At 37.0% G+C, this 71,383-nt stretch overlaps 5 protein-coding genes across 11 annotated transcripts; 4 read left to right on the top strand and 1 right to left on the bottom strand.

Annotated features, from left to right (window-relative positions):
* The first annotated feature begins 1,593 nt into the window (after window positions 1-1,593).
* On the top strand, window positions 1,594-2,910 carry LOC137805584 (uncharacterized). Its single transcript, XM_068605526.1, has one exon. The coding sequence runs from the start codon at window positions 1,594-1,596 to the stop codon at window positions 2,908-2,910; it is 1,317 nt and encodes a 438-aa protein (XP_068461627.1).
* A 2,735-nt stretch (window positions 2,911-5,645) lies between these two features.
* Window positions 5,646-6,248, bottom strand: LOC137805583 (uncharacterized). The gene has a single exon (XM_068605525.1). The coding sequence runs from the start codon at window positions 6,246-6,248 to the stop codon at window positions 5,646-5,648; it is 603 nt and encodes a 200-aa protein (XP_068461626.1).
* A 5,991-nt stretch (window positions 6,249-12,239) lies between these two features.
* LOC137807308 (putative ion channel POLLUX-like 2) lies at window positions 12,240-36,243 on the top strand. Of its 5 annotated transcripts, none has more exons than XM_068607902.1 (25): window positions 12,240-12,398; window positions 12,521-12,741; window positions 12,902-12,978; window positions 19,683-19,804; window positions 20,362-20,648; window positions 21,412-21,483; window positions 21,655-21,730; window positions 21,842-21,940; window positions 22,014-22,168; window positions 22,259-22,363; window positions 23,292-23,378; window positions 29,546-29,630; window positions 29,717-29,864; window positions 30,771-30,847; window positions 30,934-31,014; window positions 32,526-32,705; window positions 32,805-32,918; window positions 34,571-34,666; window positions 34,759-34,882; window positions 34,948-35,024; window positions 35,127-35,174; window positions 35,254-35,323; window positions 35,406-35,479; window positions 35,782-35,892; window positions 35,975-36,243. In XM_068607902.1, exons 2-25 carry the CDS (start codon window positions 12,656-12,658, stop codon window positions 36,074-36,076), a joined length of 2,553 nt encoding a protein of 850 aa, XP_068464003.1. In that variant the 5' UTR covers window positions 12,240-12,398; window positions 12,521-12,655; the 3' UTR covers window positions 36,077-36,243. The 5 variants fall into 5 exon arrangements, with proteins under 5 accessions (XP_068464003.1, XP_068464004.1, XP_068464001.1 ...); XM_068607903.1 differs by having other exon boundaries at window positions 12,260-12,398; window positions 12,622-12,741; XM_068607900.1 differs by having other exon boundaries at window positions 12,260-12,398; window positions 12,622-12,741; window positions 30,759-30,847.
* A 2,496-nt stretch (window positions 36,244-38,739) lies between these two features.
* On the top strand, window positions 38,740-41,914 carry LOC137807307 (rRNA-processing protein EFG1-like). Of its 2 annotated transcripts, none has more exons than XM_068607897.1 (7): window positions 38,740-38,981; window positions 39,058-39,318; window positions 39,416-39,554; window positions 39,782-39,896; window positions 40,160-40,223; window positions 40,342-40,599; window positions 41,668-41,914. In XM_068607897.1, exons 1-7 carry the CDS (start codon window positions 38,841-38,843, stop codon window positions 41,671-41,673), a joined length of 984 nt encoding a protein of 327 aa, XP_068463998.1. In that variant the 5' UTR covers window positions 38,740-38,840; the 3' UTR covers window positions 41,674-41,914. The 2 variants fall into 2 exon arrangements, with proteins under 2 accessions (XP_068463998.1, XP_068463997.1); XM_068607896.1 differs by having other exon boundaries at window positions 40,336-40,599.
* Window positions 41,915-46,799: 4,885 nt separating this feature from the next.
* Window positions 46,800-63,895, top strand: LOC137807305 (alpha-mannosidase I MNS4). 2 transcript variants are annotated; one of them, XM_068607894.1, is made up of 16 exons: window positions 46,800-47,441; window positions 47,548-47,640; window positions 47,792-47,878; window positions 48,696-48,786; window positions 50,460-50,515; window positions 50,798-50,870; window positions 51,832-51,941; window positions 54,211-54,261; window positions 54,640-54,728; window positions 54,860-54,941; window positions 55,037-55,150; window positions 56,050-56,129; window positions 56,437-56,572; window positions 57,168-57,238; window positions 57,330-57,576; window positions 63,198-63,895. In XM_068607894.1, the coding sequence occupies exons 1-16, from the start codon at window positions 47,208-47,210 to the stop codon at window positions 63,423-63,425; spliced, it is 1,842 nt and encodes a 613-aa protein (XP_068463995.1). In that variant the 5' UTR covers window positions 46,800-47,207; the 3' UTR covers window positions 63,426-63,895. The 2 variants fall into 2 exon arrangements, with proteins under 2 accessions (XP_068463995.1, XP_068463996.1); XM_068607895.1 differs by lacking the exon at window positions 50,798-50,870 and having other exon boundaries at window positions 46,834-47,441; window positions 51,832-51,924.
* Window positions 63,896-71,383: the final 7,488 nt, after the last annotated feature.

The following is a 71,383-nucleotide window of genomic DNA, read 5'->3' as shown; positions in this document are numbered from 1 at the left end:
CGTGGCTTCTCGCGCTAATGCCCGGGTCATCTACTGATTTGACACTTCACCAGCCCCCTTTCGCGAACTGACATGTGGACTCATCAACGGCCAACGTTTCTTGTCGCTTGCGCTTCTTGTAACGTTCGAAATTATTAAAATTCTCGCGCCACTCCACTGTTCCATTATCTTCTTCCTACTTCCAAACTCTCGAAACGCCCTGGTGGACTCTTCGACTTCTTCGATCCCCCCTTTGCTGTACGCTCCTTCGATCGTCTAAAGGTACCTTTTTTATCACTCTTACCGGTATTTGCTGCATTTTGATCGGTTTGCATCATCCAATATTTGTCTGGAGCATACGTTGTGGGATGTTTCTCTGCTTCGTTTTCCTCTTTTCTGCGTTTAGGGTTTCTGGACCTTTCTCTGCGAGCCCCCCTTGTTCTTCCCTCTTCTCTTCTTCTGTCGAGTCTTTCTGTTTACGAACACTCATCCCTTTTCATCTTCTTGCAGCTTTCTCGATGACTCGTTCAAAACTCACACCAAACCCTCCTTCATCTCCTCGCAACCCTCCGGCGAAAACCTGTAGGGCCAACCCCTCTTCTTCTCGCGACCCCCCAAGGGGTCCCAATGCTTCCTTCGAACGAGTCGCGAGACCCGCGTCTTCTTATCGTAGCCAACCGCAACCAAACCCACCACAAACCAGTGTGGGGGTAGAACCCTTACCAGATTACAAGCGGTTATACCCGTGGGCCTCCGCAACCTTGTTGGGCGAGCCTCCTCCGTCAACTCCGATCTTGACGTTGTTCGCCTCAAGAGGGGTGACAAGGCAAACCTCTCCTTCAACAAAGAGCATGATGATAAAGTGGTTGTGCGGCCTTGTCCTCCCAGCGAGCCAATCTGCACTGATGACCAGGGGAGCGACGACACCCCCTTCTGCTTCATCTACACCACCATGTTTAAGAAGGTCAAACTCCAATTTCCCTTTACGCGTTTTGAGAGGGAGCTCTTGACCGAGCTCGACATTGCTCCCGCCCAGCTCCATCCCAACAGCTGGGCGTTCGTGCGAGCTTACCAGATTATCTGCGCCCACTTGGGGCTCCCGACCTCTGTGGACGTATTCCTGTATCTGTTCGAGGCGAAGAACCTGGGCGATCATCTATGGGTTAGCCTTAATGGGATCGCCGGGAGGTCCATTCTTTCTATCTTCCAACAATCCTACAAGGATTGGAAAGGGAAGTTTGTACGTGTGTGCTGCAGCAATCAAGACCCTTCTCTTCTCGACAGGTTCCCCTTGTACTGGGTGAACAAGGGGAAGAAGGAGTCAAGTTTCAGGAAGGCCAGGGGGCCGGAAAAGATGGGGGCCCTTGACAAGGATTTGTGCAATTTTTGGAAAGGAGTTGCTTCCTGCAACATGGTTCTCCCCACCTCCTCCATTATTTCTTATGAGTTTCATGAAAGCCAGCTAGACGTCCATATAGGTTTGTCCTTGAGCTTTCTCAACTTACACTTGTGTCATGCGACCTTTGGACCTTTGTCTCGTGCGTAATTTTAGCTTCCCTATGTGTTGTCTTTCATTACTCATCTTTCTTTGCATTGTTAACCACTGGACTAATCATGGGCCACTATGCAGACATGTTGTTGGGAAAGAATAAGATAGCTGAGCTACGTGCCATAGCTAGGCGCCATAAGCTGGCGGCGGGCTCCCAAACGGTTCCGAATTCTGTTGCGGAGATCGCCGCCGCCCAAGGCCAGTCTCCGCCAGCCGATCCACCCGCAGCCGCCGCTCTTCCAGCCCCTCAACGCAAGAAACTACCCCTCAAGAAGGCCAAGAGGAAGGCCCCTAGGGTAGTGTCTGATGAAGAGACGGATGAAGCCACTGAGGATGGACTAATCTGTAAAAGGAAAAGGGTGGCAGTGGTAGAGCCCCCAGCAATTGAGAGTGTCGCTCCAAACTTCGTTGAGAACCCCCCCAGCGCCTCCACACCATTCGAGTCCGCTAGGGAGGTTCCACTTTCAAACGCTTCAGTTGCTGAGGCCGCCCCCGAGCAACTTGCTGACACACAGGCCTCCATCCAAATCGCCGAAGAGCTGCCCAACTCACCACCACGCCTCGAAGCTCCCCATGCAATCCAACCTTGTGAGGGTGGCGGTGAGCACCAACCTCCACCTCCTGCAGCGACCTCAAGCCTCCCAGACGCTCTTCAAGAAGCTTTGAAGTCCTTTACCGTGCGCCTAAGTGCCATGGTCGACGACTGTCTTCCTCAGATCGTCGGCGAAGGGCTCAAGGATTCTTTGGAGAGGTTCGAACTTGATAACCGGGTCTACCAGGAAGTGGCAAGCACTGCGAAAGCTGCGACCGAGAAGACCAAATGCGACATGCTGATGCAAGGTCTCGAGTCTTCGCGGGTCAAAAATGCCCTCAAGGACGAGCTCCAGAGCGTACGCAAAGACAACAAAGACCTGCGCAAAAAGCTTCATGACAAACTCCAAGACACCGTCAAGTTGGAGAGCAAGATCGTCCCTCTGAGGGAGGAAATTGTCGCGCTGAAGGAGGCGAAGGTGACTGATGCCGAGAAGGTGGCCAACTTGGAGAAGAGGTCTGTCGAGAGGGAGACTCTTCTGGGAAAAGTTGAGCAAGATCGGGATAAGGCCTCCCAGGAACTAGCCGAAACTGCTGCGGAGCTTGCTCGAGCTCATGAAGAAAACACCGGTCTCAAGAAGAAAACTGACGAGCTCGATGAAGAGAACCGCGGATTGAAGGCAAAGGTCAACGAGCTTCAGCTCGATGCTGCCCAAGTTCTCACTTCCGGCTTCGGAGCAGCTCTGGAGCAGTTTGCTTGCAAATTCCCCGATCTGGACCTCTCGGAGTTTTCTGTATACAACGAGGTGGTGGATGGCAAGATCGTCCCCCCCATCGATTTATCGCCTTGAAAATTCTTGTGCTTAACTTTGGTCTGTACTTTTCATTTTGTTTGAACTATCTGATACTCATGCGCATGTGTATATATAACCTTCTAACTTATCCGTCATGCAACTTGTTTAGCTGCACGATTTTTTCTCAACTCAACATGCTTTGTATCAATCGGTACTTAACTTTCAACAAACCTTCTTAACTTAAACAAACGGTTAACTCGAAACAATAACGTCTAACACAACATCACTTACTCGGTAAAAAAGGCTTAGGTCGACCTTGATATCTGTACCCTTTCTCGCCCAATCTACCAAGGGCCAAAGGCATTTCTACGTCGTCGCCGGGAACTTTGCTGACGTGGGCCCTTGCCATGCAATCCTACTCTTTTTCATTTTCGTGCAATGGGCTTCTGGCGACGCCACCTTCTTCTTAACTGAGAACGTCCCCACGGGACCACCTCCTAATTTTATCTTTGCTCATCTGGGAGGAGAGCTGCCTTTCGGATCCTTCTCTACCTCCCTGAGTTTCAGAATAATGATTTGGGTGGTGGGGTGCCCTCTGCGAACCTCTCCTACCACCCTTTAACTTCTAACTTAACTGGTCTTACTAGGTCAATATTGGTGTCTCACTCGAGGGGACAGAGTTCTTCTCCAACCCTCCTTTCTCGTACTTGAGACTGTCAACACCTCTGACCTTTCGGTTTCATCTCGCCTGAGCTCACTCGAGGGTGAGAAGGACTTTCTCTGGCGCCTCAACTTGCCCGGGGGCTACCTTTTCCCTGGATGCACTGAGGACTTTCAATCTCATCTCGCCTATTCTCGCTCACGGCGAGTAGGTCCCTTTTAATCTCTTCTCGCCTATTCTCGCTCACGGCGAGTAGGTCTTTTAATCTCATCTCGCCCGTACTCGTTCGTGGCGAGTAGGGCTTTTTAATCTTTTCTTGTCCGAACTCACTCGTGGGTGAAAGGGACCTTTTGCTGTGCCTCAACTTGCCCAGGGGCTACCTTTTCCCTGGATGCACTGAGGACTTTCAATCTCATCTTGCCTCAACTCACTCGAGGGTGAGGGGGATTTTCTACAGTACCGGGGCTAGCTATTCATACTTGAGGAGGGGGCGTCCCGAAGGAATTCCTTAACCCCTACTCAAGGACTAGGTGCCCGGATCTTAACTCGTACTGGACATACTTGTCATGTTGCTCTTAACTCTCGCCTATACTCGTTCTTGGCAAGTAGGACTTTTAATCTATTCTCGCCTATACTCGCTCTAGGCGAGTAGGACTTAAAACTTAACTCTCACCTCCGATTGCTAGGTGGCAATGAGGGTTTAAAACATTATGCTTTAAAACCTTACACTGGATGCATGCGATTTGAACTTGCCTTAAATTAAACAAAGATGATGAAGTTTCTTTCCAAATGCTTAAAAACGATAAGCATGCAAACTTAACAACTGGGAAACTTTAAAACTTTACTAACTTTTTTGAAACCTTCTTTATTGGGTGACCTCGTTAAAAAACCCTCTTCGGGGAAAAAGAGTGCCCCCTTGAAAAACTGTTTTATTGCTACTTACAATGCTTCAACTGTAATAAAACTTGAGATGAGTGGCGTTCCAAGTGCGAGGAATCGCCCCTCCTTCCAGTGTTTCTAGGCGGTAAGCACCGTTTCCGAGTGCTTCGGTTACTCTGCATCTCGTACTGGTGGGTCTTCCTCATCACCAGGTCGCCATCTCTGAATCGCCTTGATTTCATCCTAGAGTTGTACTTACGTTCCACTCTTCTTTTTACTGCTTCAACTTTTACCCTTGCCTCCTCCCTGACCTCGTCCAGCAAATCCAAATTAATTCTCCTTTCGGCGTTCGAGTCTTCTGCCACGAAGTTCTGGAATCTTGGCGAGCTTTCCTGGATTTCGACTGGGATCATCGCGTCGCACCCATATACCAAGCTAAACGGGGTTTCGTGGGTTCCCGATTGCTCGGTAGTATGATATGCCCACACTATGCGGGGGACTTCCTCAGCCCAAGACCCCTTGGCTTTCTCCAACCTCCTCTTCAGTCCTCTCAGCAAAATTCTATTGGCCGACTCCACCTGCCCATTCGTTTGTGGGTGCTCCACAGAAGCAAACACCTGCTGCGTCCCAATATCCTCGCACAGCTTCTTCAATAAGTGGCTCGCGAACTGGGTCCCATTATCTGATACCAAACGCTTGGGCACACCAAAACGACACACGATGTTCTTCCATACGAAATTCTGAATCTTGTGTGCGGTGATCTGGGCTATTGGTTCCGCTTCGATCCATTTCGTGAAGTACTCGATCGCTACGACTAAGTACTTCATTTGCCTGATCGTTGCCAGGGCTCGACCTCCGATGTGGCTTCCGCAGATTCCCTCGTGGAGTTCAGTCATAATTCTTACGCACTTCTCTCCATGCACACATACTAACAGGGGGTGTGTAAATCCGAACCTGTACAGCTCTCCATCGATTAAGGTGAACTTGCTGGAGCTTTTTTTTACCTTTCTGGCCTCTGTCGGATCTACTGGGAGGACGTCGTCTGCTATGTACCGCTGGTATGGTGTTATCCATGTATCTGGTTGGTAAACGGCGCAAACCCGCGTTGTCTTCGCTTCCTCTACTGGGTGCGCCCTAACTTTCGGCGCTCTCAAGGTTTCCTGAGTTAACGATCGATGACTCCTTGTTATCCCTTCCGTTGACTTGCAAACTTGAAGAACCTGGTGGTCTGCTGCGAACGCCCGAGGTGTCTTTAGAGTTTCTTGTATAACAGTCCTCTGCCTGCCCCCTTGCCCGAACTGGCGAGCTTGGCAAGCAAGTCAGCTCGGGCATTCTGCTCCCTTGGTACGTGCACCACTTCGAACAAGGCAAAAGAACTTCTCAGCTCCTGTACATACTCTAGGTAAGCCGCCATTTGTTGATCCTTGGCCTGGAATTCGCCAGTCACCTGCCTGGTGATCAGCAAAGATTCGCTCTTGGCCATCAGTACCTTCGCCCCCATTTCCTTTGCCAAAAGGATACCGGCAATCAATGCCTCATATTCCGCCTGATTATTGCTGGCTTTGAAGGCAAACCTCAGGGATTGTTCTATTAACACACCGTTGGGTCCTTCCAAAATGACTCCAGCCCCACTACCTAGCTGGTTGGACGACCCATCAACCGAGAGTACCCAACGATCATCACTTTCGGCATTATGCATCGTTTCAGCGGACAGCTCGACCACAAAGTCGACGAAGATTTGCCCTTTAATCGGTCCTCGGGGTTCGTACTTGACGTCGAACTCTAACAACTCCACCGCCCATTTTACCATCCTTCCAGCTACATCCGGTGTCTTTAGAACCTTTTGGATGGGCATGTCAGTCATCACCCATACTTCGAAGCTCTAGAAGTAACGCCGCTTTCTCCAAGGCTTGGTATCTCACTTCCGGACCTTGTAACACCTTACTGACAAAATAGATAGGTTTCTGAATTTGATCTTGTTCTTGTACGAGCACCGCGCTCAACACCCTTTCAGTAACGGCGAAGTATAACTTGAGGGGCGTTCCCACTTGGGGTTTGCACAGAATCGGCGGGCTCGCCAAGTACTCCTTGAGTTTTACGAAAGCCTCTTCACACTCTCTCGTCCAGACAAACCTGTTATTTCTCTTCAAACACTGGAAATACGGGTGGCCTCTCTCCCCACTGGCAGATACGAACCGTGACAGAGCGGCCATCCGGCCTGTAAGCTGTTGTACCTCCTTGACAGTGGCAGGGCTTCTCATTGCCAGGATGGCAGCACACTTATCAGGATTCGCCTCGATTCCTCTTTCAGTTAAGAGGAAACCCAAGAATTTTCCCGCTTCTACACCGAAAATGCATTTCTCGGGGTTTAGCTTCAGCCTGTACTTAGCTATTGTAGCGAATAGTTCCTCTAGATCGGTAACGTGCCGATTCTTTTCCGGGGATGTCACGACCATGTCGTCGACATAGCTTGTACGTTCCTCCCTAGCATGGGCGCGAGCACTTTATCCATTAGCCTTTGATACGTGGCTCCCGCATTCTTCAGCCCAAAGGGCATCACCCTGTAACAATAGCACGACCTTTCCGTCATGAAGGCAGTTTTTTCCTCATCCATGGGGTGCATCTTTATCTGGTTGTATCCCGAGAAGGCATCCAGGAAACTTAACAGTTTGCACCCTGCTGCATTGTCTACCAGGGCATCTATGCTGGGCAAAGGGTAGGAATCTTTGGACACGCCTTGTTCAGATCTGTGAAATCGACGCACATTCGCCATCTCCCGTTGCTCTTCTTTACCAACACAACATTAGCAAGCCATTCCGGATACTGCACTTCCTTGATGTGGCCTGCAGATAGGAGTTTCTGTGTTTCCTCCCTAATCGCCTGCCTTCTTTCTTCATTGAACTTCCTCCTTCTTTGACGGAATGGCTTGACTTGGGGGTCCATTGCCAAACGATGGGACAAGAGGTCGGGATCAATCCCCGGCATATCTGAGGCGGACCACGCAAACGCATCCAGATGTCTACTTATTACCTTGGCGATCTGGTCCCGCGTTTCGTCATCTAGGGTTTTTCCCAGCTCGAATGTCTTTCCGCCGATCTCCTTCTCGAGCCAATCCTTGACCGGCTGGGGCCTCCTTTCATTGGCGATGACCGCCCTTGCGATTCCTGACTCCCTGGTGGCCTCCAGGCGGTCGCCTTCTTCCTCTATCTCTGCGATGCTCGCCATATCTAGCATCGCCGCATCCCCCTCAGCGATTACTTGAAGTGTTGTGCATACTCGTCGGTCCTCCTGGCGAGGACCTGCACCAGGGGGTGGCGTTGTGCTTACTTGGCATACTAATCGCCTATTTCTAAGGCTGTTTTCATAGCACTTCTTTGCCTCCTTTTGATCAGAGCGGATGGTGATAACCACCCCTTCCGTCGAAGGTAGTTTGACCTTCATATGCCTAGTGGAGGGCACAGCTCCTATCCTGTTGAGCGTTGGCCTTCCTAACAGGATGTTGTATGCTGAAGGGGCATTCACGACCAGGTACCTGATCTTCTCTGTTCGCGACACTGCCCCATCTGTGAATGTCGTTCTTAACTCAATGTACCCCCTGACCTCCACTTGGTCACCAGCAAAGCCGTATAGGCAGCCCCCATACGACCTCAGATGGTCTGGGGACAACTGTAACTTTTCGAAAGTTGGCCAGAACATCACATCTGCCGAGCTCCCTTGATCGACCAGTGCTCGATGAACCATCCTTCCTGCCGTGACGAGTGAGATCACGATGGGATCGTTGTCGTGGGGCACAACGTCCCTGAGGTCTTCTTTGGTGAACGTGATGTCCACATCGGGCGAATGATCCTCAAAAGCCTCTACTGACATTATGGACCTAGCATACTTCTTGCGTTGCGACGTCGTACATCCATCGCCCGAGAACCCACCCGCTATGGTGTGGACCTCGCCGTGGATGGGCACCTCGTGCTGCTGTCCCTCGCCACTTGCCGGTTGCGAAACTGACGATTGTCCTGTCTGCTTCTCCACCAAGTAATCCTTCAGGAAGCCATTCTTCACGAGTTCGTCCAATTGGTGACCCAACGCTAAACAATTGTTAATATGATGCCCAAATGCTTTGTGGAATTCGCACCACGATTCCTTGTGGGGTCCTAGCATCTTGTCAGACTTCACCGGTGGCCTCAACCTGTCGGTTATGTTGGGCACCGCGATCAGATCTTTGAGTTCCATCACGAAGTTGTGTCTCGGTGGCCTGTTCCCTTCTCTTCTTTCCTCTGCTCGACCCCTAGGCTGGGTCCTCCTTGGCTCGTAGGCGCGCTTCCTGTCTAAGTGTTTTCTCTCCGTGGCGGCTTGGTGAACCCTAACAGGTTGCGTATGTATCTGTGCCTTGGGCCGCGCGGGTGCAGCGGTCGTGCACTTCTCGTATGCCTCACCTTTTGAGGCAATGTGCTCTACCGCTCATCGCCTTATTTCAGCGAAAGTTTTGGGGCGACTGCAGTTGAGCGTTTTACTAAAAGATCCGGGACGTACCCCCTTCCTGAATGCGTACACGATCATGGGTTCCTCCGTGGTGCCTACTTTCACCACTTGTGCCCCAAAACGGCTTATGTACTCTTTTAGGGTTTCGCCTTGGAACTGCTTGACGTCGAAAAGATCATACGAGACTCGGGCGGGAGTTCTGTTGGCTAGATACTGCTCTCTGAATAGTTGTGAAAGTTGGGCGAAGGACGTGACGTGGCCCTCTGGGAGGCTGATGAACCAATCCATAGCCATCCCCGTCAAGGTGCTCATGAAAAGCTTGCACCTCACGGCGTCTGAACCGCCTACCAGCAACATCTGTGTGTGGAACGCCGTGAGGTGTGCCTCAGGATCCTCCACCCCTGTGAAGGTCGCTTTGGGTCCCGTGAACGTATTGGGAATTGCTGTCTCCAGAATTGCCTGTGAAAACGGTGTTGTGAATTCCCTGGGTGGGGATGCGGCCTCAGGCTCGTCTCTGTTACGCCATCCACGGCGTAACTCCTCATTGGCACGGTGGAGCTCGTCGTTTCTTGCTTGAGAGGCTTCCAGATCTGCCTGCATGCGCTCCTGCTCCACCTTTGAGGCTGCCATCGCGTCCTGCAGCCCTTGCACCATACCCACAAGTTGTTGCAGGGTCATCTCTTCACTCCTGGCGCGCTCTGGTCGGGTGGTCATGGCTTTCTAGAGATCCTTTCAACTTATCTGGGTTTCGAGAACTAGAACTGAAAGCTTGTGTGGTGGAACCGATGTTTATATCGGCCCCACGGTGGGCGCCAGATGTTCCGGCCAGTTGACCTGGGTCGTCTTTATGCGTGGCTTGTCCTCACGAGCTAGGGCACCTTCGTTCTGCCTCGTCTATGAGTACCTGAAAAAAAAAAAAAAAAAAAAAAAAAAAAAACAAAGGGACGCCCTCGCGGCCGTTTGCACTCCGACGATCAAGTCAGCTAGCGAGAAACACCAATGTGACTGAAAACTGTATGATAATTTCAATGACTGGAACTGTGTGGCTAAAACTGTGTTGCCCTAATTGCCTTGTGCTCACTGTGGGGTGCTGTGAAGACAACTAGGGTTTGTGCTCTGAATGGATATGAGAATTAGGTTGAAACCTGTGTAAATGTGAAAAGCGTACCTTACTAGGGTTCTTCGTGCCCTTAATATAGGCGAAAGCTAGGGTTTACCTTCGCGCTGCTGCTATTATCTAGGGTTCCTTGGAGAAGGTCCTTGCGCCGCTATTCCTAGGATCTGAGCGTATCTGGCACATGGACTTCCCTTATCTGGAGTGCAATGAATAACCTTGTGGCCGCTTGGGTTCTAACTTGAGCGTCGTATCTCTCGCCGCATCATACTTCGTGGGCGCCCTAATTAACCACGTGTCATGCATGCAGCCTTCCTTGGAGATCTTTAATGAGCACGTGGGCATTGTCACGTTCCCCTTTGACTTGATCGTTTATTCTGTGTAGAGGGTCCCACAACGCCGCCACCCAACTTAGGGTTATTCCATTGTGTGGGCCCTCTTCTCTGCGAAATGCTTCTGTCACGCGGGTTGACTCTTCGGGCGATGTCTTATTGGGGCGACGTCCTTCTATGTGTTGATTTTGACTTTGACCTTTCGTCGATCACCCTAGGACGGTACAAGTGTCAATCCAACTCATATCATGAAGAAAAGGCTCAATACTCATATCCGACCATCTTGCCAAGAGATGCAGTTGAATCTACTCCAACTGGTATTTTCTTAGAAAAAACAAATTTGGTCTCTAAGTTCTAAGCTGAAAAGATGGAAAAGGAGAAACCATTAAGTAAAAAATGGCGAATTAATTCAAATAAATTTATTCATTGAAATAACACTTGCATAAAATAAATTTAATACCACACATAATTTAAAAAAACAAATAGCATCACGCTCATTCGAACATGTCCTTGTCGTTTAGGTAAATCTCGAACCACGTCTCTAAACATTATCAAGTTACTTAAAAAAAAAATCGTCTACAAACTTACTTAAGTAAAAACCAGAAAAAAATCATTATTATTACTCATTAAAAAAATAAAGCAGTAACAATATCAATCTAATATACATTTCTAGTTTTTTATTATATTAGATATTAAGGAAATACGATATTTTAGTTTGGCAGACCAAAACTTGTGTAGAATTTAGACGAGGAGATAGTGCAGCGGGTTAGTTATGACTTTGCAATGCGCATTTGGTGGTGGCCACAAAAGCACCATCAACATCAACACCAGTACTAACCACCAAGCTCAAAAGCGACACCAAGACGTGGATGTACCTACACTAGTGTAGATGGTAGGGTCATTGAATTGAAGAGTTGCAAGTGTTAGCTATTGAGATTTTTAATAATGTGGTACAATTTTCTTTTATAATTATTAAAATTAAGTAATTCTTTTCAAAAATTAACAAAATAACATGTCATACCCTATATTGATACAATTTTAATTATGTTACTCTTAGAAAGATGAGACCTAGAGAAATGTTGATTGACTTCCTCCTTCCTTCTTATCGAACAGTCTAATAGAACTTCAGTTTGCTCATTCTCGCTTAGTGCTACTCCTTTAGGTCTCAATCGCTCTATCTGAGGTGATTGTCAAATGGGATACCTGCAGAAGACACTCTGACGCTCAAGTCAGCAAAAGGGGTATTCGACCCTCGGAAGTCTACAGTGATTAATGACGTACATTGTTATTGTAATATGCACTATTTATATTATTTTAATGCACTTATCTTATTGAGTCAGATTAGTGGAGTAGATCACACTTAGAGGCATATTACCTAATTCTTAATGGTGGTTTGACTTTACTGACTATGATTTGAACGTTAATGGATTGAGTATGTCGATCGGCCTGCATGAACGTGCTGGACTCGGTCAACTCGATCAAAGAGACCAAATTATAGTATTGACCGTTTGGTCCATACCAGTATAAATTAAAATTTAATTATGTAAAAACCGTGTTAATTTAATATGATTTTCCTTAAATTATATTATTTTGATAAGATTTTGTTTTCAATAAAATTGTGAGACATTCATGTGATGTATCCATTTTAATAATTTTTATAAATTTTAATAATTAAGAGATAAAATATAATTATTTATATATTTAAGTAATGTTATGGCCCAGGTCACCGTGTGAGGATTCACCTCATTTATCATTATTCTTTTAAGCTCCAATAACTATTTTCTGCTAATCAAAATTCATTATTCTCTTACACATTTTCAATCTTTATCACATTTTTTTTTATAAAAACATCTTTTCAGGGAATATTCATTTGTAAACAAATGAAGATTAAATATATAAAAAGATATTGTATTCAGATTCAGTTGTTAGAAAACTGCAACGAATCATCACGCAGCACCATCATTAAGTCAAGTATGTCCAACGCGAGAAAGGATTGTTCACGTATGTAATGTGGTCACACATTTTTGTTCTTTTGTGTCAGGGTTCTTTTCAATTCGTTTAATCGAAGGATGTTCTAATTGTGGTACTACTTTACTACCCCACTTGATATTAATGAACCCTCCTTCTTCTTTCTTCTGTCTTCTGTAATTTCTATCGCTTCTCACCTTTTCTATCTCCTTATTTTATTCCTTTTTTGTTGCTCAGATTTTCTTCATATATTATACTATTTCACTCCACCAGTCGGTTCTTCCTGTTCCTTTCACTTTTATCCGACGTTCTATGTTTTCCTCTGTTCCTTTTGTCAGACCCTTCTGATCTCTCCCAGTGGAACAAGGAACAATGCTTCTCCTTCACCTGCAAAGCTGTCAGCCATGGATTTTACCACCAACATACACCCATCTCTCTTCAACCACTTGCAATTCCAGGTAAACCCTTATGTTCTCTCTTTCTCTCTGCACACACATATAGATATCATCAATAGATTTGCATGTCCTCAAAGTCTAATACCTTAGAATTGGTCATATAGGTTTAGATGAGTGTGTTATATGGAGAATTTTCTTTTTAATGGTTTGTGATGCTTCACAGGATGTATATGCCCTGTCACTTCAGCTGGGTCAAATCCTCAGCATTACACATGCGTGGTCCTAGAGGGCACGCTGAAGGTGAGCCTCATGAATCAACTGCTGCTTTATTGAGTTTACAAGATCTTAAACTTGTCAATTTTAAGTTTCTGTAGGGTAAGATGTTCTTGACTTGTTTATCGTTAATCTGAATGGAGATTTAATGTCCTTTGTGCCACCAAATTTCACTCAAACAAAAGCTTTAATTCAATTTTGTATATCTAAAATGGCCTAATTCCTTTTTTCCTAATCATTTCTCCCACTTCACGAGTTCTTGCTTTGTCTCAAGCTTGTAAACTCAGAGTTTTACTTGGTTTGTGTTCACTGCTCTTATGTTGCTCATTTCCTAATCATTAGTATTTCTTATAATTGGCTGATGAGATTCTTTCTTTCACTTTCTTTGACCCTGTTCTGCTTCTGGGGTCATCATTTAACTCTCTGACCGGCCGCTACATATAGTTTTCTTCCTCTGCTCTTCTCTTCTTTTGTCAACAAATATTTATGTAGAACTTTTAGTTACATGAATACAGAATTTTTTTACCAACTGATAGTTGTATTGTGATATACATAATTCATGTTTCATTTAGGAGGATGACTACAGCTTTCCAGTGTTTGCAAACATTTGAGATTAACAAGACCATTATTTGTCATCATGTGAAGTAGATAATATGTCATGATACTTATATGGGATAGAGTCAAGTCTAATATTTGTATACCGTAGGATAGAACCAAGTCTAATTATTGAATTTAGTCTGAAGCAGAGGTAGTACTTTTCTTACTTATCTGCTTACGTGCTTCTTGTTGCTCCTCTATAATTTTTTGTGAAGGCTTTTCCATGTGGTTTGATAACTTAGTTACTTGTTCTGTGACCAGTTCTGATGTATTGTATTCTTCTCCTTTTCTAATGTTTCTGAAACTATAAAACAATTGATCCAATTAGGGTCACAATTCTTAAATTGGTTACATCTCTTTTATTTTTATTCTATCTAAGGTTTCAATTGATTCCTCAACTATGTTGTACTTTAAGCTTTAGTTTGTTGTGGTTGTTTGTCTGTTTATGACGAAACAGACGTTTTTTTGCTGTTTTTACTACACATATTAAAATCTCCTGTTTGAGCCTTTTTTTTCTGTTAACAAGGCTAGCTTCATAAGAAAAGAAATGAGAAGATTACTTCCAATTGCTTTCGACTGTGCTCATGATATATACATATAACACACCAAGAATTTCAGCAAGTGTGAAAAGATTAGTGATTCACAATGCCAATACCACAAAACTTCATTTCCATCATATATTGGGCTATATTTATTTATTTTTGGTGTGTGTAGATGTTAGGTTCCCAAACAGTAAACCCAGAATCCCTCCCAAACACGGCAAGAAGAAAGAAAACTTTGTTTTATTACAGTACAGAACAGAACTCCCAAAAGAGTTACAAAGGAGAATAACTCCTTTCACACAGGTTTATTCCTGTCAACTTTACACAACAAAACAGCTAACCCTTCCCCACAACAGGTTGGTCTTTATTTAAAGACCCCCTTCGAACAACTAACTAACCCGCTTAACCCTTACTTTTAAATTTCCTTCTATGATACACCCTCCAAGTGTTGTCCTTATTTTCCTGCCTAACATTACTCCCTTATGCCAAAACAACCTTGTCTTTTAAGGTTAAAATCGGGAAATTGCTCCTTGATGGTCTCCACGTCCTCCCATGTAGCAGTATCATTGTCCCCTCCAATCCATTTAACTAAGATTTGTGGAACGCATGCTCCTTGCGTTGTTACGTCATGTCTATCCAAAATTTCTTTTGGATAGAGGTTCGCAGCCTGTCCCTGAAATTCTAGAGGCAATTCCGGATATATTTGGTGTTGTCCCACTGCCAACTTGAGTTGAGACACATGAAAAACCGAGTGTATTCAAGCTTGTTCCGGTAATTGTAGTCGAAAAGCCACCGGACCCACTTTTGCTATAATTGAAAAAGGCCCATAATATCTAGCTGCCAATTTAGGATGCAATCGACTAGGCATAGATAGTTGTCAATGCGGACAAATTTTCAAGTATACCATATCTCCCACTTTAATTGGGGAACTTTTCCTGTGGCGATTAGCGAACTTGGACATTTGATCCTGCGCTCTTCTTAAATGAAATCTGAGTTGAGTAAGGGCCTCATCCCTATTCATTAAATCTTGTGCCACCGCCTCCACCATCATTTCCCCTGGAACAAAATGAGCCAGAGAAGGAGGAGGTTGTCCATACACCACTTCAAAAGGTGTACACCTTGCTGCCCCATGAAAACTGGTGTTATACCAATATTCTGCCCTAGGAAGGAAAAGTGCCCACATTTTGGGCTGCTCTGAGCTAAAGCAACGAAGGTACGTTTCCAACGTTCTATTCAACACCTCCGTTTGACCATCCGTTTTTGGATGATACACTGAACTCATCCTCAACGTCATCCCCTGTAACTTGAATAATTCCTTCCAAAACAGACTTAGAAACGTTGAGTCTCTATCACTGACAATGGAGGCTGGAATGCCATGTAATCTCACCACCTCTTTGACAAACACATCTGCGACTGATCTAGCCAAATACGGATGCTTAAGAGGAATGAAATGTCCATACTTACTAAGACGATCCGCTACCACCAAAATCGCATCCTTCCCACCAAATTTAGGTAGTCTAACAATGAATTCCATATTTATCTCTTCCCAAATTGCTTTTGGAATCGGCAACGGTTGGAGCAAACCGTGTGGGGAGCATGCTTGATACTTGTTCTGCTGGCACATCACACAGGCCTGGAGATATTTCGTGACGGTCTTCTTCATGCACATCCAATGCAAGGACTGAGCTATTCTTCTGTAGGTGCGGAAAATTCATGAATGTCCTCCCATAGGCGTAGTGTGGTATTCTTGGAGCAGTTTGGGAATCCAACTCAAAGATGATGATAAAACCATCCTGCCCTTGTAATGGAGTTTTCCATTTTCCAAGGTATAATTCCCATGTGACTTCGGATTTCTCCTTAATTCTTCCATGATTTTCTTTAAAGTCGGATCTTGCTGATTTTCTGCCTTTACTAATTCAACATCCTGCCAGTAAGGTTTGTATAACACATTGATCTCCACCCCTCCATCCTCCTCCTCCTCCAGCCTTTGAGATAACGCATTTGCCACCTTATTAGACGCTCCCGGTTTATACAAATTATCAAATTCATCTCCCAACAATTTGGCTAACCAATTTTGTTGGTTCTGGGAGGTGATTCTTTGTTCCAGTAAATACCTTAGACTATTCTGATCCGTGTAAACCGTAAATTTCTGGTCTATCATGTAAGCCACCAATGCTGAATCGCTAATACCAAGGCCATTAATTCCTTCTCATACATAGACTTTATCAACGAAGTCTCTGCCAAAGCCTTGCTGAAAAACGTAATAGGTTTTCTATTTTGGGACAATACCGCTCCCAACCCAATGCCTGAAGCATCGCAGTCAATGCAAAATGGTTGGCTGAAATCTGGCATCATTAACACCAGAGCATTAGTGACCGCATTCTTTAACTACTGCATGGCATTAGTACTATCCTCCGTCCACTCAAACTTCCCCTTTTTCAACAACTGTGTTAGGGTCTCGCCATTCTTCCATAGTTATGGATGAATCTTCTATAATAACCCGTGAGGCCTAAAAATCCTCTCAACGCCTTCAATGATTTGGGCGTGGGTCATTGCATGATAACTGAAATCTTCTCACGATCCATCTGAACTCCCTCTCCTGAAATTACATGACTTCTCGTTTACCAAACTCACATTTTTTGTGATTTGTGTAAAATTGGTGTTGGGTGAGAGTCTTTAGAACCTGTTTCAACTGTGTAACATGCTCCTCCCAAGTTCTGTTGTTTATCAAAATATCATCTAAGAAAACCAGCACAAACTTCCTCAAGTATGAATGAGGAATGTTATTCATGGTGCATTGAAAGGTAGTCAGAGCATTGGTTAGCCCAAACGGCATAACTAGCGATTCATAATGGCCAACCCGTAAATCCACCTTAGAGAAGTACTGTGCCCCAAACAATTTGTCCAACAATTCCTCTATTACAGAAATTGGAAATTTATCCGGAATTGTTGCCTTATTCAAGGCCCTATAATCCACACAAAACATCCAGCTGCCATCCTTCTTTTTTACTAGGATCACAAGGCTTGAATACGGGCTGTTGTTGGGTCTGATTATCCCTGCCTTCAGCATTTCATCAACCTATTTCTCTATCTCCGTTTTTAGCAAATGTGGGTACCTATACGGTCTCACATTAATCGGATCTATCCCAGCTCTAATTGGGATTTTATGATCAATCTCCCTATTGGGTGTCAATTGCTTGGTTTCTTCAAAAACCCCTACACATTTCTTCAAAACATCTTTTAATTGTGTTGTTTGCTTCCCCGTTAGCCCCATAGTCTTCTTGTCACTCTCGATCTGATATGCGTTGGGCTGGTCAGCGCTCTCTCTTCCCCATATGAGGGACACCACTTCGATCTCCGTCTCCATTTTTAAAGATTTAGGAGTCACCAAAGTCCTAGATAACTTGGGATCTACTCTAATTTGCACATGCTGGCCGTTAATGCTGAAATTCATTGTCAACATTTTCCAATTGACTTTCACATCACCCAATGTTGCCAACCATGCTACTCCCAAGATCACATCCACCCCTCCTAACTCAAAAAAGGAAAAAGGTCTTGTCAAACCTATAATTTCCCAGCTTCACCTTCACACCTTGACAGCACCCACTCGCCCTTTTCTTATGGCCATCACCTAACCTCACATTATACAACGGTGTGGACTCAACTGGTAATCCCAATTGGCTAACCAACTAGGCAAATATGAAATTGTGGCTATCCCCACTATCAATCAACACCAGCGCTATACTTTCCTTCACTTCCCCTTGTAACTTCATAGTGTTGGGTTGTGTTAGAAACCCCAACAGAAAAAATGGATAAATCCATTTGTAGATACTCCCTCTCCTCTTCTTCTTTCTCCAAATTTTCCTCAATCTGTCCCAACACACAATGATCCACCTCTGTAGGGCCTCCTCATCTTCTGCGCAAATGATTACCCTCAAATTCTTTTCAGGGCAGCGATGCCCGAGATCGTACATCCCTCCATAATGGAAACATCTTCCCTCTCCCCTCCTTCTCCTGGCTGAAACTCTCTATTGGAGGAAGAAGACTCCTTCCTTGCAGTGCTAGCCAAACTTGACGAGATTGGCCCACTATTTCCCTTATGCAAATCTGTGTTGCCTGTTATCCCGGAACCTCCTTGATAATGCCCAAAAGAAGCATTATTCCTATACCCAATGCTACCAGTTTTTTCTTCTTTGAATGACTCCTCAACATCCAGCGCAATCTCCATGGCTCTCCTCAAGTCTTTGGGGTCATGCGGTCTGATTTGGTTACAAATCTTGGACTGTAACTTAGCAAAAAAATAACCCAGCAGTTGTTCCTTCCTTGTTTGTGGTGCTTGTGACACTAACAGCTCAAAATCTTGAATGTATTCATCAATTCTTCCATTCTGTTTGATCTTTGCCAGCTTTTCAAAAACAGAACTCCTCTTCTTTCCCCCAAACCTCCTATTCACGCCATGGAAAACTCTTCCCAAGAAGGATTCTTGGAGTTGTTTCTCCTTTCTCCAAAAACTGAACCAAGGACTGGCACTTCCCTCCATAGTGATGAAGGCCAGTTTTAATCTTTCCCTAGCCGTCACATTCTGCACGTCAAAAAATTTTCAGCTTTGGCTAGCCAACCCATTGGGTCCACGCCCTCAAAAACCGGTAGTTCCACTCTCCTAGTCCACGGCTTCATCTCTCCTTCATTCTCCTTATCCCACTAGTTATCCTGTCTTGATTGTTCCTCCCTTCTTTCATCACCATTCTCCGAACTCTCTCCCCCTTCTGACCTTCTGTCTCCTTTCTTGAGATCCTGTAACATTTCTTTCAACTCCAGCATGCCTTTTTTCAACCCCAAAATTTCTGCTCTTATTTCAGAATTCCATTTCCCTTGTTCACTGGTAAATTTCTCTACTGCTGCCATCCTCTGTTCCATCTTTTTTTCCTCCCTCTCTGTTTTTCAGATCCGGCAGGTCGGACCAAACTGTTAGGTTCCCAAACAGTAAACCCATAATCCCTCCCAAACACAGCAAGAAGAAAGAAAACTCTGTTTTATTACAGTACATAACAAAACTCCCAAAAGAGTTACAAAGGAGAATAACTCCTTTCACACAGGTTTATTCCGGTCAACTTTACACAACAAATCAGCTAACCCTTCCCCACAACAGGTTGGTCTTTATTTAAAGACCCCCTCCCAACAACTAACTAACCCGCTCAACCCTTATTTTTAAATTTCCTTCTATGATACACCTTTCAAGTGTTGTCCTTATTTTCCTGCCTAACAGTAGATCTTAGTGGCTTTTTCAAGATTACTTTTTTATAAGTTCAATTTTTTTTTCTGGAATTTTTTTTCCACAAGCTTCTACACTGTCTTAGTGGAAGTTTTTTTTTTTTATATCTCTAATCAACAATGTTTATTCTTAAATCCTTCTTTTCTTTAAGGAGAACTTAATTTTGTTGGTTCAGATTTAAATATTTTCCTTTTTGGCGTCCATCTTTCTGTTTCCTATGATCTATTCTCTTTTTTGTTTGATTTGAAATCATTTTTGCGGATTAATTTTGTTGGCTTTTCTTACCTAGAACTAAAGCTGAATTGATGAAATCCATGTAGGGAGATGGGAGGTTGATTCTCACAGTTCAGAAGTTAAGTCATGTTCCAACACTTACAAACATGTCCCAGAAAATTTGGGCACCAAGGTTTTTTGGATGAAGAAAAATAATAATAGTTCTCAGGTGAGAAATGTATGATCAAACTTGGAAAATGTATAGATTTGTTATAGTAACTGTGTTATTTTCATCTGATTAACCCTTCTGTTTATGCTTCATATATACCTATTTCAATTTTCTTTTCAAACATGTGTTCAAGGTTGTATTTGATGATGGATGTTATTTATTGTTAAATTGTTAATATTACCGAATTTTCTCTTTTTCCTTATTTTGAGGCATGTTGTGCATGAGAAGAACAACTATATTTCAGTCACTGAAAGTCCTTTACATTATTCTTGTCAATAGTGCTTGACAATGGGGTAAGTAAAATCGATGATAGTGATATTGGCTAAAAGAAAATCCTTGTAAGATTGCTTGTTAAATATATTCCGTGAATCACTGTTTCGTTTGTGCAAGTAAGGATTTTTGAAATAAGTTTTCTACAGATTATTTGTCTATGTCAATATCATGGTTTTATCATGGTCAAATGTGTTGGATAAATTGATGTATTATTTAATTTGGCTGGCTAGACTTTGCAGCACTTAGTGCTAACTAAATCTCTCAAAATACAATATGTGCTGCAGGGTCCACAGGCTAGAAGCATGATACAAATTATGTCTTTTTACATCATTCTGAGATTGACCCATAAGCAGTTGTGTGATCTGATGATAAAAGCTGGCCATGCACTTCTTCCATATGTGTGTCAGACTAATATTGCAATGAGCTTGCCTCTTGCTTGTGTTTCTAATGCCTTGAATAAACCTAAGCCTCTTAATTTAGATGTGTCCTTGCCTTCTTTTCATGATATTAGATGGAGCTTAGCACGGTTGTTATACTTATTTAACATACAGCTTGAAAGAAATGTTGCCACGTAAGTCAATCACTTCATTTATTTGTCTTTGATCTTTCTGTTTTACTGGTTAATAAATTTGAAGCTCCTCACTTGATTAAAGCCTTTAAGTAGAATTGATTACATATTTTAGTGTGTTTGTCTTGGTATGAGATGAATATATATATATATATATATATATATATGAAGTCTACCATTTTATCATTAGTTTTGGTGAATAATGTTCACAAATTTACTCTAAACAGAATCCAACTTTCTCTGAAATCTTTTGGGATTTATGGTCATCTATTCTTGCATTAATTGTTAATCTTGGTGGATTTGAAATAGCTAGTTTGTTTTATATTATAAGAAAGTTTACTGGCAGCTTTTAGTAAAACCGTTGAGCTCTTAGGGGAAGAAAGCTGGATATTCTCGAGGAACATGATTAGTTTTCAGGGATTTAGTGCATATGGTTAGGGATGGAGAGGAACACAAAATTGTTGAAGGAACTATTCATTCTTCAAAAATAGGGTAGGAAATTTTGCATTGCTTCCTTGGGTGCTATGGTTTTGAACACCCTCATTACTTTACTACAGCTATCCAAAGGACTAAGGAGCTTATTTATTTGTGGCCAAGAAGGCTAACTGGAAAATTTTCTGAACACTTTCCAAAGTATGTAAATTGAGTGACTTCATTCTATGAATGGAGCTAGTGGGTCTTGTTTACGTTACAAACTATTTACAGGTATTTAAAAAACTAATGATATGTACATACTTGTTTGAAACAATCATATGGACTCTTTCAGGTTCTTAGTGGTGCTCCTAGTGGCATGCTTCTCATTTGTTATTGTTGGTGGTGTCATGTTCTTCAAGTTAAGGTAATCATAGATTGGTCACTGTTATAAGAGTGTTCTGACTTCCAAGTTCAATTTTTATTTCTCTCCTTTGCCAACAACTGTATTAGATCATGTCATGACAGCTTAAATTATGAACTGTTATCTATTGTTCTTATCTATGTTTGTTAATCTAGGTCATTTTAAATTATCCAGGGGTAATAAAAATTCTCTGGAAGATTGTCTCTGGGAAGCCTGGGCATGTCTTTGTTCATCATCTACTCATTTAAAAGTATGTTGGTTTTCTTGTGGACTTTATAATCTGAGTTTTTATTCACCCCTTTTACATTGTTTATAAGCCTTTAATGTGTAACCAAATAACATACTTTTTGTTGATCTGCAGCAATCAACACGTGTTGAGCGTGTTATTGGTCTTCTTCTGGCAATATGGGGTATATTGTTCTACTCTCGACTTCTAAGTACGATGACTGAACAATTTAGGGTAAATTCTGAAGCATTAAGCATTCATTAAGCAATATTTTTTGTGTGCTAATAGTTTTCAGTCTTCTTAACAGAGTAATATGCAAAAGCTCAGGGAGGGTGCCCAAATGCAAGTTCTGGAGACTGACCATATCATTATCTGTGGGATGAATAGTCATCTTCCCTTCATATTAAAGCAGTTAAATAAGTATCATGAGTTTGCTGTTCGCTTAGGCACAGCTACAGCTAGGTAAATGGTTCAGACAAGGTAGTTGCCCATTGCCCTTATCTTGTGTCCTGATTGCTGGCTTCTGCAATATGGTTTTTCATCTCTATGCAGGAGGCAGAGAATCCTTCTTATGTCTGATCTTCCAAGAAAACAGATTGATAGAATAGCTGACAATATTGCAAAAGATTTAAATCATATTGATGTCCTTAGCAAGAGGTATTCATGCTGGGTAATTTCGTATTTTAATCATGGAAACACCTTTTGTAGAATTACAATTTGTTTCTGCTCTTAACCCAGCCAAAGGCTTTTCTGCTCTATTTGATTGATCTTGGTAAATGTTCCATTTAGAGAACGAAAAGTAGAGTGGGAAAGTGTGTGTCTTAAGATTATAAGATTATTATTTGTGTTTAATTCCATATTATTATGAGAGCAACTTAGTTCCTTTAGCAACAATTTTCAATTAGAGAAGTCAAGGTCATAGACACAATAATATTCTGCCTTTTGCACTTCCACTGATATCTGATTGAGAGATTAGAGCACCAAAGAGAAGCTATTAACATTATTATATCTCATCACCACAGTAAGAAGAACGAAGTACCCTAGAAAATCCAAGCAGTCTGCAATAATCATATGCACCAAAGAACCACAGAAACACTGCACCATCATGGAACGTTCCTTTTCTGGCAATTCCAATTCAAGCCTTTCAAAGTTAATTAATGAGTATTAAGAACTGTATTAAACAATTCAATGGATACTTCACAAATCGTACATTTAGAAAAGCTCTCAATTTTGTCCACATGTGGTCACAGAACTACGTAAATTTGTGAGTGTTTATTACTGTTATGTAAAAGCAAAAGTAATGAGTCGTCTATATGTTGAGTTGATTTAAAACTTATTTTCTTTCATGTCTCAACTCAAATGTTAATTAAACTAATGAACACATCATAATAGTTAAATTTTACTAGAATAGTATGGTTTATATAGACCACATTTCTAGAACTTTAATCATTCAGACCCCTAACTTCCTAAATAACTACCTAAAGACAAATATTGCACAAAGGCTAATATTTTGGGCTTACTGAGTCTTGGATTGCTTCTTATCCCTTCTCACATAAATTTTTATTGAAAGTTTTTGGCTTTACAGTTGCAGTCTTAGTTTAACAAAATCATTTGAAAGAGCAGCAGCCAACAAGGCACGTGCAATAATTATACTGCCAACAAAAGGTGATAGGTAAGAGTTGATCTACTTAGCTTGTTATTGTCAGGTGGTTATAGAGCAGCTTAAATTGAAATCAGTAGATTTGTTTCCACGAATTTATTATTGAAAAGTGTTTGGGTAGATAATGATGTTAGAGAAAATTGCTATTTTTAATTTTACCATAATTATCTTAGGCATTGTGGTTACTGGTTTGAATTTTAATTATTAGTGACTGCTAAAGTAATTATTGGGGAAAGGGTGAGAAAGATCCGAGGGAGAGAGAGAGACATCTGAAAGAGGGAATAATCACTAATTTGAATGATTAGGCACCATGGGTATGTCTTACTTTATGCATAGAGCTAGAGTCACTAGTTATATGTATGCCCAGCAGCACATATCCTGATGAATCAGGGACTAATTTGAACATTTCTTCCCAAGCTAGATCATAAATGTTGGTCAAGCATTGCTTGTTCCATCTAAACTAGTTCTAATTCTAGAGAAAGACTTTGTAAACAATTTTTTCAGTTGCTTGATTGCTAGATATTTTTTAGCAGCCTGATTATCGCTGCATAATTACACTTGTAAGGTGTTGGAAGAAAATGAATCAACATCAGCTCACAAGTTGTTTTTGCCATAGTATTATATTCAGCTTCAGCACTATACCAAGCACTGATTTTTTTGGTGCACAGGATATGTTACTAGTGAGTTCGAGATTTTGACTGGGTTGTCGATGGTGAAGACGTTACTGGGAAAATAATGTCTGACCAGATAACTGTCAAATTACTCAAATTTTTCTTAAGCCTTCATGTATTTCTTTTGGTCACTAAGTTCTGTCTCATTATCTGCTGTAAGTTTCACATGTGGTTTTGTTAGTATCTCGGAAACTATGTTTTTCAAATCATTTCAACAATGTGACATAAGCATGGTATTTATTCTTCATATTCGGCTACAGATACAAATTTTGTTGAGGAGTTTGTCAATGGATCTTTAATCAATGAGAAAATAGTGAGAATTGAACAGTTTGTAAATTCGTTTTGTTAGATAGTTATATTAAGAGTGTTGTACTTATTTACCCAGACTTGTACTAACTGTAAGACACTTGTACTACACCTTATTTATTAGTATAAATACATACATGGTGTACATTAACTATCAAGTTACTGCATCCTCCTGCATATGGCGATTCTATTCCTCTTTCTAATGTGCACACTTCAAATGGCTAAGCAGGTTAACCTTTGTCGTAGTAGTTGAGAAGCTTTTTCTCTGACTTTTCTATCTATTCAATGCGGACAAATTACATGCCACACAAAGTTCATTTGTTCATATTAAAGGAAAAGAAAGAATAGGGTAAATCCCTTGTGTATATTGAACACATAGGGTTATGTTTATATAGGAAAAAGAAACATATGGGCTAAGCCCATTACATAAATATGAGATATCTAACAATATCTATAATATCTCATAATATCAAATAATATCTAATTATATCTAATAATATCTAACACTCCCCCTCAAGCTGGTGCATATAGATCATATGTACCCAGCTTGTTACAAATGTAATCAATCCTAGGTCCTCGTAAGGGTTTAGTAAAAATATCTGCTAATTGATTATTTGAATTAACAAACTCAGTCTTGATATCTCCTGATATAATCTTTTCTCGAATGAAATGACAATCAATCTCAATATGTTTTGTCCTTTCATGAAAAACTGGATTTGAGCTAATATGAAGAGCAGCCTGATTATCACATATCAGTGTCATTTGAGTAACCTCTCCAAATTGCAATTCTTTAAGTAACTGTTTAAGCCAAATAAGCTCACAAGTAGCCGAGGCCATAGCTCTATATTCTGCTTCTGCACTAGATCTTGCCACAACACTTTGTTTCTTGCTCTTCCAAGAGATCAAGTTATCACCAATGGAGACACAATAACCAGAAGTTGACCTTCTATCAGATGGAGATCCTGCCCAATCAGCATCTGAATAACAAACGACTTTGGTATGGTTATTATGACCATATAACAAACCTTTTCCAGGAGAGCCTTTAATGTACTTCACTATACGAATGACTGCATTCCAATGATCTTCACATGGAGAATTAAGAAATTGACTCACCACACTGACTGCAAAGGAAATATCAGGACGAGTAACAGTGAGATAGTTCAATCTTCCAACTAATCTCCTGTACTTCTCAGGATCTGAAAGAGGCTCCCCCTGATTGGGTAGAAGCTTGACGTTGGGATCCATGGGAGTATCAACAGATTTCGAATTCATCAACCCAATTTCCTCCAAAATATCTAATGCGTATTTTCTTTGAGAGATAACAATACCAGTATTGGATTGTGCTACCTCAATCCCCAAGAAATATCTGAGTTTGCCAAGATCTTTGGTCTGAAAGTGTTGACAAAGGTGTTGTTTTACTTGTGAGATGCCATGGTGATCACTGCCGGTAAGAACAATGTCATCAACATATACTACAAGATAGATACACCCAGCACTCGAGTGACGATAAAAAACTGAATGATCGCCTTCACTGCGAGTCATACCAAATTGTTGAACAACATTGCTAAATTTTCCAAACCAAGCCCTAGGAGACTGCTTGAGGCCATATAAGGATTTGCGAAGACGACATACCAATCCAGAAGACTCCCCCTGAGCAACAAAACCGGGAGGTTGCTCCATATAAATTTCTTCCTGCAAATCCCCATTAAGAAAAGCATTTTTAACATCCAGTTGATAAAGAGGCCATTGTTGAAGAGCAGCCATAGCTATGAATAAGCGAACAGAGGCCATCTTTGCTACTGGAGAAAAAGTATCACCATAGTCTAAACCAAAAATTTGGGTATAACCCTTAGCCACAAGACGAGCTTTGAGACGATCAATAGTACCATCAGGACCAACTTTGATAGCAAAAATCCACCTGCAACCAACAACAGATTTCCTAGATGGTAAAGGAACAAGTTCCCAAGTTCCATTATTCTGAAGCGCATTCATTTCATCAAGCATGGCCTGACGCCAACCAGGATGGGCTAAGGCATCACCTACAGATTTTGGAATGGATACAGAAGAAATAGACGAAAGGCAGGTATAAAAGGGTTGAGATAGTCTATGGTAACTCAAAGCAGTATAATGTGGAGAGGGATTACGAGTAGAACGTATACCTTTACGAATAGCAATAGGAAGATCAGGTTCAACAGTCGGAGGTTCAACTATAGGAGCCGGAGGGGGATGAGGTGTTGGCACCAGAATAGAGTCTGCTGATGGACGATGAGACGGTTGACGACGACTATACACCTGAAGAGTTGGCGGCGGTGGTGAATTGTTAGGTGCACTAGGCACAACAAGAGGAATATTAACTTGATTAGATGAAGAAATTGAAGGAGAAGGACAAGACTTAAAGTAAAGGGAAGATTCACTGAAGGTGACATCTGCTGAAATAAAATAACGGTTTAAAGACGGTGAGAAACATTTATATCCTTTTTGTGATCTAGTGAACCCTAAAAAGACACATTTGTGTGACTTAGGAGATAATTTATCAAGACCAGGACTAAAATTATGAACAAAACATGTGGACCCAAAAACTTTGGGAGGTAAAGAGTGGAGAGGGTCATGTGGAAATAAAATAGAATGAGGAATTTTGTTATCTAAAACTGAAGATGGCATGCGATTAATGAGATAACATGCACTAAGAACGGCATCACCCCAAAAACGCTGAGGAACATCACCATGGATTAAAATAGTACGAGTTGTTTCAACAAGATGTCTATTCTTGCGCTCAGCTACCCCATTTTGTTGAGGTGTATAAGCACATGAAGTTTGATGAAGAATACCATGAGAAGCCATAAAATTTTTAAAAGAATGAGAAAGATACTCACGTCCATTATCACTGCGCAAAATTCGGATGGAAATTCCAAATTGATTTTTAATTTCATTGTAAAATATTTGAAATATAGAAAACAACTCAGAACGGTTTTTCATTAAAAATACCCAAGTACATCTTGAATAATCATCAATAAAAGTAACAAAATACTGAAATCCTAAATTAGACTTAATACGACTTGGTCCCCAAATGTCAGAGTGAACTAAGGCAAAAGGAGATGAAGCACGTTGTGAGACACTACGAGGAAAAGAACTACGAATGTGTTTCCCTAACTGACACGACTCACACGATAAAGTAGACACATTAGACAAACATGGAACAAGCTGTTGCATCTTGGCAAGACTAGGATGACCCAACCGAGCATGAATGAGAGATGGAGAATCCATAATTGCGCCAACATGTGCAGAGATCTGTAGTTGATAAAGTCCATGAGACTCACATCCGGTGCCAATCATCCGTCCCGAACTCCGGTCCTGTAAAGTAACAGAATCTTTGGTAAAAGAAATAACACAGTCAAGGGAACGAGTGAGACGACTAATGGATAATAAGTTAAATGGAGACCCAGGGACATAAAGAACATTATCAATAGATAAAGATGAAAAAAGATTAATAGTACCAACACCATGTGATGGTACCTTATATCCATTGGCCATGGTAACTGAAGGTAAATAACCCGTAGTAGATAGGGAAGAGAAAAAAGATTTATTACCAGTAATGTGATCAGTGGCACCTGAATCTAGAACCCAAGGGCCATGGGAAGTGGAGTGAGTGAGGCCAACAAAAGATGTACCTGAATGTGCAACAGAAGCCGTGGAACTAGGGTTCTGACGATCCTCATACCATTTAAGAAATTCATTGAAAATAGCAGGCTGGCTTGGGGTATCAATTGAAGTATGGTCCATGGTAGAAGGTTGCACAGGGGTAATTTGAGCAACCGCAACAGATCTAGGAGGACGACCATGTAAGGCATAACATCTGTCAATTTTGTGGCCAAGTTTGCCACAATGGTCACACTTGTGACGCCCTTTGCCCGGCTTGTGAGCGCGAGTACGATCATTATGCTGAGATACTAAAGCAGAAGAGTCATCAACATGAGACGTTATATCAGCGGTGTGTTTACCTGGCACGCGCAAAAGGGTAGAACAAGTGGAAGTAAAATTGGGCACAATAGGAGATCCCAAAATTTGATCACGAACGTGAGAATAATCATCAGGAAGACCATGTAAACCCAATAACATGAAGAACTTGGATCTTTGTTCTAGTTCTTGAGAAGGAGTAGAGGCAGGAGGTAATAACTCATTAAAATCATGAAGAAGAGCATGAAGTTTACCTAGATATTCTGCCATTGTACCATCAAGACGTTTGGGAGCAATAATTGTGAGAAGATTTTGACACACACCATAAAGACGTTGAGTATCATTGGTGTATAATAATTTTGCTTGTTCCCAAACTTCTGAACATGTTTCATAGGTACGAAAAATTTGTTTTAAAGATGAGTGAATGGTCGATTTGATAACAATGCATAATTGAGCATCAATTTTCGACCAACGAACAACCTCATTTTCAGCAAGAGTAGGATGAGTAAGATGATCAACATAACCTTGACTCTTAAGCCATAATTTAATATCTGATGCCCAAGTGTCATAATTGGTTCCATCCAATTTGTCAATGGAAAGATGAACATTGACGTAATTAGTATAAATAGATGAATCCGGCATAATGACGGAAGAAGAAGCCATAGTGGCAGCGGAAGCGGAAGAAGCCATAAAAGATAAGGACAAATCCAGTCACCGGTTAATTGGCGGGAGCAACAAAGATGAAGGCTCCGACAGCGATTCCGGCGGTGTCTCCGGCGAAGGTCCGGCGAAGTTCCGGTGAAGGTCCGGCGAAGGTCCGGCGAAGGTCCGGCGAAGGTCCGGCGAAGGTCCGGCGAAGGTAGGGGTGGTGGCTGGAAAAATTCCAGTGAATAGTGGATTCACCAATAAAAATTGAACCCTAAACCCTAAACTCTAACCTTATGCTCTGATACCATATTAAAGGAAAAGAAAGAATAGGGTAAATCCCTTGTGTATATTGAACACATAGGGTTATGTTTATATAGGAAAAAGAAACATATGGGCTAAGCCCATTACATAAATATGAGATATCTAACAATATCTATAATATCTCATAATATCAAATAATATCTAATTATATCTAATAATATCTAACAGTTCATATAGATAGCACCATTTTAGTAGAATAACTACTTTTTACTTGGCTTTTGTCAAGTGCCGAGTTTCACTTTAACAAAGCTAATGGATTTCAGATTGTTTGTATGTTAGGTATGAAGTTGACACAGATGCATTTCTTTCTGTTTTAGCCCTTCAATCAATTCCGAACATGGATTCTGTCCCCACTATAGTTGAGGTTTGTTACTTATGAGCAGCTTTGTGTGAAACTAAAAAAAAAACAGAGCATTAACTATTTGAGAATTTATTAATTAATGAATATAGGTTTCAAGTTCCAAGACATGTGAGTTGATGAAGTCAATCACAGCATTGAAAGTAGAGCCAGTAGAAAATGTTGCATCCAAACTATTTGTTCAATGCTCTCGGCATAAGGGACTTATAAAGATCTACAGGCACTTGCTGAATTATCGAAGTACTGCAATTATGCTCTCTAAATTTCATGCTTGTCATGTTCATACAGATTGCTTCTTTTCCTATTTCTTTAATGTTTATTTTGTATTTTTTTTATGTTCTGCCAAAATAATTCAGAATAGATTTTTACATAAATTAAAAATGTTTTTTGATAGTTTGTGAATTGGCCTAGCAACTACCAAATTATACATTTAGCAGGTTTCTATTTTTTAATTAGTTGTTATCAATGAAAATGAACTGTTGGAAAGTTTCCTGCATTGTTGGTACTCTTAATCTTCCTAAATTGAGGTATCTTTGGGGATTGCTTTAATTGCAGTTTTCAAGGGATTTGTTTAGTCTAACCATGCTTAGAGTATATGACTTAAATAGAGTGAATAAAGTTTAAGCTATTATCACCTTATAATCCAATTTTATGGAGTTAAGCTCAAAACCCAAATTCTAAGATGATATTGGAGTCTATATTATATCCATTGCTGGACCACTCATATTGCTATACCCCAGCTTCTAAGACGATATTTTAACATGAGGTGGTAATTGTGGTTTCTTTGGGTACCTTAATTGCAGTCTCAAGGGAGGTGTTTAGTTCCACATTACTAAGATATCCGACTTAAACAGAGTTTATAAAGCTCGAACAACCCTTATTTTTTATAAGTTGGTTTTGAAAATTGATTTTGACTCTAATTTCAAATTCTAAGATAAGATGAACATATTAAAGTGTATTTTATTTTTTTTATTTTTTTTTCCTCTAATTTGGTTTGGAGTTCCATTTCCTAGTTTACTTGGTATTGCACTAAAGTAGACTGAGATATTTTCCTTATATTTGAAAAATGGTTAAACCTTCTATGATATTTTTCAGTTGATTTACATGTGTTTATTCTTAAATTCTGATTTTTAGTTCCACTTGCAGAAAATGTATTCAATCTTTGCAGCTTGCCTAACCTAGAAGGAATGACTTATGGGCAAATAAGACAGAGTTTTGAAGAAGTAATTACTTTATTCAAATGTAATTTCTTGACAGAAGTAATTACATTATAGATTGTTTAAGCTTTTCTACCTTGATACTATTTCAGGTCGTTGTATGTGGTATTTACCGGAGTGGGAAAATACACTTTCACCCAAACGATGGTGAAATTCTGCAGCAAACTGACAAAGTATGTAGACTAATACATAACTCAGTCTAATTCTCGTATATATGATATCTTTCCCCTTTTTGTGATGAAATTTATGAGAGTTTCATGGTTAATGGCCCATTTGTTATTAAAGCTTAAATGTGACTCTGATACTTTTTCTTAAACTACTAATTTTCACTTATGAGAAAACACTAAGCAAATTATTTTTCTTAAAAAAATTATGCAAGCATTATAACTACTTTTAAACATATCCTTTTGTTGAAAGAAAACTTATTCTTCAAAAAAATAACTTTAACAAATGGTTGTTCTTCTAATAAACAAGAGTGTTAGAATATATAAATTATGATAGAATATATTATATTTTTCTTTAGTATTAGATTTTTATTTCCTATCTCCTAGGATTGGTAACCATATTTTCTGATCTCACAATTTGCTTCCATTTTAGTTAGGATTGCGATTAGAACAAATAAGAGTTAGTGCACTAGGTTTTACAATCTTATCATGGCATATTGTAATACATCACATCATATCAAATCAATCTCGTGGTATTTGTTCTCTATTCTCTCATTTCGCTTCCTCTTTTCTTAAAACTACATAATTTCAACAAAAGGGACAGGTTATTGTTCCATACCTTTTTCACCAACAATTATGCGCAGAAGTTGCAATAACAAGAAATTCAATGATCAAACAGCTGGTAAACTGGAAGAAGAGAGTTGGCGTTAGAAATTGGACTAGTTTAGGACACAGTGCATTTTATGTCCCTGACTCCTTGGTATGAACGAAAAATTTGTTAACTTTTTTGACAATTTCACCTAGGTTGGCATGTTTATTACAAATTAACTTTGCTCTATCTATATTGTATAAATATGTAAGGAGAGTGGGAGAGTGTTGACTCATTTATATGTTATGATTAGAGTTGTCAAATTGGTCTGATCCAAATGGATCAACGTTTAAATTTTTAAACTAGAAGGAGCTAAACTCTAATTATGTCTAAGTTACTCTGTGCATGACAATTTAAACCCTAATCTGTCTTTGGGTTTTAGAAATGTATTTTTGTGAGCTTCATGTCATTTTACTATAGATTTTTCTTTTTCCAGTACATCGCGGTCATATAGAAGTGAAAAATAATTGAGTTTATCTTAAAAATTTATTTTTCCTAAATCTTCATTGCTTTAGGTTACATCCTAATTCAGTAGATTCTTGCAGTTCAAACATTTTAATTCAGTAGATTCATGTAGTTCCAATCGGATAGTAATCTCTATTGATTTCATGAGCAAAGATGCGTGTTACAGATACTATTTTCAAACTTAACTGTTGCTTACCTGAAATACTGGCTGGATATCAGGGAAGGGGATAGGGAAGAGAGAATATGTAAGGGAAAAATTGTCAATGGCTGGGGCAAACCTGATCGCTCCCAGAAGCCATCCAGTCGGCTTACAGGACAATGACATGTTGAATAAATTTTATTTTACATTAGTCAATTGTCAAAGCTTACAAGCATACATTATCATACCGCTTACCTCTTTTGGTAGGTATTGTTTATTGGATCCCTTCAGAATGCTAAAAATCCAGAAGTAACCCTAAATGCGAAAGAAGGAACACGTGTAATTCAGAATGAGCACATACCTGAAAAGGATGAGGAACATGCCATCAAAATGAGTAAATTTAGACTTGCTAATATTGTAAAACGTCCTAATAGATCAGGTTCCAAGGTATGGCACTTCCTGTTCTCTGTTGTGTACATTTTTGACTGAGCATGATACCATATGTACTATTTGAAATGTCAACCTTTATTGGTTATTGTCATGTAGGCATCAGAAGGGAATGTTGGCCCAAAAGAATGCATTCTTTTACTTGGATGGCGCCCAGATGCTGTAGAAATGATCCAAGAGTATGATAACTATCTTGGTCCTGGAAGTGTTTTGGTATGTCCTTAAATATCTGAGAATCTTTGTTGATTATACTTTTGTTTCTAATTTGGGAGAAAAAAACATAAATATTCTTCCCCATACCCCATCCCTCGAACAATAATAATAATAATGAATGACTAATCTTGATATAGCCTGGAATGTTTTGGTATATTCCATATATTTGAATCTCTAACATGGATAAGAAAACTGAATACAATTTTATAATATTTTGTAATATTTCCAGTACAAGCTCTAATCTATATTGATAGGCTAAACTTATTTAAGGAAAAAAGAAAAAGAAAAAACATAAAATCTATCCTGATAATAACAAATATAATTTTGAAATTTTGAATATATACCAGGAATAGTCTATCCTAAACTAATACCTATTTACAAAACCCTCTGATGGAGCTTGCTCCATACTTAGATGTGTTTTGCACCGAAGAATGGAAGAGGAATGACAGCGGAAGGTTTGGTTTGAAATGGAAGTAGTTTGCATGGAGCAAATGTAAGGTTGCTTCGTGTTGAAGCTACTTGGAGAAGAGATTCTTCTTCTCGGCACCCTAGGCTAGGAAGTGAGCTTCAAGCGAGGATTAGAATGAGACTAAGGAGTGTTTGAATCTGTATTTTGACAGAGGTTCATTACTCAATATAAGTCTGAATACACAAGTGGTATAGGACTCTATTTATAGCCATGGAGGAGGAGTGGACGTGCAAGGTAGCTTCCCTAACCCTAGCTTGCATGGCAAGTTAGGGTTTGTAAAGGTGGCTGTTCACGTCCTCTTATCCCTAGGTTTAGAGTTTGCTTTCTATTGTACTCTTCACCCAAAATACAAGGTGGAAAAGGAAATTCCCTATTTCTACTTTTTACATTTTATACAAGGCTTAAGAAAAAAAAAAATATTCTTTTGTGGTGGTTGGCTTTGTCTGAGATGGATCTCCATCACCCTCTCAAGTTGGTGAATGAATGTCGAACATTCCCCACTTGCTAGCAAGTTCTTGGAACCTCACTGTGGTTGATGAATACATCTACCAATTTAGACCATGTGATTCTAAGGTGGTGTTTGCCATTATCCTCTTCTGTTGCACCATTTCGGTAGAACTAAACAGTTCTATTTTCCAACATTTGGTCTTATTAAGGAGGAAAGAAATAAAAGAATTCATTGAATCAAGATGTATGTTTGCAGAGAAGAGAGGGCTATATATAATAGTATGAACTAACAAACTGAACTGTAAAGAAAACAGAATAATTGGTTATATATAATATCTAATTGTATTTGATTCTAGTATGTCCTTTTCGAAAAAACATATAGTATAACCCATGTAATATGTTCCAATCCCATTCTAATATGTCTGCCAAATGCTGCATGTGTTGCACATTGATTTTGCGAATCAAGTTGGAGTTTCACTTTTAAGGATCTAAGCCGGTTTAGTGCTACTATATTTATGTTAATCTAAAATGCATTATCTCTCCAAACTACATACCTGTGCTGCTGACGTGTATTCATCTTGAGATTGAACTACCAGAAGATTCATGACATTGGAGATTGTTTAGGGTGTAAGATACCGTTTGTGGTGTTATTTTTACGTTTTCCTTCTTTCTACGTTATATAGGCATTCTCTTGGAAGTTCAATATTTACCATTTCTGGCTGCAAATAATATGCAGGAAGTGTTATCAGACACACCATTAGATGAAAGGATCACTAAGGCGAGCAACATCAATGGTCATAACAAACTCAAGAATGTCCGAGTTTCTCACAGGGTATTTTTTTGTGCTGTCAATTAATGTATTCAAATTTCTTTCAGTGTGGTGCTGTTTTTTACGAGATCTGTCACTTCTTTCAATTTTGGCAGATTGGAAATCCCATGGACTATGACACCTTAAAGGAAACCATTTTGAATATTCAGAATTCTTTGAAGTATGATGACCTTCCTTTATCGGTTGCTGTCATATCTGACAGAGAATGGCTTCTTGGAGGTAATTATGCATAAAATTGTGACTGAAAATGGCCTATGATTGACCAATATGACTATTTTTTTCAGATCCATCTAAGGCAGACAAGCTGTCTGCTTACTCTCTTCTCCTTGCTGAAAATATCTGCAACAAACTTGGAGTTAAGGTGATATTTTTGCCTTCTATTTTTTGTGCTGACAGCAAATGTTCATTTTGAAATATTTGTTATTGCAAGATGGATAGTTGGGTTGAATTGGATGTTTTGTAGGTGCAAAATCTAGTTGCGGAAATTGTTGATTCAAAATTGGGGAAACAAGTAATTCTTTTGTTTTGTTTAACCTTTCAAATTTATATTGTGGTATCTTTTGACTATGACACTGTATAAAATGCTGCAGATTAGTAGAATCAAGCCATCAGTGACTTACATTGCAGCAGAGGAAATAATGAGCCTTGTAACAGCACAAGGTCATTAATCTTTAATCTCTTTTTGGTTTTGTTTGAATATATGTTATCAATTTTAAATTTATTTTTCAAACTTGAATATCAGTGGCCGAGAACAGTGAACTAAATGAAGTTTGGAAAGACGTATTAGATGCAGATGGAGACGAAATATATGTCAAGGTAATGTTTGTTCATGTTGTGATACTTCTTTTATGTAAACATTCCTCCCAATAAAGGTAATACGTATGTGATGTTGGTGTCATGCTTTCTTTGAATTTTCCTTCCTAAATAATGCATCTTACAAAATGAAATGATATAAATTGATTTTTTTCCCAGTTTGCTTACAGCATCAACCAATGTGTATGAGATAGACATTTTATTATAAAAGTATCTGGGTTTTAAATTAGAACATGAGCGTCAACCGACTCTATAAAAAACAAACAGAAAAGCAATGCAGTTGACTCTTTGTTTTTTCATTGCAGAGTATTGGCCTATACATGAAAGAAGGAGAGAATCCATCATTTTATGAGCTTTCTGAGAGAGCATATTTGCGGAGAGAAATAGCCATAGGATATGTGAAGAACAAAAAGAATGTATGCCAACAATAGTACAAATTTAATTTTAGTATTTCATTTGAATCAACATGCTACTCACAAAACCCTTTTCCACTTTCAGGTAATCAATCCAGTTCCCAAGTCTGAATCTCTCTCTCTTGAAATGACTGACTCCTTGATAGTCATATCTGAACTTGAAGGAGAGCAACCAGTTGTTTTGTAATGCTGAATCATTTTTTTTTTTAATTCTTGTCCCCAAAATTTGGGTCCATTGATTCAGTGATTGCATCCACGTGAATGATTGTTATTGAATAAATGGACTTAGTTCATAGTTTTTGTAATGTTATTCTGATATTATTTTCATCTATAAATAAACAACCGTTTTTGTTATGTTATTTTATTATTATTTTTATCTATAAATAAATAACTTTATGTTTATATTTTACACAAGTAAATATTCTTTTATTTTTAATAATTGATAATGAGGATGATTGAATAGTAATGTGTTGTAGGATTTGACTAATAGTGTCACGTTCTAGGAAATAGAAGGAAATTGAAAAATGTCTGTTCTTTGTGTTGGATCAACTTCTTTGTGTTGGACCAACTTTTGAAGACGAACTAGTCCTATGGTTATAAATGGATCATGGAAATGCAACACGAGTTTAGGTTTGAGTTTAGCTGGAAGGATCATGGAATAACTTATTAGCTTAGATACTCAACTTTTAAGTCAGAACATCTGGGGGAATCGAATCCACCACCACAATTGGCTCGGCTCGAATTGAAGCGTACCTAAAATGGGCAATTGCAAGTAAGAAATGAAGTGAAATAGCAAAGGGTTTTGGCAGAGGAGCAAGTAAGGAAGAAGGGAAGTGAAGGGAGAGATAACGAAGCACTCAAGCAAATGAAGCAATTATAGCAATTGTCATTACTATACAGAAAAAGAACCTGGTAAGGCACGATGATTTGAAGGGTTTAAACATTGAAAGAACGGATATGGAATGTGTTAGAATGGAATTAAGCCTTTTTGCCTCGTGATTGCCTCAAGGCTTGGGACTGTAAACCTCTGTAGTACAGGATGCTCAAACTTAAGTCAATCATCTTTCTCTCCACCAACTTCTTTGTGTCCAACCAATCCATCAATATCCCTATAGGCCAAAGGTTCATCTCAGTCTTTGATTCATTATATTTGTAACAACTCATCAATTTTGTACCCATATTGTTACAAATATAATCAATCATTGAATTATATAAGGATTTAGTAAACATTTTTGTTAATTGATTATTTGAATTAACAAATTCAGTTTTGATATTTATTGATAATCTTTTTTCGAATAAAATGACACTTCATTTCAATATATTAGTCATTTCATAAAGAACTGAATTGAGCTAATATGGAGAACAAGAAACAAAGTGCTGTGGAGTGCAGAAGTAAAATATAGAGTTATGATTTCAGAATGACACTTATATGTGATGTGACCAAACATATTGAATTTGATTGTCATTTTATTTGAGAAAAGATTGTATCGAAAGAAATCAAGATTAATTTGTTAATTCAAATGACAATTTACAGCCATTTTTACTAAATTCTTACATAGATCTAGGATTGATTTTATTTGTAACAAGTTGAATACATATATAAACATCAATTTGAACGGAATGTTATATATTATAAGATATTATTAAATATTATAAATATTATCAGATATTTCTGTAATGACCTTAAACCATATATTTTATATTTTCTCTCTATATATAAACATAATGTTATGAATTTAATATATACAATAGATTTATCCTATTTCTCTTTTTCTTTATTTTAATAGTTATAAATTGATCACAGAAAGGCAATTTGTTACTAAATTTTGCAGGATTAACAAAATAAAAGCTAAAAATGTCTCCAAAAGATAAAATATGGTACCTTGGACCCTTGTTAAGTGGTTTAAGAAGAATACTCCCTTTTAACCTCTATAAATATTACGCGAGTTTAGTTAAAAGGATCATCATGGAATAAATGAGTGGCTTAAATACTCAACTTTTAAATCAAAACAATTTTAAACTAAAAATCAATTTTCGGAGAGGCATACCACGAGAGACTGGAGTCAAAGATTTTCTTATTAAAATGTTTGACTCAATAGGTTCGATTTTGTGTTTATATCGGTCAATGACTTATTATGACATGAATGGACTAATAAGGTTTATTGAAAGGTTAAAAAGAATAATTTATAAAATTCAAAAAATAAAAATTTAAATTTGGGGAAATATAGAGATTGAAGGGATAAAATTGTATTTAAGCCTAAATTTTAAAATATTAAAATATCATGAATTATTGTTTTAATTTAGGGTTTTAGGTTTTGCTTAAGATGATTTTGTTTTAATTTTTAAATGGAAAAATGCTTCTATTTTTTATTTGTAGTTTATTTTAAAAAATTTCGTAAATTTTAAAATTTTATTTATGAAAGTTCACTAAAATGATGTAAGATTTTTTTTCACTATAAATAAGGAAAAACAAAAGACAAAAATCAAAACATTTAAAAAAACTTCATCCAGTTAGGACTTTTAAAATGATCTCAAGCCTGATGAAATTCTAGGCTGTACGAGTTTTTTAGCCTAATAATTTTTTCATCTCTAAAAAGTAAGTTAAATTAGTTTAAAACCATTTAAACATATTTTATTTAATAAGATTTGTCTTTAAAGTTATATTTGAAAGGAAAAATAAGGAAACTCAATTTTATTAGTTTTTTTAATAAATTTTAATTAGTAATAACAATTACCGCGTTAAAAAATTAGTATTATTGAGATTTCTATTATTAAAAACAAAAACCTTGTAACTTATTAGGTTGAAAAAGAAATATTAAATTTGTAAAACGTTACATATAAAATTGAATCTGAAATTTCAGACCGAATCCCTCCATGAGGGTTGAGCGTGCAAGATAAGAGGGAGTCGAGACTATAAAAACAAGATAAACAACAACACTCAGAAAAGAGAAATGGCTCACGGCGCTTACAGCAAGCGGCGCGTGAGCGCAACGCGCCGATCCAACTCCAAGCCTCTCGGGGTTGCCAAGAAACCCAAGGCCTCCGTTTCCCTCAAAAACCAGATTCGATCCTTAGAGCGCATGCTCCGAAAGGTAACCCTAACCCTATTCCTATCCCTATTTCATCTTGTTGATTCGTTTCGATTCATTATCGGAATTGCTGAAGCAGAATCTGCCTCCCGAGGTGAGAGAGGCGCAGGAACAAAAATTGGAAGCACTGAAGAAGCAGCAGGAGATTCACACGCGCCTCGCCGCGGAACGCAAGATTTTTTTACGTGACCGGAAGATCAAGTTCTTCGAGAGGAGAAAAATTGAAAGGCGAATCAGACGCCTCGAGAAACTGCACCGTGCTTCTTCTTCATCTTCTTCTTCTGCCCAACCTTACTCTGACCAGCTTTCCGCTCTAAAACAAGATCTTCAATATGTCATGGTCCGTGTTCTGTGCTCTCTCTTTTTTCTTGCGTTGACATCACGAAGAATATTGACCGAAGAAATATTGTTATTCTTGAATCAATTTCAATTTGCAGTACTTTCCAAAGAATGAAAAATATGTTCCCTTGTTTACCGGCGGTGATGATTCGGAGATAGTTGACAGGAGGAATGGACTGCGCAAGCAGATTGAAGATAGGCTGGTTGCAGCTGCTGCAAGTGGCAAGGATTTAGAAGGTTCATTAATTGTGAATTTTTTTAATACTTATTGTCATCATTTATATGAGTTTAGAATGTTGGCGCTCTTCAAGAGCTTGGTTTTAGCTGTGTGAGACCTTTTGACTACGAGTTGTCAATAAATAAGGAAAACTAGGTTGAACTCTGCTTTATATTTTTTAATGTCTTTTATTTATGCCACATTTGTGTCCAATCAAATGCCAACAAGATTCGTGTTGCTGTGGCAGAGACTGGCAGTGAGGATGACGGTCTGTTGGATCTGAGTGATGATGATTTTTTCCTTGCTGGGAGTTCTAGTGATGAAGCAGATGCAGATGATGAATGGACAGACAAAAGTGCAAGGTCAGTGGAGGGTATCGATGAGAATTCGTATATACACTGTGTGCATGATGGGGATTAGAATGTTAGGAGAGTAGTAGAATCAACCTTCGTTGTTTGTGATGTTGGTATTGGTAATGGTGAAGAGGAAGCCAGGCTTTCTGCTGTGAAGCCTCCGGCATTTGTGCAACATTATGCCAGGGAATTTGCAATTAATCATCAAGATGCTGCAAGCATGTTTTATTTTGATGAAATCTACTAATATTAAATTTTTTTGTTGGTTTCAGAGAGCAGGCTTCTAGTGCTTCTGGGAAAGGTGTGTCTGGCATGTCCAGTGATGAGAAAAATCAGGTCTGTAGTAAGAGTAGTAATTTTGTTTGTTTTAATTTGCAATATTGCATACCATGAAATAGATAGTGACAAACTATTTTCAAATTTTGAATATCTCGGCCCTTTTTTATAGAGGCAGATTTCTGCTAGAGCTTTGATGCCTCCTCCTCGCCCTTCAAATATGAAATTGTCAAGGTTTGGGTCATCTTCTGGCCAAAATTCATCTATACAGAGATCTGATATTTCCACATCAAGCAACACGTCAAATAGCAAAAGCAGCTCAGACTTCAAAAGGGGACCCTCAAGATCAGGGACAGGCCACGGAAGTAGTTTAAGCTCCAACTCTGATGCTCACAAGCCTCGAAGGAAGAGAAGACCTAAGAAGAAAAAGAAGCAGGTTTATTACCTATGCCTAGTCTTGGGTTTTATTAACCTTGGTCATTTATAGCAAATTATCCTCTTATTCATTTGCTGATTGGTAGGTTTGGAAGCATCTTTACACACACTCTTTAGTCTTTCACGCCTATTTAGTTTCTTCTCTTGCACATATTCAGCAAGTCTGATTATAGTTGTCAATTATGGTGCTATCACACTGCCACTGCGAGTTGCACACATCCCTCCCCTCAAGTCATGTTATGATGGAGTGTAGGCAGGAATTGCAGCAAACTGCCGTATCGCACCAATTTGGGGCGTAAAAACTCACTTTGTCGATCTATTTGCTATGTCCCTTAACAATTTCTCTGCCTCAATTTTGAACTTCCAGCAGAAAACCCCTCCTAATTCCAGCAGCAGGCTGGTCTCCTGGCTGAGTGAGCCTGACATTTTTCTTTTTAGTTTCTAATTATCTGGCTGTGAGCATTTTTTTGTCAGATAATTCTCAGATTATCTGCAGGCTGCAACCCACTGATTGCTTTTCACCCTCTGCTTATTCACACAATATCAGACTGGTTTGGTTCTGATTATAGTTGTTCTCTGCTACCTTATCTGTCGTAGGTCTGATTCATATACATCTCAGTTTTGTGTTGTGTTCGTCACAGTTCACAGCTCAATAATTTTGAGGTCATGATTTCATTATTTTTCCCCTCATAAATTTCCTCCTGTATTCCTTCCTCTCCTCTTTTATGCCCTTGACCTCTGTTGTGGTTAACTTGTTAATCGTGCTCTAGATTGATTGTGGTTGTCTGTATAAATCATTACTTTTTTACTATAAATGAGAATATGCATTTGATTTTGATTGTTCAGTTTTAGAACACAGCCATTCTACTGGCGTTAAGATTGATAACCTTGTTCCTATCAGGGAATACTCTTCAAATAAGTATAGGATAATAAAATGATGCATTATAGCATCAGTGTGTGCGAATGATGTCTTGTGCAAGTAGTTTGTTGATCATCAAATAATTATGCAATATTTACTTTCCTTTGTCTTCATTCTGTCTCTAATAGTGATAAGTGGTTTTTTCTCCAGCTGTAGGTGCGGTGAGCATCACCATCAGCAATTGGATTTGTCATCACATTAATTCGTTATCTTATCTGGTGGGGAGCCTGTTCCACACTGGTCAATATGATGATCATTTATGTAATTGACTTGTTAGTTTAGATACAAAATTGTTACTGTAGATCTTTTTTCTGTTGTCTCTTCATATTTAATCGTGACATACTGTAAATTATATTGAGTTTCTGATTTATCCAGGGATAATATTTTATCTTTTCGACGTACTGTCTCGTTGGCATTCCGCAAATATGGTGTGAAACAAAATTGGTGCGAAGATAATGGTACTATGTTTTAGTTTAGGCTTAAAATACAATTTGTTTTAATAGTAATTTTTTCTTTTTTTTTCTTCATTGTCCTGAACTACGCTATTTTTTATACGAATGGTTGTTCTGCAAAGTAATGAATCAACTGGAATTTTGACACGGAGCAAACTATGATTGTCATATAAAAGTTTCAATTACAAGGCTAATGGCAGCACTAAAACTTTCCAATTTTAATATAGTATTATGGATTAAATGAAATTTTGATTGGAATGAAAGACATAACTATAGGGTAGTATTGTGTTCTGGAAATTCAAAACTATTTAGATTTAGGATAATATGTTATTAATTTATCAGTTAACTGACACTAACAGAATTTAATGATTTTAACAATACATCTAATATATATGTATTTTAAGTATAAAACACCGTGTGTTAATCAGAAATATTTTTTAAATAAGTTTAATATCTATAATCTATATAGGATTTCTCCATTAACTGAATGTTTGTGTATATAATTTTTTTTTTTCATTTTATCCATTTAGTATATTTCATTGTATTATTTTATAAAAAATATTTGGTTATTTAGTCATTACCCTAACAAAATCACATTTTATTACTATTTTGAAGTTAGGTTTGGCCGAATGAAAGTGTGGGAAAGAAAATGGAAAAATATAAGGAACAACATTTTTCTCACGCTTTTTCTCACGCTTCCTTCTCTTTTTTGGTGTCGATCTTCGATTCAATTTTCAGACTAAGATCAGAAACCTTAATCTTTTCAATTCACAAAATGTCAAAACATTGTAAAGGTAATCACAAAACCGCATTCATATTCAAATTAAAACCCACTAATAATTGCATTCGTTTCTTTGTTTTTCTTCTGTTGCAGTCTCTCTATATTCAGTGCTCAGATTAGATGCTGAAGTTTTCTTTTACAAAATCGAATTCTAAGGTTTGGGTTTTCGTTTCAGTGTAGAGCTATGGAAGTTGCAGTGGTCGACCTCCTTAAAGTCGGTTTTGCAATTCTCGATCAACCGCCATAGTATGGTGTGAATTCTCACCTGCAAATATTTTTTCCCCTTTGCTTCTGTTTTCATTTCTCAACAAAAAAAATATACCCAATGTATGTTATCGAGCCTCTCTTTATTCTATATTTTAAATTAAATAAATATTTTGACTTTTGTCTTCCGTTTCATCTTTTTCTCTAAGTTTCTTTATAATACCGAAGTTTTTACATACAACTAAATTATTTTTCCTTCTTCTATGTGATTTTTTTAATCCCAATTTACTGAGATTTTCACTTTTTTAAATGGAATGCATTTTAATCTTTTAATTTTATTTTTGGTTGTAAAGATCTCAAAAATGAAAACTTTTCTTGATTTTTAAAGAATTTTTGGTAATGTCATTTTTCTTACTCTTTTGTTTGAGTTTTAATTTTTAATTTGAATGTTATAAGAAAAATTGAGGTGATCCTATCATTTAAAAGCTATATTAGGTTTTAAGGTGAATATTTAATTATAATTAAAAACTACTATGGAAGGTAAAATATTCAAAATTGAATCAATTCAAAAAGAGAAATATTTTAAAACATTTTAAATACTAATATATTATGATTGACCAAAATAGCTGATAAAAAAATATTGACCAAAATAGGTATTAATATAATGATTCATCATATATTATTTTTTACAATTAGCAATTAGTGCTCACAATAAATTTCGCATTTAAATATTTTACTATAAATTATAATAAAATTAAATGACTTAACGTAATATTTTATTATTATTTTTTACTTTAAATACACAATAATTAAATTTCATACTATTACCTACATTTCAAAAATTTATAACTGCAACAAATAAACAAAAAAATATTAATAAACAATATTTCATTCTTTTCTCTAATTAACAATTTTGTCATTTTTGCTTTTTTATTTTTTTATAATTGTTTTCATTAACTGTCATTCAATTATATTAATTAATATCAATCAATTATATTAATTATTCAATTATATTAATGAATAGTAACTAATAAAAATTTAAAGATCACTCACTAGCTGTTACCAAAATACCTCAATATGTTTTTGTCAAATTTTAACCATTAAACTAATGAACTTGCCAAATTTCAACCATTAAACCAATGACTTATTCTTGCATCACGAAACCATCAATTGTTGTACCATAGTTCAAATAATCAAATGTACCACGATCCAATTAAGAAATAAACCAAATGCACCATGGTCACCCAACTCGTTTACAACTCCTAAAAAAAAAGTTGAATTTTTAAATCAACTGGACTTGTGTAGGAGAAACACGTTTTTTCGAAACTTGGAGTCATTCTGCAAGTCCGCGACTTCAATTAATTACCGCGACTTCAATTACTTAATTTCTAAACATAACAAACTCGTGGAGGTACCCCACAACTTTATAATAATAATCAAAATCATTATTCTATCTAATGACTTCGTTCTCGTAGATATGAGATCATACGAGTTTGAAACAATTTCACCAAATAAAGTTGTTTCCTATACCCACGACTTACCTATATACATAATAAAAAAATACCCATGAATAACAAAAGTAAATTGCACCATTAACGTAATTTTTTTTTATATGACACGGTTAATTCATATGACTTACCATATCAGATTATTTTTCAAACCGCAGACAAAGTCATATGAACTTCCTTCGACTCTGACCACCTGAATAATAGAGTCAAGATCGTTACTTTCATAGAGTACTCACAAATCAATACACCCTCCTAATAGTCTCAACAAACTATTTCCTTTCATGAAAATTCTATGTATCGATTACAAATTTCACATCTCACGTTATCCAAAATCACACCATTTAATCACACTAAAGCTAAGAAAGCAAACAACTCAATTTACATAAAACACATAAAAACTAAAGAATTTTCAATTAACTACATAATTAAAATTCACATAGAAATTAATTTAAAACAATAAACAATAATAAACCGAAACACATAAGCAAAATTTAAGGCTTTTTATTAAATTTTTTTAGCTTGAGCAAAAATAATCTCATTTGAGTGAAAATGGATATGAGAGCATCCTATTTTTCACCATTATCTCAAGCGAAAATAGGTATGGAACTCACGAGAATATTTTGCTTAAGCCAAAATATCTCGCTTGAGTAAAAAATACATAGTAAAATTGCTCAAAACTTATATATGCATGATCACACTACAATATTTACATTTTAACTTTGGTTTCATAAGACCTATCATATTAGAATATCAATTCAGTTTCCTCAAAGTTGTACAAGTACTTTCAATGAGTTCCTATGTCAACCTATACTCAACCATTCATAATTTTCTAAATCAATTTCAATATTCAAATTCAACTATTAATATCTATCAATCTTTACACTTCAAATGCATCATAATACAACTCAAATCATTCATACACTTCCAATCTCAATCAAAACACATTCAATAAATTATTCACAACAAAATCAATATATAATATACAAAATACCCAAAATAAACCATTTTACAATTTAAAATTCAATCAATATACTATTTCACTAAAAAACAAACAATGCTCCAAGAAAATTGAAACCGTTGACCACGTCATCCCCACATCTAGATCTTATAAGCTAGGATTTTATTTAGAATAAAATTAGTTTTCCTTACTTGAGAAGAAGTAAATCACAAAGAGCTCCAATCCTACAAACTCCAAAGGTGGCTTAACCAATTTCATATAGTTTTGATGAAAGATCTAACTATATCAGTGAGATTTTGAACTAACATAGACTAATCTTGAAGGTAGAAACACCACATGCAAAGTACATACAAAAAATAATCTAATAAGTTCAAAACTAACTAAAAAAAGGAAAGAACAAAAATGAATTTACTCGGTTTAAAACTCTAATCAGGGTAGTCTTATAATATTTGCGATTAGGAATTCAATGACGGACTCCGATCGTCAGTTTGATGACAGGAGATTCAGAAAATTAGACAGAAGACAAAAAAAAAGATTAAAAAAAAGTTTAAAAAAATAATGTTTCTTTTAAAATGAAACTCGAATAATAGATTTTTTTAAGGATTTAAGGTTTTTTTTATATATATATATATATATATATATTACTTTAATAATAAAATATTTAGGTATCATTTAAAATATACTACTTCTATTCTAAAGTTATTTTCTAGGTCCACACACATATATTAAATTATATTATTTTAATATTTTTAGTTATTTTTTCATAAAAATAGTAAACTTATATAGTTTTAATATAATAAAAATATAAATATACATGCGTGAAAATAAATATTTTTGAAAACTATATAATATTCTTTATATTATTTTTATAAAATTATAAATATGTATATATATATATATATTAAATTGTGTTATTTTTATATTTTTAAATAATTATTCATGAAAATAATAAAATTTAATTATTTTAATATAAGAAATATGAATACACATGCTTAAAAGTATATATATTTTTTCTATGAAAAATAATAAAATATATATATATATATTTTAATATAATAAAAATGTAAATATATATGTGGAGAAGTTTATGTGTTTATGAAAGTTATATAATTTTTATATAATTATACTTATATGTGTATATATATATTAAATTGATTATTTATATATTTTTAATTAATTGCCATAAATATAATAAATTTATATTATTTTAATATTATAAAAATAAAAATAGATGTATTTTTCCAACTAAAAATAATAAAATTATATTCTCTAATACAATAAAAATGTAAATATTTACGCGGGTGTTTAGCTAATAATAATATTTTTTACATTTTTTTTATCATGAAAGAAAAAAAGCTGAAGTTGTTTGTACCCTAATTGTCATAAAAATTACCAAAGATCACAAAACACATTGCATTCGGTTTTTATTTGTTAACATTTATGTTCTGACTGTTAATTTATCCTACAATAAAAGACTGTGAATTTGACCTGATTCAGTGGAAAAGTTTGATGTGAAGAAAAGGGGTGTTTATTGGTCTGTAATTGGTTGTGGAGGGTTTAGGATTAGATGAAACAAAGAGTAAGAAATTGAGTAGAAAAGGAGAGGGAGAAAGAGAAGGAACGGAGACTAAACAAAGAAGAATAGTTAGTAGTAAAGTAGTTAGGAAGTAAGTTGATAGATGTATCTGATGATGATGATAGAATTGAATTGATTGAAGTGCAGTTAGCTTAGCATAGCATAGCTTACGAGCGGTGGAGGGAGCGGCGGAGGAAGCGGTGGAGGAGAAATGAGAGGGACTCAGATCCGCTCAGTGTTGCTATTCTTATTATTGTTCTTAGCAGTTTATGTCTCTCTCGGCGACGGCATATCTCCGGAAGAGGCGAAAGAACTGCGAGAAGAGGCTCGTGAAATGTTTTATCATGCTTTTAATGGCTACATGGACAACGCTTTCCCCCTCGATGAATTGAGGCCCCTTTCATGTGCAGGAGAAGATACGCTCGGTGGCTATGCCTTAACATTGGTTCCTATTCCCATTCAATCGCTAATCAAATCTCTTATTCTCTTCCTTTTTTTATTTTATTCTAATTCTAATTCTAATTCTAATTCTAATGTATTCATGACATCAGATTGATTCCTTAGACACTTTGGCTTTACTTGGAGACCGCCAACGCTTCGCAACCTCCGTTGAATGGCTTGGTAAAAATCTTCGCTTTGATATAGTGAGTAGTCACCCCCATCCAATCAAAATCCAACAACTTTTATTTTTTATTTTTAGGCAAATGCTAACAGGTGCCATTGCCCTTAAGGAGAAAGCTTTCATATAATGTTTTTATTTGCTTATGATTTATTCTACTTTTGGTTGGGTTGCAGAATAAAACTGTTTCTGTGTTTGAGACTACTATTAGGGTTCTCGGAGGATTACTTTCCGCACATCTTATTGCCTCTGATTATGCTACGGTTAGTATTTCAATGTCAAATTTTGTACAATACACATGATTGCATTTAAAATTCATGCATATCTTATATTTTGTAAAATTTTAAAAGTGAATGGTGAGGACACTTTAGGTTGATGTTGTTGTCAGTCGGATGTTGTTGGTAGGAAACTTCTATAGAAGGATCAGATTGGATGAGGTTATCTATTTTATAAATGTTTGCTCTTCTGTTGTTCTCAACTGCTTTCATGATATTTATTTTGAAAAATAATTTTGGTTAGATGGTCTGGTGATTCTGACCCTGAGTAATTAGATTTTTTCTGCTTTCTTCTTGTGAAAGTAATTAGTTTTTCACCTATTAAATATTCATGGATTTTATTTTTTGGCTGTTTTTATCATAGAATTTTGGGAGCTTGAGCTAAAAGAAGTGTTATAAGTCAGGGTGTCTGGGGTTAGTGTTGGAGTCATAGGTGGTTTGGAGAAGAGCTGTAGTTTCTCTACTAAAGCGAGTAGATGAGATGGAAGGTATGCTGTATGCCTGCTGCTAGAGGTAAAGGGAGACAAAAGACTATACGGATAACCGTTGAGAGGTTCAAGAGGTCATTGGTTTGTTTATAGATATGATTCACCATTGAAAATATGTTTACAGATTTGATCCATGTGGCCTACTCCATTTAATGGGAAAAGGCTTGATTGCTGGTGCTGTAATATCTATGCATTCCCCGCATTCTGATTTGGCATCTCATGTCATGACTCATTTTTCCTACTAATTCATATTAGAATATATTTGTACATAGTGCTCTATAGTCATCAACAGTTATCTTCACACTTGTTGTCTGCAGGGCATGAGAGTTCCGTCATATGATAATCAGTTACTAAACTTAGCTGAAGATCTTGCCAGGAGATTGTTACCTGCATTTGATACCCCAACAGGTATTACTCAATCATACACAATTATGCTTGTCTTTTAGTCACTTTGCTCTCGTAATCATCTTTCTCAATCCAAAAAGGATTAAGTGGAACGTTTTTAGAATTCAGTATATTATCTTTTAAATTCTCACTTTTGATGGAGTTTTATACCACCACACCAGTATTATCAATTATGAATTACGGAAAATGGCGGAAAACCATTATACCATTGAGGGAATAGCGTTGCGGGCAATTAGTAGAAGTAGCTTAGAAGTTGAAATATATGGCATATATCAATTAGACATGCAACAAATTATGTTAAATGTAAATAAAAGTAGAATGCATAAAAATTGGGGTAATATTACCTTGGAAGTTCATTTGGATGGAGACTTGCCGGAGATAACAAGAGGATGACTGCTGCAACCATGACTTTGACACCTATAGCAGCTGCAATCGCAAAAAGTTGCAAACTTGCAGTTGTCCAAGGAATTCTGCAATTCAATTATTCTATAGTTCTGCTATTGCAGCTATTTAACAACACTGACATGCGTGGTAAGAATGATTTGTGGAGATAATACTGTGAGTTTATATGATGTTTAAATTACAAGGATTGAAGTTTGGCATGAATTTTTTGAAAGAGAAAATTTTAATCAGGGAAAAATCAGGCAAGTACAGTGAAGGTGTGTAAGTTATATTGCAAATTACAAAACATTTAAAAAAAAAAAAAGAGAACTAATAATTCACCAAGGCTCCTTATCTTTGCAGAAAGAAGAAATAGCCATGGGAAGAACATCAAATAGAAGCTCCAAGCATAATTCTATTCCATAACAGCAAATTTAATAAAACACCCTTAAATATCCATGCTTTCTGCTTCAACCAAGTGTACCAAATTTCATAAACTGCACATCGTATCAGGATTTTTTCTTCGTTGTTTCTAATATGACTTACATACCGACCTCCCTAGAAGGAAATAACTAGAAACTATTTTTTTTATTTTGTTCACCCACAACAGATCATTGGAAAGCCCTCATAATTCTTAAGACCAGATATAGCTTCAACAAACTAAAACATTGAACATTCACAAAAAAATGTTGCTATCCTTCTGCGAGAAGAGAGAGGCATCATTCAGTAAATTGAAGGTTGAGCTCTCATCTTATTCTTATCAACTCTAGTACCTGTAATGAGATCCTTATCTAGAAAGCATTTGACTTAGAATAAAAAAGGGACATCTTTTCACCTGCATATGCCATACCTGAAACCAAGATTTTCACTATCTGCAGTCACAGTGTGATGAAGTGCAGTGAAGAGGCAACCTAAATCACAATCCAAGCTATTTACTTATCTTGATGCAAAATTGCTCACTTTTAGCTTAGCTTGTTAGAGAATGTTGTTTTAGACCCCACCCCTATGTTTGGATAGAGGAAGGAATCAGGAAGGAAAGTTTTTCTTAAATTTATAAACTTATGTTCTTTGGTTGAAGAGGCAGAAGAGAGAAAAATGGACTTTAAGAAACAAATTTCAATTTTGTTTTCTACTTATTTCCTGTCATTCAAATTTCATTTTTTTTTTCTACTTATTTCCTGTCATTCAAATTTCAAAGTTGTATCCTCTCCCTTATTTCCCCCCCTCATTTGAACAAAGGGTAATAATAGTTCATCGTATGTTGACTTTCATGTGCTATGGTTTTTTTTTATCAGGAATTCCATTTGGATCTGTAAATTTGTTACATGGAGTTGATAAACATGAAAGTAAGGTAAAACAACCTTCTCCTATATACTTATTACTTTTAGAATATGTGGGTCTTCAACCTAGAACCGATCTGCTGCCTTAGCTGATAATTTCAAGTGATATATTAGAAACAAAATGGGCAAAAATTAGCTCAGAGGTGGTTTAGGATCTGTTGCTCCACTATTTTCTTTTTGAAAAACAGAGAATATGTCCTGAGTTCTGTTCTCTCATCTTGTTTTCTTTATCGGATGTCTTCAACCTATTTTTGAGTTTGTATTGTGTTAAAATTAGTACTTCTGTGCTTTAGATAACCTCAACAGCAGGTGGTGGGACCTTGACTCTTGAATTTGGTGTTCTAAGTCGTCTAACAAATGATCCTAGTAAGTTTACCATTTTCCTTTTGGTCTATTACATGATGCAAGGAGTGTGAGTTATTGTCATTGAGAAGATATATGAACTAAAGTTCTAAACAAATGAGAACTGAAGGACCAACCAAGTGCAATCTTGTATCCACTGTGAAAATAACTCTAAAAGTTATCAAAGATATTCACAAGTAAAAATATGATTAAAGTAAGGTCAGCAAATGACAGGATTGTATTGATGGCTTTTGTTTAGTGTTCTAATCTTATTTCTGCAGGTTTGCTGTATGTTTGCAGTTGCGTTTTCCTTTTGTTATAAAGAAAACAATGCGAGAGAATGGAACAACTATATTTTGTAGCACAAAATTTATTCCTACTCCTCTTTCTCTTTTGATAGGAAAAAAGTTATTACTACTCTTCTCTCTCTTCTGATAGCAAAACAATTATTTTCAAGCCATTTTGCTTTATTCCGTTCTAACTCATCCACGGAGCAAGCATATATGGTCCAGAAGTTGTATTTCATCTCTTCCTTCTTGTATTCTGGGGGCTGAATGGGGGAGAGTATTGTTAGTCATTTATATGGTAGATCATGTGGGAAATAATAACATGATTAAAGGGGTAGATGAGGGATTTTGGTTTGATGAACCTTGCTTTTGTAATAAAGAGGTTAGGAGGGAAGGGAAACTGTTAGAGGCAAGGATACAAGGGAGAGAAAGGGGTAAAGGCAGGCATTCACTTTTGTAGTTTTGGGTGTCTGTTGTCATAGGCAGAGAAGGCATCCATCTCTTGATATTTTCTTTTCTATTGCTGCATTTTGCTTCTTCATTTTCCAACTATGGTTTTACTATATGCTTTGAATTTTAGCCTTGTATTTTTTACTCTATCATCAATTTTTTCTAGTCTTCACTTTCTTGGGTAAGGTTTACATGCCAATATGGTCTTATTACTTATAATCCTATCTGTTTGTTTCTTTCACATGCAGTTTTTGAACAAGTCACCAAACATGCAGTACGTGGACTTTGGGCACGGCGTTCAAAGCTTAATCTGGTTGGTGCTCATATTAATGTTTTTACAGGTGAATGGACACAAAAGGTACAAAGTATAATTTATTTGTTGAAATATTCATATACAAATACATACTTACATATTTCTGTGTGTGTGTGTGTAATGACACTTTCTTATCTGTTGTGGCCTTGTTTCTTTTTTCAGAGAGCAATTTTTTAAAAATGATAGAGCCATGAAATACACAGAATGTGATGCTCTACTTTCTGTACCAATCATAGTGCCTATTATTTGTACTTGTGTTTTAGCTAAATGTGTACTACCCTGTAAAACACTTATACATGCTCTATTCCTCTGATCTAAATAAATAAAAAGGGACCCTAAGGCCAACCTAAAGCTATGTTAGTGATTTCTGTATAATTTTCTCTCTGTGTCATCCTGGTGTCAACTCTCAGGGGATGATGGGTAGTCAACTTTGAATTAAACCCTATTTCTTCAGCCTTCTACTAAAAGATATTGTAAATAAATTATTTTCTAGACTATGGATGCGCTTCCCATGCGTTGTGAGTTGATGGATTCTTTCTAAGGAGTTGAGGTTTGACTCAGGTAGAAGTGTGGTGCAACTTGGCTAGGTGACTCGTCAAGCATTGCCAAGCGTGATGAAGTCCACATAAGTTTGGTTTTAGCTGATTTTGTGTTGCTGTACCCCTGGCTTAATTAATTTGATGTTTTCCCTCATCCAAATTGTTTCCACTGTTTAGAGGAGTGTTACCATTCTGGATAGCTCAATTTTTTTTTATTTGGTAGTGTAAGACTGAAATAATTGAGACATGTAAGTGGGAGGATACTCAACGCTATATGTCTAGTATACAGTGATGATTAACATCAACTTGCCTATGACCAATCAATGTTAATCATCAGTGTTAGCATGTTAGACACATAGTCAATATCCTCCCATTTAGATGTCTCAATTGTTGACAAATTCTGTCACTGAACATTGTAATACAGTTACAGAATTGTGGTAGGGTTTGTAGTTTTGGTGTCGTAACAAACATGATTTAGAGAAAACATAAGCAGCCCGCTCCTTAGTCTTGACGTGACGAAGAAATAAGTCTTTTGTCAGAATTGTTTATGAACAAAATTTAGACCAGTTTTAATATGCTTTGTGGAGAGTTGCTTGATTGTCACACCACAATCAGTCTCAATATTCTTATCAAGTACTGACAAAATCATATCAACTCCCTTGTAGTGTGAGCAATAACTATGTCTTAGACTCTCACTCAATATAGCCACTGCACCTTGCTTCTTAATCCTTCTTAAAACCTAGTTACCCCCCATCAAGGATACAATAACTTGAAGAAGGCCTCCTATCTGGGTGATGTTGCAACAAACTATGTAACATAACATCATCCACTGAAGTTTATACATTCAGGGGAGTGTTAAGGATATAATGTAATTACAAGGGAAATGTTTTCATGGTTTAATGATTAGTTTCTTCTAGTGCGGTGAAAGAAGAGTATAGGAGTCATTATGTACTTTGAGTATAGTAATGGTTTAGCTTTGGCTTGTGTATTCTATTATTTAGAGCCATTGATGAGTGAACTTTCTCCTGCTATCTGGAACTAGAGGGGCCTTGATATGAAAAATTAATGATAAAGGTGAATGATAAATGCTCTAAACAGTATTTGTTTGTTTGAATTTTTTAGATATGTTAGGATCCTATAGATATTCATCAAATGCCTTCTGGGTTTCTCTCTTCTCAACTGTGTTATTATTTGTTAGAGGCAAACTACCTCAATATATTCAAGACATATATGGCTGAAATTCTTCTGTAATTAAGCAGAGTGATTATAAAATGAAGGTGTAAAAAAAATAGCTGACATTATTTCTCTTAAAACGGAGAAGAAATTGCAGCAAAAGGTAATAAGATTGTAAAATGTGCATAATATTAATGATTGTAGGATTCACGTTGAGCTTAAAAAAGGTTGCTATTGATGATGGTTGACTTTCCTCATGTTCTCAAGTCTTGATATTGTTATTTCTAATTTCTTTGGCAAGTAAATTACTTAATTTGCAGGGTTTGTGTTGCTTCTCAACTAGATATTGCCTTAATAAGTTATTGCAGCATTTGATTTGTATATGTTAAATAATTATTTATTGTTTCCTATCTTTAATTTGTATATGCGAAGAAGCTAAAAGTAGGAAAAATGTGAAATTAATGTTCTTTTACAGTTTATATATTTCACATTTGTGTCTCTTTGTCCCACTGGCCTTTCTCTGCCTAAACATAAGGACGCAGATTCTTCTAATTTTTGTGTATCCATCAACAGCTACTGCATTAATCTCTGTCTTTTTGCAGGATGCTGGAATAGGAACTAGTATTGACTCTTTCTATGAGTATCTGTTGAAGGTTAGTATCAGATAGTAAGTTGGAGTCACCATGGATCTATTTGTATTGAAAATTTAATTCCTAAGCTCCTATGATTAGGCATGAGAACAAGAGTTGATTTAATTTTCTTAGAATTTGGGCTTAGGACCTAATTCTATCATACAAAACCGGCATGTAAGATAAGAACTAAATTTTATAAGCTTTATTAAGTCGTATCGTTAGTCATGACTCATGAGACTAAATCGCCAATCTTGAGGCTACAAATAAGGCAACCAGGTGGATTAATTTTGTATGGAATTCCTTTTTTTTTTGTCATTTTCCCCTTTTGGGGCATTACTTTATTAGTTGATATACATCAAGTTCTCTGATTTCTTTTTCCGTGCAAATAATGACCTTCAGGCATATTTATTATTTGGAGATGAAGAGTACTTGTATATATTCCAAGAAGCTTATGCTGCTGCTATGCATTATCTTTACCATGACCCTTGGTAAAAGCTTTTGGCTATGTGTGCCACCCTGTAAATATATTTGACTACTATTTTTCTTTGAAATGCATCAGTATGTATTTTTTTTAAATGTATTTCAAGTTTGAAACTCAGATTTTTGTTTATGCTTCAAGGTATGTAGAAGTGAATATGGATTCTGCTGCTATTGTGTGGCCATTATTTAATAGCCTGCAGGCATTTTGGCCCGGTCTTCAGGTTTCCTTTTGCTTGTTTTTTATATATAATAGTGTTTTTACTCTGGATATAATAACATCATGGAGGGGCTAATTGAAAATGTGTATTTTTGCAAGGTTTTAGCTGGAGATATCAATCCTGCAATTCGCACCCATGCTGCCTTCTTGAGTGTCTGGAGAAGATATGGTTTTACCCCTGAGGGCTTTAATCTTGCTAGTCTCAGTGTTCAGGTATAAGTATTCCTAACACCTGGAGGCCATATAACTGTAAAAATGATGCTTAATTATAGCTTCAGCCTTCTTTCTATTAGTTGCATTTTTAGGGTAGAGTAATTGATGGTTTGTTGCACCCAAATTTAGTCCTCTTAAATGCCTTATATCTCAAAATCTCTATTCTTGTTATAAATCTCGTTAGAGAGACAATAGGAAAAAGTCTCCGTGGGGATATCCTCCAAATAGAAATGTCATGATGAAAAGGGAAATTAAAAATCAGAATACGACAATGCTGTCCATGCTGTGTAAGAAATTAGATGCTCTTCTTGGAAAAGCACAAACAGGGCTCTGAAGAAAAGCAATGAACTAAATTCTATCCACAAGTGTAAAGCCAATTCTTAGACAGCGTTAAGATGTCCCACATTGGCAAAGAACATGGTTGAAATACTTCTTTTAAGACTTGGATAATTTTCCTCCCCTCTGTTAGCTTTTAGGGTCAGTTGATTTTTGGTCAGGTATAAGAGCGTGTCCAGTCTTGATGCGTTAGCTTGTGAAGTTGAGTCACACTTTGTGCTCTAGTTGTCTAGTCCTAGGTGTAAGGTGTGTGCTTTAAGATGGCTTACACTGGCTAGGAATATGGGCATAACACCTTTTGCAAGATATAGGCAATTGTCCCCTTTGAGCTAGTATTGGAGTTGAGTTGGGCTAAAGTCCATATTTAAACTGCAACTTGTAAAGCATTTGAAATGAATCATAAAGAACTTATATGTAACAAGACACACCCTTTGATTATCAGGAGGCATGAAATAATTGTTCCATGGGAATATAGAATACTTACTATGATCTTTTTTGGTAACCATTTAGTTGATCATCCCTAATATGAACTTTATATATGTATTTTTCTCGCATTATATCAGCATGGGCAAAAGAGTTACCCGTTGCGGCCAGAGCTAATTGAGAGCACGTATTGGCTATACAAAGCTACCAGAGATCCTAGGTTTGCTTATACATTCCTTTAAATTGTGTCATGATTGTAAAATTTGGCTCCTCATTTCTGATTTGGTAATATTATTTTACAGCTATATATAGCCCTGTTTTCTCTCTCTAAAGATCTTCTTTGTTGCTTACTTCTAAATTCTAATACTTTTTCCTCCCTTTTCTTTGAAAAGAAATAGGAAATTGGGATTACTTTTCTTGTCAAACTTCTGTGAATCTTTTGCTGATAGTTTTGATGTAAGTTTTATTAGCAACTTTGGCTGACAATTTAACAAAAAACTTGATTCTTTGTCGGTGTTTCTTTGTAGATATCTTGATGCTGGGAGGGACATGATTGCTAGTTTGCAGTATGGAACACGATGCCCTTGTGGATACTGTCACATTTCAGATGTTGAGCAACACAAACAAGAAGATCACATGGAGAGCTTCTTCCTAGCTGAGACAGTAAGAATAAATTCATGACATATTTTGAGAACACAAGCCCTAAACCTTAACAAAAGAACACAATCTCGTCAGTTGTATTTTATTGAAGTCTGTTGTAATGTGTAACTATGTATAGAATATTTCCTTATTATTAGGATAATGTTTTCCTAAATTCCCTTACATATTACTATGTATTCGTTTGAAGCCCAAAATCTATTGGTTTGCATTCTTTATTTATTTTTGTTGTGTGTGTGTATATATATACATCTGTTGTAAATAATCAGAAAGTTAGATTGATTTTTATTTAGGGCTCCAAGCAGTCTCTATAATAAGATCGACAATTGTATGGGATATATGATTTTGGATGAGGCTCTTATATTATGTCAAGGACCATGTTTCTTGGAAGCTTAAGCTGTCAAGTGGAAGTCTGGGAATGGGTTTTATGTCTATCAATTTCATTTTGTTCAGTTTATGCTTTTCTTTCTTTTATCAACTATGCCTCTTCCAACCATTAACATTTCTTTTCTTGCCTTTCATATTTTGTCTTCTCCCCCCCGCCCCCCTTATCTATTATTTTTAAAGAAAATTGGTGCTAACTAACATATACTACAATTAGGTCAAGTATCTGTGGCTGCTGTTTGATTTGGCTGTGGGTCCTGATAACCTTGTGGAAAAAGGGCCATACAAGTGAGTGTGAGCTTATGCATTTACAATTTAGTGGCTGAATTTTTTTCTACAATAAAATTAAGGTACCTGTTTCCACATTTTTCTGAGACAGGTACATATTCAGCACTGAAGGTCATTTACTGCCTGCTACTCCTCAAATCTCCCTAGTGAGGGAACATTGTTTATACTATGGGGCTTATTGTAGAAGTGGTGATTTGAGACAAACTTACTTTGTGCCAAAGTCTGACAAAGATAAGAAAGAATCCAATGATACTATATTTTATGATAGTTGGACTAAAGATACATATTCTTCAGACTACACTACTTTCGAGCCAAGTGCCGTTTCAGGTTCAATTAAGGTATTTGGTAGTCTTTACCTCTACCACTCTTGGGCTTCTTTCTCTCCTTTTAAAGTATGCATATTACTTGTGCCAAATATTACACTTACACCTTCTATTTCCGTCCTCATTCATGTTGCTATAAAGGTGCTGTAGGGATATCGTGTGCGGAAGCGTGATAATTTCAACCAAAGATTATGAGAAATTAAAGTAACAAAGAAAATGAGAATGATACCAGAAATTTTTAGGTGGAAAACCCCTTTGAATAGAGGTAAAGACCACCGGCAAGAGAGCCAAAACTTCCACTATAATGGTACTGGAAGTACAATGAATTCCTCTCAGGCTAATAGATAAATAGCTCCAAAACAAATTCTCTCTATACACTTACACCCAAGAGAAGAAATAGAGAGTATAGGAAAAGAGAGAGGAAACAAGTGTATGTGGCTGTTTATTGTGTGTTTTACATTGCTAGAAGGAAGGCACTATATATAGTGGTTCTAGGAGATAACAATAATAAAAACACTTAATGGTAAATAACCTCCCTTTAATAAAAACACTTAATAAAAACACTTGGTCCTTGAGTGATACTTGTTGTTCCTGGTTAAGTGGACAACACTCTGACTATCACAAAATATAACAAGAACATCTTGTTGAAGACCAAGTTCACTTACCAAGCCTCGAAGCCATATAGCCTCTTTCATACCTTCTGTAGCAGCGATATATTCTGCTTCAGTGGTGGACAAAGCCGCAATGGCTTGAAGTGAAGAATACCAACTGATAGCAGACCCATATAGGGTAAAAATATAGGCTGAAAGTGACCTCCGATATAAATCACCACCATAGTGAGCATCAACATAACCAACTGCTCCTCCGGGATCGGCTCTATGTTGATCAAATATCAAACCAAGATCTGGAGAACCTTTCAGATAACGAAGTATCCATTTAACGGCTTCCCAGTGTGCCTTGCCTGGATTATGCATGAACCTGCTGACAATGCTAACAACATAAGCTAAATCAGGCCTAGTACATACCATAACATAAATGAGACTTCCAATTGCATTTGAATACGGGACATATGACATGCGCCTTTTGTCCTCGTCTGATTTTGGACACTGATCTGATGACAACTTGAAGTGGGCGGCAATTGGAGTATTAACAGCTTTGCAATCTCGCATTCCAAATTTATCAAGCATCTTAAGAACATACTTCTTTTGTGATAGAAAAAGTTTTCCAGCTTGACGATCTCTGTTGATCTCCATTCCTAAAATTTTCTCGGCAGGACCTAAGTCCTTCATATCAAATTCACTACTAAGCTGGGCCTTTAACTTGTTAACTAAAGATTTATCTCTTGCGGCAATCAACATATAACAACAAGTATATAAATGACCCATCGGATGTTTTTTGAAAATAGACACAATTATCATAGCTACTTCTGGAGTAGCCATGTCCAACCATGAAAGAATCAAACCTCTTATAGCATTGTCTTGGTGATTGCTTCAAGTCGTAGAGAGATTTCTTTAAACGACATACATGGTTCTCCTTTCCAGGAACAACTAACCCCTCAGGCTGCTGGATGTAAATCTCTTCCTCAAGATTACCATGAAGAAAAACAGTTTTCACATCTAACTGTTCCAGCTCCAAATCATAGAATAAAACTAAAGCAAGTAATATACGTATTGAAGTATGACGAACAACTGGAGAAAATACTTCATTAAAGTCAATACCTTTCTCTTGATCAAAACCTCTTACAACAAATCTTGCTTTATTCCTTGTACTCTCAACACCAGAAATCCCTTCTTTTCTCTTAAAGATCCACTTGCAACTAATGACTTGTTTTCCTTCTGGTAACTTCACCAATTCTCATGTTTCGTTTTTTAGAAGACTCTCAACTTCTTCTTGCATAGCAGCAATCCACTTTGTTGAGTCATCACTAGAGATAGCTTCAGAGTAATTCTTGGGTTCACCTTCTTCACCCATCTCTTGTGCAATAGTTAAAGCATAAGCAATATTGGCAGATTCTGCAATTAATCTTTGAGTCGGTTTTTTTGGTCTCTGTTGTGGAAGTTCTTGAGCCATAGGCCACGGTTGTGGTAACCCTCGTCGTTGAGGTGGACATTGCTCATGTGGAGTCACATGTTCATTTGTACCATCAATAACAGTGACTTGATCATCTTGTGTACTAGAGGAATTGGGAACGTTTTCCTCATGAGCGGGTGTTTTAATCTCAAACTCTACCTTCTCTCGAGCATCTTCCTGGTCACTTGTATCAATTGAGGAAATGACAGTATCTTTTACAGAAGAGAGCATAATATTTTCATTAAAGGTCACATTCTGACTGTGAATTACTTTGTGAGATTTTGGGTCATATAAACGATAGCCTTTAACCCCTGAGCCATAACCCAAGAAAATGCACTTCTTAGCACGAGGTTATAATTTTCCCTCGTTTACATGAGAATAAGCAGGACAACCAAATATTAAGTTTAGAATAATCAACAAGGTTACCTGACCAAACTTCTTCTGGAATGTTGCAATCAGTTGATCTGTTAGGAGAGCGATTTATCAGATAACATGCTGTTGAAGCCGCTTCAGCCCAAAAAGATTTGCTCAAACCAGAATGAGAGAGCATGCAATGAACTCTCTCTAGGATAGTTCTATTCATTCTTTCTGCAACCCCGTTCTGTTGTGGAGTACTTGGGATGGTGAGGTGTCTGGAAATGCCTTCTTTCTTGCAGAAATCATTGAATTCATTCGAACAGAACTCAAGGCCATTGTCTGTCCTTAGCCTTTTTATCTTCTTTCCAGTCTGATTTTCAATCAATAATTTTCACTCTTTAAAAGTGGAAAATGTTTCATTCTTATGTTTGAGAAAATACACCCAAGTTTTCGTGAGAAATCATCAATAATTGTCATCATATAACGACATTTACCTCTGGAGGAAACTTTTGACGGACCCCAAAGATTCGAATGAATATAATTCAAAGTACCTTTTGTTCTGTGTATGGCTTTAGAAAAACTAACCTTATTCTGCTTACCAAAAATGCAATGTTCGCAGAAATCAACCTTTCCAGTACAGTGGTTACCAAGGTGACCCTTCTTTTTGAGGATTAGAATTCCCTTCTCACTCATGTGGCCTAATCTCATATGCCACAACTTGGTGTTATCTTTGTTGGGTGAGGCAACAGCTGCAGAACCTGTAACTGTTGAACCCTGCAGCACATACAAACTATCTCATCGAATTGTCTTTAGTAACACAAGAGCTCCTTTAGACACTTTTAAAACTCCACCTTCAGCTGAGTATCTACACCCATGAGATTCAAGGGTGCCTAAGGAAATGAGATTCTGTTTCAACTCAGGGACATATCTGACACCTGTTAAAGTTCTAACAATTCCATCATGTGTTTTGATTTTGATCGTTCCTTCACCAACAACTTTGCATTGAGCATCGTTTCCCATCAAAACAAGACCATTATAAACTGGTTCATATGTGGTAAACTAGTCTCTATTGTGAGACATGTGAAAAGTACAACCAGAATCAATAATCCATTCATTTTTAGACCTTTGTTCAGTGTTGGAAGCTACAAAACAATCCCCATCAGATTCAGTTTCAACAATACTGGCTTCGACATATTTTTCTGGTTGTTTACCATTTCCCTTATCTTCTCTATCTTGCTTATTTTTCAATTTAGAACTTTCAGAGATCTCGTGTCCCTTTTTCTTGCAATAAAGGCAATATTTGGAGTTCTTGCCTCTAGATTTTGACCTAGATTTATACTTACTGTTCCTACCTTTCTCTTGGTTTCTCCCTCTAACTACTAATCCTTCACCAGAACTTTCAGAATGAATTTGAGTATCAAATTTTTCTTTGGCTAGTAAATTAGTCTTGACATCATCAAAGCTTAAGGTAAGACAATTACCGTATAACATAATTTCTTTGAATTGTCGATGCGAGGGTGGTAGAGAAACAATAAGTAGAACGACTTTATCCTCATCATCAATTTTAACATCCAAATTTTCCAAATCAATTATGATGGAATTAAATTCATCAAGGTGATATTGGATGGGAGTACCTTCGGACATTCGGAGTGTAAAGAGTCGCTCCTTTAACCGAAGTTTGTTTGCAAGACTTTTGGTCATGTATAGAGACTCCAATTTACTCCATATGCCTGCTGTAGTTTTCTCGTTGATGACCTCACGACACCTCATGGGACAAGCATAACTGGATTGCAGACAATGCCTTTTCATCCATCTCATCCCACTGCTCCTCCGTCATAGTGGTTGGCCTCGTCATTTTACCTGCCAGAACTTTCTTTAAACCATTCTGGGTGAGAACAACTAGCATCTGGACTCGCCAGATAGCAAAGCTGATTTTACCATCAAATCCTGGTTGAATTATCGAAAAGCTCTGATGCCAATTTGTAGGGATATCGTGAGCGGAAGCGTGATAATTTCAACCAAAGATTATGAGAAATTAAAGTAACAAAGAAAATGAGAATGATACCAGAAATTTTTAGGTGGAAAACCCCTTTGAATAGAGGTAAAAAATCACCGACGAGAAAGCCAAAACTTCCACTATAATGGTATTGGAGTACAATGAATTCCTCTTAGACTAATAGATAAATAGCCCCAAAACAAATTCTCTCTATATGGGTTAAACACTTACACCCAAGAGAAGAAATAGAGAGTATAGGAAAAGAGAGAGGAAACAAGTGTATGTTGCTATTTGTTGTGTGTTTTACATTGCTAGAAGGAAGCCACTATATATATAGTGGTTCTAGGAGACAACAATAATAAAAACACTTAATGGTAAATAACCTCTCTTTAATAACAATTAATTGTGAGCGGTAAGTAACTTTCCAATAATTTCAATTAATTGTCAACGGTAAGTAACCTCCCATTTATGCCAAGATAACGGTAAAGGTGAGTCATAACCCACAGGTGCAATGGATAAATTTCTTAATGCTTGTTTCATTTAAAACAAAAGTTTAGAAATCAAGTTATTTTGTTAGGATTTGAGGTTCACTGCATATTTTCTATTTCTTATTCTGCATCTTAGAAGAAAAAAAGGAGATGTAGTGTTTCAGTATTTGTTATCCATTCTCTCTTCAACGTTCAAACTTTGATTAAAATTGTGAAACATCACTATGGCCACTGTGTTATGTTTGACAACTCTGGCTTACGTTGGGCTGGGAATTTTCTACAACTTGTATATTGTATTTAGGTGCTCACAGCAGCGAATCAAATAAAACAAGTAGTTTATTTTGTCTGATAACATTATGACCTGATCAGACTTTTTTGGTTGCTGTATTACCGTCCCATTCATTTTGGTCTATAGCCATGATGCCATACTCCATGTAACCTGATGCAAAATGGAATGAAATATGAAATTTCAGTATTGTCTCTAACATTTTGCTTACTTTGTTCGTTGCCCCATTGCCAGCCATATCGTGTATAATGCCCCTCTAGCATGTTTGAACCCACAAGTAAATGCCAGTGGATAATGAAATTACGGATACATCCAAGAATAAGTAGCAAATAGTTCTAGTGTATTTGTGTTCTCTTGTATTGTGGGATTTTTTAATTTATTTTGCAATTCAATTTGGAATAATTCTTTCATGTTGAGTATTTTTGTTATATTTCTGCAGGGTTTCTGCCCAGGATTAAATCATGGACAGAAGTTTGGTTTATTATATGCACATTCAACTGATGAACGTCAGGATTATGAGACCAACCAAGTTCAACAGAAGGAATCAACAACCGTGGAAAGCCATTCAGTATTGGTTCTACGTGGCCAGAGTTCTGACCATTTGGTACCAGAATATGGCAGTGACCGTAATGATGGTCAGACACATGAATCAGACGGTACCCCTTAAAGTGAGGGGGACTTCTAGTAGAAGCCAAGTTGCTGATCCCAGCAAGGTAGGAATTACAGTATCTCAGTTAAGCAAGAGGATTGGCGAGGAAGGAAATTATAATTTCAACTTCAAAGGGTTTTACTTCTCGAAGTTGTGCAGGCTCAGCCACCTGAAATTTAAATTCGAGTTTTGTTAAGTGTCCATAATTGAGAAAGCATGCATTTGATAACTTTGGCAGCTGTTGTTAGATTGAGCATGGAGCTGAAAGTGTTAAATTATGGATGAACTGACCCGTTAGTTCTAATGTTGTGCTATTGGAGGCAAAGCCATTACCATGCCTTTGATTGGGCACGTGTAAACGAATGTAATATCATTATTTTTGTTGTATAATTTTTCCTGAGGCTCATGTAAACCTATTGTCAGAGGTCTAATCAGTGTACATGAGATAGGTCTTAGATTGCAATTTCAATTGCTCAAAATTCCAATCATCCGTTACATTAGAATACATATTATAAGTAATATATATATATATATATATAATATAATATAATATAATATAAATAATTTTTTTACTTATTTTTAAAAATATTTAATAAGCTTTTTATAGTTTAAAACTAGTTTATTTTTTGTAAACTAACTTCATTTGAATGGATATTATACATTTAAAATATAAACAATTGTTGACTGTAAGATTATCATATATTTTTACAAGTGCTTATCTAAATTTTGTGGCCGTGATCATTAAAATAATATATGATTGAATGCTTAAATTTGATAAAAATATATCTTATAACAATTATTTAGTAAATTAAGTGTTTAATATTTAGTTTTAAAATGATGTGTCCGAATGGACCCAAGATTTCTATCGCAGCCTTTTTTAAAGGAATGAAAAAGAATATATAATTACTTTCCTTCCTAAAATAAACTATTTTGTAAAAAATATTATGTAATTAATAATTATACAAATATCTCTAGATTTCCAACTTAGGATTTGTTAGTTTAACAATGGTACAAAGTATTTATTCCCTCCGCATTGTCTCGTGAATATTTTACTTTTGTGGCAATACATTTTTAAAAATATTCTTAAAATCGGACCGTTTATTAAATCGATTAAGAAACTTGCTTATTGAACTGATATTAATAAAATTATTTTAATAATTAACAATACACTGAATAATTTTTAAAATATATAATGTCATAATTTTGTAATATTAAAACTAAAATAAAATATAATTTTAAATATTCTTTACATTTTAAATACATATAAAATTGAAATAAGAAATGTATAGTATTTAAACTAAAATTTCAATAATATATAAATATTTATTTTTATCATAATAAATTTATATGTCGAACAATAAAAATATTAATATACTTTAAGAAAAATAATTAGAATTAGAATTAATAATTATTTTTGTTGGACGGAATTTTTTGACCACTTGTTTCCACCGATTTGATAACAATTTTGTGTATCACCAATTTTTCACCTTAAATAAATAAGACATTAGTTGATTTTGATTGTAGTCCGTTTTAATGAACATTTTCTAAGTCAAAATATAGACAATTGCTTTCTGTACCCAATCAATTTTTACTGGCACCCAACGAAAATTTTTAAAATTCAATTATGCCCTTTTCACACATTTGCTTATGGATGCCAATATCTGGAAGTGATTTTTATACATTCTGGATTTCGAATCTGGAAGCCCATTTTCATATTTCATTTATGCTTCTTGATGGTCATATCCGAAAGTGAGTTATGAGTTCTGAATTTTCATATTCGGAATGGTGTGTTGTAAATGGTATTGAGGATTGAGATTCAGAATTCATTTATGTTTGCTTACGGATCTTGACATCCGAAAGGTCATTTATGTTGTCCAGATAAGCTTTCAGATGGTGAAATCCAGAATCGGAAGTGACATATTAGTTCCAGATTTGTATATCCGGAACTTTGTAATTTGACTTACGAATATGAATATCCAGAAGAAATTTTTTTTAAATCATTAAGGACAAAATGGACATTTCACGTCAATGTGTTAGGTGCAAATCTGAATTGCTATTGTGCAGGGAGAATCAACCCAAAATATTTTTCTAGGTATAAAATAGGCTATTTGGTCCCATCCAGTCCAGTTCATCACAAGTTACTTAATTGGGACTGCTTCTTCCTGCACCTCCATGACTTCTTTAACCACCCCCATAAACTTTTAAAATACCGAAATCACCCTTCAGTAAAAAAGATAAAAATAGAAGTTTTGTTTTACATTTTGTTGCTGAGTGAAAAAAAAGGTGTTTGGTGCTTGATGTTGTTGTGGTAGTGGTGGCAGTGCTCCTTGTGGTGGTGCGTTGTGGTGGTAGTGGTGGTGCGTTGTGGTGGTAGTGGTGGTGGCGACAGTGTTGCTGTGGTGATGTTGTTCACGGTTGGATCGTTATTCTCAGGTAAGTTCTTCATTCAAGCTGGTGCCTTAAATACTTATTTCAGGATTAGTTAATCTGCTGGATCAACGAATCACACAATTCGTAACGATTTATGCGAAGTAATCATGTTACGGATTACATAATACAAAATTCAGTTTTGAATCCGGAATAACATTCTGGATTACTCAATTCATAATAGAACATTATGTTTCGCATTATTGTAATATGGAATGTTTTTCCAATATGAAAATAAGTTCCATATTATATAATCTGGAAGAGAAGCACAAAACTAAAATGTTCTGGATTAGGTAATCTGTACGTACACTGAATCTGGAACAAACCAAACTCACACTTCTGGATTGTGTAATTTGGTACTAAATGAACTATGGATTACACAATCCGAAAGTCATTTTAGAACTTCAAATATGTCTTACGGATTACATAATTCATAATTATTTTGCTGTTAAAATTTGACTTACGGATTACGCAATTGAAAAGTCATTTTTAAGTTGGCAAATGCTTTACGAATTACCCTATCTGGAAGGTATTTTTGTAGTTATTAAATGAGTTATGGATTACACAATCCATTAGGAATATTGAATGCTGTTTTTATTTTGCATACTTGTGTAAATTAATGAAAATTAGAATAAAATGGAAATTTATGTTTTATGAATGAAGGTCTTAGTATGGACATGAAGGTTGGATTGATTACAAAAAGATCTGATGAAGTAGAAACGATATGTAGTATGGAAGAATTAATGAATTATGTGCATTAACATGAATTGGTTGAAGAGGACTATAGTACCCATTTTACAATAGATGAGGTGTTTCCTTCGTGAGAAGACTTACTTGAATGAGTTCATAGGTTCGTTATGGACTTGGTTTTGTTATTGTCATTATTAGGTCTGACATAGCAAATAGAAAGAAAGGGAGAAAGACATATGTCTTGTTAGGCTGTGAAAGAGGGGGGGGGGGTAGTTACAGAAAGTACAAGGATAGTTTGGAGGTTAGTGTAACTGGTACTCGAAAATGCCAATGTCCCTTTAAATTGCGAGGTAAACCCATTAGAAAGGGTCAAGGTTGGGTACTTAAACTAATATGTGGTACTCATAATCATGACTTGTATGATATATTTGTTGGTCATCCATATGCAGGCAAATTAAAAGTGAATGAACATTTCATGCTTGTTGATATGACTAAAAGCATGGTTAAGCTGGGTAACATACTACGTACTTTGAAGGAGAATAATGAGGTTAATATGAAAATAATAAAGCAAGTATACAATGAAAGATACTCGTACAAGAGATCAGTTAGATGACCAAGGATTGAATTACAACAGTTAATGATGTTGTTAGACCGTGACAACTATCTTCACTGGAGTACGTGTCATCAGTCTTATAACATTGTTAGTGATATTTTTTGGACTCATCTTGATGTTGTGAAACTTTTGAATGCATTTAACATTGTATTCTTGATGGATACGACTTTCAAAACAAACAAATATCGAGTGCCTTTGCTTGAGATTGTTGGTGTGACTTGTATAGATTTGTCCTTTTCTGCTGGTTTTGTGTTCTTATCTAGCGAGAAAGAAAAAAACTTCATATGGGAACTACACAAATTTAGAGGGTCACTTTTGACATCGCATGTGGGGCCTAAAGTCATTGTTTGTGACAAAGATCTTGCTTTAATGAATGCCATCAATATTGTGTTTTCTAAAGCAACAAATCTTCTTTGTCGGTTTCACATCAATAAGAATGTTAAAGCAAAGTGTAAAACGTTGGTAGATTCTGTTGAGGCTTGACAAGTATTGATGGATTTATGGAGGACTATAATTGACTGTATAAAGATGGCTAAATTTGTTGGGTTTGTTAAAATTTTTGAAACTATTTATTGACCATGACCATTACTTGTTGAATATGTGAAGAACACATGGATTATTTTGCACAAAGAAAAGTTTGTAAAGTGTTGGACAAATTCGTTAATGCATTTGGGAAATATAACATCAAACAGGTATATCAAAATATGCCTTTACTTTGTTTAGAATGTGTATAACGTCTAATTGTTTTATGTTTTATACTTATACATGGTTGAATAAGCTCATTGGTCTTTGAAACGAATATTATAAAATATCACGGGAGACCTATGCTCGTGTTGGAATGCTATCAAACATGTTATTATACTTCAACATAACGAAATCAATGCATCCTTTCAAATGAGTCTAAATGTCATAGGACACACATTCAATGTGCATTTGTATAAAATGTTGGTTGGCTTTGTATTTAAACATGCTTTGATTCTCATTGCTAAAGAGTTTGATCGAGTCAATGATGTGGGGCTTGATAGTGAACGTTGTGGATATGTACTTAGACTGACCCACAGATTACCATGTGCTTGTCAGTTAGCCAGATAGGCTATGGGTGCATCCCACTTAATGAAGTTCATGTTATGTGGACGAGACTGAGTTTTTCAAATTTATCTGAATGTGATTCATCATCTGAGTTGTCAATTCAACAAGAATGGGATGTCATTCTATCCCGATTCAAACAGGTTAATATTTGTGGTAAAGTGACAATTAAAAACAAGTGCGTGAAATTGCCTATCTGGACATGACAACATTATGTGCACCACTTAATGCAGTTAAGACAAAAGGGTCCCAAAAGATTCAATCAAACAAATTTTAAGACCCCTAAGGGAAAGGTTAAGGTGACGACCAACACCAATGCAATTCCCATGCTTGATCAATTTCATCCGAAATGTCACTATTATATTTTGGATGTCATAGATGTCAAAGCTGATGAACATTGTGGGTTTCGTGCTATTGCCTCATTGCTGGGGATGGGTGAAGAGTCATGGCCACTCGTCACAATGGATTTATTCAAAGAAATATCTCAGTGGCGTGAAGAATATGCGACATTGTTAGGTGGTCATCAACAAGTAGAAGATAACAAGAGGTCCCTACTAGTGGATGAGTTGTTAGTGGTAAGTGAATATTCATAAGAGTCATGTGCATTGATTAATTGAACTTGTATGCTATCTAATTTCATTATTGTATTTTGCAAGCTAGTGTTGAGAAATGGATGACAATACCGAATATGGGATACTTAATAGCAAGCAGATACAATATTATCTTAGTCTATTTGTCATTGAAACAAAATATTACCATTTTCCCATTGTGTACTACCACTACCGATGCTAGTCTACACCGATTACTATGTATTGGCCATGTGTATGATTCACACTTTGTGCAGGTAAGGTTATTACTCAACACATTACTTATATTCCTTTGTTTGCTAATTTCCATTTGTAGTGCAGGTAAAAATGCTTGATGATTGTCCCATACCTACCGTTGACATTTTATGGTGTACACACATTGTTACCCAGAGGCAAGGTTATGGTCATCATATTACATTAGTCGGATGCAATCTTTTACCCAATTAATCAGTATTAGTCCGACATATGTGAATCTTGGAGACAATTGATGTAAACATAATTTATTATGTGGGGTTCCGATTCATAATTTATTCGCGTTTATGTCAGATAAAAATAAAATAACAAACACTACAACATACATTAATTAAACCAAATTGTACACATACAAAGTTACTATTATTACATTCATGTAATAAAAAAAATATCAACGGTGTCCACGAATATTACGTGATCGTCTAGTGTACACTGCCCCGTCATCTGTTACACTCCGGGCTAACTGCAATGCTACCTTCGTACTCTCATATGCATCAGTGCCTTCAGTGACCTGACGACAATCTATCACGCGTTAGAGGATATTGATAATGCGCCTTAATATACCCTGCACCAACTTCAAAATAAATTAAACTTGTCAAATATATTATTTAATCACATAACAATAAAAATTCTTACCGAATGTGCACACTCATCTTGAGACGAGGGACCTGCCTGCTCAACATTTAGACTACGAGGACGACGACGTGGTACAACACTGGGTCAATTTCCAAGCTCACCTCTGCGAATGTATGGGTGTGACCCCGTTCTAAACCAAGACATGTACTCAGGAACACATGCATATGAACTAGAAGCAACTATCAAACCTGTCACTAAGTGGTGATCAAATTGTAACCACTTTTGATCAATGACATGTGCACCAGGACCCTCAACCGATTTCGGTGATGGTGGAATGCTTTGCTTTGAGCCAAATTAGCGCAACACACACTCGGGCATATGTCTCTGTGATAAGCTGCCCAATCGCAGGTGATTCGAGAATAAATAAATTGTCTCAAATTGCCTGCTCAGTCTGTGGTCCTCATACGGAGTCCAGATGACGTTATCGTGTGTGAGTCTATCCAGCTGCACCCGCACATCACCAACAACACAAATCTGATGGGCAACAATGTATCATGCTGCTTGCGGGTGTACCTCATCATATAAGGGATTAATATCCTTCTTCCCATGCTCGAGAAGTGCTCATAAATTCATGCTTGCGTAATTCGATCATTTTAATTATAAAACATTTGATACAAAACACTATGGAATGTAACACGTGATTGCTAATTATTTATATAGTTTCATACTTGAACCACTATTGCATAACTGCTCAACTACTTCATGTTAAAGTAACATGCATCCCCCAACTGCTCATATAGGTGTGTAAGTGTTGTTGCTCCTCATGCGTATCCATGACACATATGTAGATTGTTGAATAACAACAAGTACGAAACATATACAAATGTGACACTTTTATTTACATAAATAGTGCATCCAACCAGATGCAATAAGTAAGCTCTGGCAACACATCCCAAGCCTCTTGAGCGGAACATCCCTCGTATATATCTTGGAGCTAACTCAATTGTACGTGGGCGCCTCGACACTGCGTCATCTCAGCCTTCCCACGAGCCTCCTCCACCCCTAGTAAATCAGCTAAAATTGTCGCAACTCCGTTGTACTCTAAGGGCACATATGTAGAAATTGACCCAAAATAGGGAGGTGTAAAAGAGATGACACATCATCAAGTGTGATGGTCATCTCACTTACGGGAAGGTGGAAGGAGTTCGTCTCCCCATGCTACCTTTCGACAAAGGCTGAAATCAGCCCCTTGTCCCTTACCTCATAACTTATATTGCACAAACTAAACAATCCAGAATTTTGTACAAGAAGCTCAATATCAACATGAAGCATCCCAAATTTACTAATTTCCTACCGTGGGATACCAAGTTAAGTTCTCCTCGATCCTAATATAAAATTTGTATATATTCAATATAATTAAATCCATTTAAAAAATAATTAACAAAAACAATTTAATTAAAGGTTTCACTACAAAAAAACGTGTATAATACGGCGGTTATTTTCGCAAAAGTTGACGTTTTTAACCGCCGCATTATACGTCTCTGGCGGTACCGCGTACCGCCAGAATTCTTGCCGCCACAAAGTTTAATGTGGCGGTCAATTGAGAACCGTTGTAGCAGACGCCATATTATGCATGGTATAAAGTGGCAGTTTTAAGCGTGTAATTAGCGTCAGTTATAAATGTCGTAATTTTAAAACTGGGTAAATCAATTCTAACGTAAATAGTGGCAGTTTTAACCGCCACT

This window comes from Phaseolus vulgaris, chromosome 3 (genome assembly GCF_000499845.2).
Source record: "Phaseolus vulgaris cultivar G19833 chromosome 3, P. vulgaris v2.0, whole genome shotgun sequence".
Classification (NCBI taxonomy): Eukaryota; Viridiplantae; Streptophyta; class Magnoliopsida; order Fabales; family Fabaceae; genus Phaseolus; species Phaseolus vulgaris.
Note: the sequence above shows the minus strand (reverse complement) of the source record. Positions and strands in the feature narration are given on the sequence as shown.

Bases quoted from the DNA above. Each gene is read 5' to 3' on its own strand.
- LOC137807307 (XM_068607896.1), top strand. From the start codon at position 38,841: ATGGCTCACGGCGCTTACAGCAAGCGGCGCGTGAGCGCAACGCGCCGA. The intron at 39,555-39,781 runs GTTCATTAATTG...TTGCTGTGGCAG, and splicing joins AAGTGGCAAGGATTTAGAAG to AGACTGGCAGTGAGGATGAC. The intron at 39,897-40,159 runs GTCAGTGGAGGG...TGTTGGTTTCAG, and splicing joins TGGACAGACAAAAGTGCAAG to AGAGCAGGCTTCTAGTGCTT.
- LOC137807305 (XM_068607894.1), top strand. From the start codon at position 47,208: ATGAGAGGGACTCAGATCCGCTCAGTGTTGCTATTCTTATTATTGTTC. The intron at 47,879-48,695 runs GTTAGTATTTCA...TGTTGTCTGCAG, and splicing joins TTGCCTCTGATTATGCTACG to GGCATGAGAGTTCCGTCATA. The intron at 50,871-51,831 runs GTAAGTTTACCA...TTTCACATGCAG, and splicing joins TCGTCTAACAAATGATCCTA to TTTTTGAACAAGTCACCAAA.
- LOC137805584 (XM_068605526.1), top strand. From the start codon at position 1,594: ATGGGCCACTATGCAGACATGTTGTTGGGAAAGAATAAGATAGCTGAG.
- LOC137805583 (XM_068605525.1), bottom strand. From the start codon at position 6,248: ATGCCCATCCAAAAGGTTCTAAAGACACCGGATGTAGCTGGAAGGATG.
- LOC137807308 (XM_068607900.1), top strand. From the start codon at position 12,656: ATGCTTCTCCTTCACCTGCAAAGCTGTCAGCCATGGATTTTACCACCA. The intron at 23,379-29,545 runs GTAAGAGTTGAT...TTTGTATGTTAG, and splicing joins CTGCCAACAAAAGGTGATAG to GTATGAAGTTGACACAGATG. The intron at 34,667-34,758 runs GTATTTTTTTGT...CAATTTTGGCAG, and splicing joins ATGTCCGAGTTTCTCACAGG to ATTGGAAATCCCATGGACTA.